The 72,089-nt window shown below is 36.3% G+C and overlaps 3 protein-coding genes, 2 long non-coding RNA genes and 3 pseudogenes across 7 annotated transcripts; 3 read left to right on the forward strand and 5 right to left on the reverse strand.

Moving 5' to 3' along the window:
- Positions 1-2,783: 2,783 nt before the first annotated feature.
- On the reverse strand, positions 2,784-3,782 carry LOC148698667 (uncharacterized; annotated as a pseudogene).
- Positions 3,782-6,027, reverse strand: LOC148698668 (uncharacterized; annotated as a pseudogene).
- A 4,925-nt stretch (positions 6,028-10,952) lies between these two features.
- LOC148698669 (uncharacterized) lies at positions 10,953-13,790 on the reverse strand. The gene is made up of 2 exons (XR_015956150.1): positions 12,170-13,790; positions 10,953-11,935 (listed from the first exon to the last, which is right to left on the reverse strand). It is a non-coding gene; the product is annotated as an uncharacterized LOC148698669 (long non-coding RNA).
- Positions 13,791-16,599: 2,809 nt separating this feature from the next.
- Positions 16,600-22,978, reverse strand: LOC137747889 (casein kinase II subunit alpha). Of its 2 annotated transcripts, XM_068488022.2 has the most exons (10): positions 22,514-22,978; positions 22,245-22,374; positions 21,598-21,792; positions 19,846-20,003; positions 18,944-19,034; positions 18,479-18,544; positions 18,150-18,232; positions 17,985-18,048; positions 17,835-17,903; positions 16,600-17,014 (listed from the first exon to the last, which is right to left on the reverse strand). In XM_068488022.2, the coding sequence occupies exons 1-10, from the start codon at positions 22,870-22,872 to the stop codon at positions 16,955-16,957; spliced, it is 1,275 nt and encodes a 424-aa protein (XP_068344123.2). In that variant the 5' UTR covers positions 22,873-22,978; the 3' UTR covers positions 16,600-16,954. The 2 variants fall into 2 exon arrangements, with proteins under 2 accessions (XP_068344123.2, XP_088541172.1); XM_088685046.1 differs by lacking the exon at positions 21,598-21,792 and having other exon boundaries at positions 22,514-22,945.
- An 11,292-nt stretch (positions 22,979-34,270) lies between these two features.
- On the forward strand, positions 34,271-37,173 carry LOC137747855 (uncharacterized). The gene is made up of 7 exons (XM_068487996.2): positions 34,271-34,425; positions 34,576-34,716; positions 35,372-35,470; positions 35,769-35,845; positions 36,011-36,119; positions 36,226-36,554; positions 36,840-37,173. The coding sequence occupies exons 1-7, from the start codon at positions 34,356-34,358 to the stop codon at positions 36,930-36,932; spliced, it is 918 nt and encodes a 305-aa protein (XP_068344097.2). The 5' UTR covers positions 34,271-34,355; the 3' UTR covers positions 36,933-37,173.
- Positions 37,174-37,560: 387 nt separating this feature from the next.
- Positions 37,561-41,018, reverse strand: LOC137748250 (uncharacterized; annotated as a pseudogene). Its single transcript, XR_015956152.1, has 7 exons — positions 40,800-41,018; positions 39,919-40,150; positions 39,607-39,800; positions 39,169-39,404; positions 38,732-38,975; positions 38,470-38,590; positions 37,561-38,135 (listed from the first exon to the last, which is right to left on the reverse strand). The product of XR_015956152.1 is annotated as an uncharacterized LOC137748250 (transcript).
- Positions 38,831-40,803, forward strand: LOC148698670 (uncharacterized). Its single transcript, XR_015956155.1, has 3 exons — positions 38,831-38,941; positions 39,078-40,144; positions 40,386-40,803. It is a non-coding gene; the product is annotated as an uncharacterized LOC148698670 (long non-coding RNA).
- A 10,701-nt stretch (positions 41,019-51,719) lies between the features above and the next one.
- LOC137748157 (LOB domain-containing protein 37) lies at positions 51,720-53,245 on the forward strand. Its single transcript, XM_068488254.2, has 2 exons — positions 51,720-52,256; positions 52,344-53,245. Exons 1-2 carry the CDS (start codon positions 52,073-52,075, stop codon positions 52,889-52,891), a joined length of 732 nt encoding a protein of 243 aa, XP_068344355.1. The 5' UTR covers positions 51,720-52,072; the 3' UTR covers positions 52,892-53,245.
- The last annotated feature ends 18,844 nt before the right edge of the window (positions 53,246-72,089 follow it).

A 72,089-nucleotide genomic window follows, 5' to 3' on the forward strand; every position in this document is an offset into this window, starting at 1 on the left:
CGATTATGATTAAATTACGTCAATATTTTATATTTTTATTATTTTTTATCTTATTATCTTTATAACAAAATCAATATAAAATGTTCTATTGTTTTTTATCTTATTATCTTTATAACAAAATCAATATAAAATGTTGACGTAACTTAACCGTGACTGTACAAAATAAAAAGAAATAAGAAAGGTATCCAAACAAGAGGGTAGACAATCTGCCTCCCAAAACGACACCTACTTCTGAAACGGTAAGCATGGAACATCAAACATTGAGTTGAGATATATCTGTATCCGGAAAAGAACAAATATTAAACCTTGCATGTATGCACACCATCACCATCAACAATACTCATGCATCATCATCAGTTCCCATGCATGGATAATGGATACCAGACACCCTCATCGTCATCACCACTGATCATCAACAACGATACTCATGCATGATCACTGTCATGCATGGAGATAGTGGGGATGAACGACATGGGGTAGGTGCAAACAAATTTAGTCATAGCTTAGCTTTCATTTTAATAAATGTTAAGTCTCGATCTACTCATTAATCTAGGGTTTTATCATTGTTTCACCGAAACATGCATAAGTTACCCTAAATAAACAAGTAAGTTACATATTTTAAGTAGCTTGTACACCAAATGATGGGATTTTTAACACATTACTGGTGACACTTCATGTGGATTTACCTAAATATCCAACCAATCCTTGACCTTTTGGACAGTGTAGTAATGCCAACAAAACAACTACCTAACCTTTTATTTAATGGAAAATTGCATTGCTCCAAGAATTGTGTTACTATCTCATGTACATCATTATAAGATACGAAGTATTTTTGAACAGAAATTTGACGGCATTGCCTTGTAGTTCCAACTTGGCAGTCTTCATACTTTGACCTAATTCAAATGGAAAATGAAAACAAATTTTGTGCTTCTTCTTTTATATTGGTTTGGTGTATAGCTTTATGCCTTGATCCTTAATAATGTCATGCATCGAGTATCATCTGAAAACGAAAAAATAACTACTCACCAAATTAAAAATTAAAAATAGAGATATTGTAAAAAATAGTGTGACAATGAGTTTTAATCGTGTATGGTCCCCTCTATAACAGTTCCCGATATCGGATTATATGCCAAATGTTTCATAAGCTTAGTTAATCTGAAGTCCTATGTCTTAACTTTGTCTCCAATTATTAGGTTTTGCTCCATCCCCATTCCCCACCCTCAGTCAAGGTGGGTATTATACACTCCATTTGAGGTTTACTGTAGTCATTTTACTTTAATTATTTTGTTGTAAGGTTGGGAAACAGTGACTCTGGAAGAGGGAAGAAATATATCCTTTGGAAAACATTAAATTGGGACAAATCCCTTGAGCTGGTGGATTTGTGGGAGGGGTTGGAGGACCTCAAAACCCTAGAAACAGAAGGGAGACTAGGGGGAGGACCCCAAGGCTTCTATTTTTCTAATGTTCGTTTGCTGGGAAATTCTTGAAAAAGGCACCAAGGACCCATCAAACTAAGGAGACCGGGGACACCATGCATGCCCCTCAATCTAAATTTGGGTTAGATATATGATGATGTCCTTTCACTTTCTATTACTGGGTGGGGAATGGGTGGATCTTTGTCTTTTCAGGGTCAATGATCATGTCCCTCTATTTATTTTTTCCCTTTCTTTTTCAAATTTGACCAAAATGTCTTTAATAGGAAAGGATGAATTATCTGATACTTTAAATTTTAAAATCATTAAAATTTGGTTAAAAATACAAAATCAAGATCTAATTGTTAAATTAACTTCCAGAGCACCATGGATTTTTGTTGGTTGGAGGAATATATACACTTTCTCCTTCCTTTAGTTGTTGAACTGATTATTCTCCACAATATATATATATATATATATATTTTTTTTTTTTTATTCTGAATATTTTTTTCCTGTTAGATTTTAGTCATTGTTATATCCTTAACAAAGAATCTAAAGACCAAAAATTCTGAAATATACAATATCCTGAAGCATATTAGAAAATCATAAACTGCAATATGCCAGAAAGTTAACTACAAAAGATCATTTATAATGTACATATGATGTTGATGATAACATAAGTGAAGAATTGCAGATAATGAAACAATGTTGCAGAGAAAGTAATCAGCAAAGAAGAAAGAAGAACAACTCTTGAGAGAGAGAGAAGAAGAGAGAAAGCTAGAGTGTAACAACCCGTCCCTAATTTTACAATTTTAGTAGTGTTAAAAGCGTGAATTGATGAAAATGCCCTAGAAGCGAGATTTTTTACTTTCGTTGACCGTCCTTTCGCGACGTGTATAAGCTACTATTTTAGCATATTCTCGAAGTATTCGACGATACGAACGCATAGGCGCAAACAAGATCGAATTTTGAGCTACAACTAAGATTTTACAGAACTACGAAACTTAAGGGTGTTTTATGAAATTTGAATTTTGGGTATTTTATTGTTTTAATATTTTCTTTAAACTTTTTGTCCAGTGGGACCCACCCACGTGGAACTTCCCACTCCTTCCTCCAATCCTATGTCCTCTTTTTCCCACTCCTCGGACAAATTTCTTTCACCTCACTATCCCAATGGATGACTACCACCTCACCACTCAACTCTATCTCCTCACTTATCTCTCTCAACTCTCTCTTTCTTCTTCCTCGGCAAGCACCGAGAGGGTACAACCACTTGAACCATCACCACTCAGTGGCAAAGTCAGGATTTCTCGAAGGGAGGGGCGAACTTAAAAGAGTGCAAGGTTAAAGAAAAACGGCAACAACTAAATCTTTTTATATATAGTAATGTCTTCCATAGTTAATCAATACAAACAAATTACAATTGTTGCCGGCGAGGTTTCATGTCATGAAAACGTCGCATAATAGGCTCATTATCAATACAAGCAAACACATCTCTCTCAATGTAAACAATCATGCTATCACTTAACCATTGATCTCCCATTTTGTTACGCAATGGTGTTTTCACAATCTTCATAGCATAAAAAGCTCTCTCCACTGAAGCGGTTGCAATCGGTAACACCAAAACTAATGTAAGAAGCTTATACACTAACATGTGGCTTTCACACCTCTCAGTCTTCACTAACTCTTTTGCAAGATCACTAATTCCTCTCAATGATGAAAACTCTGCATCTTCATATCATGAATATAATTGTCAAGTTGAATTGGAAGATTCATGAGGTCCATATGATCAAAATCTTAAGGATAAAGTTGGGCTAAACGAACAATTTTTTCTTTGTCAAAAGATGCAAAATTATTCACCGGACCCAAACATGCCATACAAAGAAGCAACTTGGTGTTCACCTCATTGAAGCGCTCATTCAATTCCTTTAGTTGCATGTCAAGGACTTGAAAATAGAGGTCCACACGATACTAATAGAAGTTTGTGATTTTTGGAGCTTTACGTCTTGATTTTCCAGGTACGAAATGCAAATCCCCCATGTTAGGAATGATAATATCATGCTCCTCACAAAACGTTTCTACATCATGAAACAAGTCCCCAAAGTCATCATCTCTCAAAGATTGTAGTCTTTGCTTGCTTACTTCCATTAACGTCATCACATTCACAATATCTTGATCTTTCTTTTGCAATGCTTGTGATAACTCGTTTGTAATTCCCAATATAAGTCTCATCAAGAAAAGGTGAAATGCAAAATCAAAAGTTTGTATGTATTTGAATAACCTAGTTGCTTCACCGAGATTATCTTGGTTGCGATGACTTTTTATCCACTCAACCACCTCCACCACGGCTTCAAACATAACAATAAGATTCACCAAACTACTAGCATTGATGAAGAAATTGGCAACATCTTCATTTTCCTTTGCCACAAATACAAGAGCTAGTTGGAGTTGGTATGCAAAACAATGAATATAAAATGTTTGAAGGTATTTGTTCAAAATCTTTGTTTTAAGACTATTTAACTCACCTCTCATATTACTAGCTCCATCATAGCCTTGTCCTCGTAACTTGGACATACTCAAATTTGTTGTAGCAAACAATCTCTCAATGGCCTCTTCAAGCGAGCTACTAGTTGTAGAGGAAACATGTTGAACACCCAAAAACTTTTCAATTGCTTCTCCTTTTTTGTTCACATAACGCAATACCATTGCCATTTTCCCTTTAGTTGAAGAATCATGTGCTCCATCAACTAAAAGAGAAAAAAAGGCACCTTCCATATCTTTAGAGATTGCATCTATAGTATCAATGGCACAAGCACGAACAAGATCTTTTTGAATATCGGAAGAAGTATACTTAAGATTCTTGGGAGCATTCTCAAATACAACCTTCCTAACTTGTTCATTATGCTTGGAAAGAAATTGTATAAGCTCCAAATAATTACTCATATTGCTTGACTTCAATGATTCATCGTGGCCACGAAAAGGCAAACCTTGTCCAAACAACCATCTTGTGCACTCAAGTGAGGCACTCAATAAAGTATGATAATTATTGTGAGCTTCATCGGTTTGCTTAATCACAAATGTTTCATTGTGTTGTTTTTGTGTCATCAAATCTCTAGCTTGTGGTATAGCTTTATTATGAAGACTTCCAACACCCCCTCATGGACTCGAAGATTTTTGGGTCCTTTCTTCCAATTTGTAAACCCTTTCTCAGTGAAGACATCACTTCCAGTGCTACCCATTTGATCAAAATCACATTTGAAAAGATAACAATAACGACAAAATGCAGCATCTTTTGATATACTATACTCCAACCACTTAAACTTATCAAACCAACCAATGATAAAACATTGTTTGTCGCTAACTTTTCTTGGCATGATGTGGTCTTTAGGTTGACAAGGATCATTTTGGAGATAGTATCTACGAATTGCTTCACGATAATTAGGTGAATAATCAAGCATTTGACGTCTATGTGCAGGGTCTGCAAGAAGATTAGCCAATATCTCATCCAACTCAATGGCCTCACTTTGTTGTGACCTACTCGGAATATTCGAAGGAGGACTTCTTGGAATATTTGGAGGAGGAGAATGACTACCCGAAATGTTTGAAGGAGAATGACTACCCGAAATGTTTGAAGGAGGATTTAAGCATTGTTTCTTATAGTATCGTTCCACTACGTAACTGTAAAATGGAAAGAAAAAAAAAACATTCTTAGACTCTTAATCCTAGAGTAGACTATACTATAGTATGCTTACTAACTAATCCAACCAACAATTCAATTGATCAATACCAATAAGCATATAAATTATTCGATAAATAAAAATTCAATTCAACTAATCATATGAATAATTGTATACATAATACATTATGTAACAATTCAATTAATTAATCAATAATCAAGAATTCAATTTTTTATTTTTACCCTAAAAAATAATTTCATAATTTCATATCAATAATCATAGAATCATATCAATAACCAATAACCAATAATCATATTAGTGCATTGAGTGCATTACCATATGATTTTATACCAATTAAACAAAATTCGTTTTAAATAATTAATTAGGGTTAGAGATTATAAATTTAGGAATTAAAAAATTTACCTAAAGAGTGGCTTTGAAGGTTAGAAGCCGGCGACAGGAGTGGAGAATGGCTGCCTAAGGGCCAAACGGTGGGTGGGTAGACCAGGTGGTGACTGGGATTTCCGTTCCGTTTTCCGCTTCAAATTGGGGAGCAAGGTTGCACTTTTTGTTGTTCTGATTAGGGGTTGAAAACGGAATAGGGGACACGCGGTCCCCCCATATATATATATATAAATATTTTTTTTTTCCAACTAATCTAAACGGCACCGTTTCTGGTTTTTTTTTTAATTTTTTTTACCATGACCAAAATGACGTCGTTTTGGCCTGGTTGTTTTAGAAAAAAAAATAAAAATGAAAGCTTTGCTGCGAGCAGAGCAGATCCAAACAGATCGGGACGAAGAGCAGTAGCAGAACCAGTGGATTTTCAAGCGAGGGGAGGGGCAAAACCAGCGCTCCAGTCTTGTTTTTCCGACGAGGGAAGTAGCGGCCGCCACTCCTCGCTCTCACATGGCTTCGCCACTGTCACCACTCGTCATCTCCGGCGAGCCAAACCTTCAAGCTGCCATCAAATCTTGCCACATCGATGAAGGTTATCAACATTCCAACACAAAACTAGAACCAAGGTTAAAACTCGAACTTTAGAACTTGACCACCATATTTTCCTACGAGGACCTCTCGGATTTTAGTGTGGGTGAGTCTTGAAAATAACCCAAAACTTAGTGGATCGTGTTTTGGTTTGTATTTTTAGCTTTTTCTAAGGTCTTTAGTAGGAGTTTTGGTGCATAAACGACACGGGGGAAAACTCTGTAGTTTTCCGACAAGAGTCGAGCACTGTGTAGGCCATTTCCGAACATTTCCGGTCATGACTCAACACCAGATTGGTATATTTTGATTCCCTAACTCCTGAGCTTTACTTTGGCTTATGAATTTATTTTGTTTGAGAAATGAACATAATGTAGCCCTTTGAAATTTACTGGCCAAATCTTTCCTCAAAATCCAGCGACCTGCCAGAAAAGAAGAGAGAAAAAAAAAAAAAACAGAAAAATTAGGGGCCTTAGGCCTAAAGCTCGGCCCAAACCTTTAGCCTAGCCAGGTTCCAATTGGGCTAGAATATTCCTTATATTGTCGTTTTCAAAATTTCTCGGGAACCATCCTAGGCTAATTTCGACGTCCCAAGTCCATTTTTGACACCTATTTAGTGAAATTCCAAAGTTTTAACATAGTTGACCATTGGGGCGTCTCAGTTGACTTTTAGGGTTAACCGTTGACTTTTTGTAAAATTTGTCGAGGACCCTCCTTAGCATATTTCGACGCCCTGATTTCAAATCTGTCGTCCATTTTCCAAAATTCAACTATTTTAAGATAGTTCCTTTATTATCCATACTTGTACGAAAACACATGATTACATTAGTACGTTATAATTACCTAAATGGTTTTGTTTCCAGGTGAAACGCTTCGCAAGGATTCTTGATGCTACGAGGCGGGTTCGACTCGACGACATGATCTTTGAGTGGGTCTTTTCTTTGATATATATATATATATATATATATATATTAGTTTCCATATATACAATTATTTATAAATTCTCTATGTGATTGCCATAATTAAATTAATGTTCGTAAGAAATGCCTTATTGTTGGGAAATGATGAAACAATCCTACGGGATGCACAGGTAAGCTTACTATAAGGGAATGCCTTAATTATATTTATGGTTATGAATAGTATAATATTGGCTAGAATTGTTGAATGGTTGTGGCATGATTATAGTTATGTTATTTGCTTATCATACACTGTTGCACCTGATGTTAGTGCTTGCCCAGGGCCAGGGCTAGTCTTTCACGTGTATGTTCACATCTACACCGCAAGCTCGCCTTGGATCCAAATAGGTGACAGTCCTGTCGTACAGGTTGTAATAGGCAACTCCGACTCGTATGTGACTGGGAATAATGCTAGTCTTCATGTGATTGTAGCACTAGAGCGTATATTATGATTACACCCAGTCTTATTGTACAGGTTGCGTTAGACAACTCTGACTCGTGTGTTAACATAGATTGATGAGCACCCGATATGATATGTTTGCTTAGGCAAGACTATGTGTTATGGCTTGTTATATTTTCATTTACGCAATATTGCGACGTATGGAAATCTTATGATTTTGCAGTCTGCGGTAGGTATTTTCATACTATACATATTTTGGAAACTATACTTGTTTTACGGCGAGAGGTTATAACATTTTCAAAAGGTTTTTATAAAACTTTATTTTTAGGCCCACTTACCCTTTTTAGGCCCACTTACCCTTGTTTTTTGCCCCTCCAGGTTTTAGTAGCTGAGCTTTCTTATCAATGAGGATTCTTAGCAAATCTTGGTGCAGACGATTACCTTCAATGGTATAATTCTCACCCTATCTTACTGTACTGTACTCTACTTATGCTCTGACATCACGTGTGAAATGGGTTCATTTCCATTCACAAGCGCACTCTTATATTTAGGCACTTTTAGGTTTAAATTTATTCACATATTCCACCGTATTACACTTTATGACTTTGTCACCTTCCAGGTGTTGGTTAGCACAGCTCAATTCAGAGTCCAAATAGACATTCTAGGTTAAGGTGTGTTATAGAGAGAGAGAAAGAATGTGAATTGTATTTCTGTATTACTTAATCGAAATGATCAGTTATTACATTGTTTATATAGCCACACATGGCTTACATTCTAAGATATCTATTTTAACAGAACTAACTACATAACAACCTTTTGATAATAAAGTTAACAAACTAACAGCTACTAATAGCTTTCTTAGCAGTCACTTAATAGCTTACATCTTCTTACATAATTCATCATCCCCCCTCAATCACAACTGGATTTCCCAGCTTGAGATTAAAACAATGCTTGACAAAAGTAGGACCGTGAAGACCTTTGGTGAGCACATCAGTTGTTTGTTCATCAGTTGGAACATATGTGACTTCCAAATCTCCTTATTGAACCCTTTCTCGAATGAAATTGTAATATGTACCCAGATGTTTAATTCTTGAATGAAACACCGGATTTTCACTTAATGCAATGGCTGACATGTTGTCACAAAATATCACAGGTGGATTAGGTAGAAAAACCTCAAAGTCTTTCAAAATATTCCTCACCCAAGCAATATCAGAAGCTGTATGTGCAAGAGCTTTATATTCAGCCTCAGTAGAACTTCCGGAAACTGAGTTTTGCTTCTTAGACTGCCAATAAATAGGGTTGTTACCAAGGAACACAACATATCCAGTCACTGACCTCCTTGAAGTAAGATCAACAACCTAATCCCAATCAGAAAACGCACTGAGATATGGTTCTGCAATGGCTGAATAGTCAATACCAGTTTGAATTGTACCCTAAAAATACCTTATAATATGTTTTACTGCCCCAAGGTCTATATCAGTTGGACTTGTCATATATTGGCATACAAAGTTTACTGCAAAAGCAATATCTGGCCTAGTAAAGGTCAACTACTGCAATGATCAAACTAAACTTCTATAAAGACTGGGATCTACAAGTAGTGTTCTTTCTGTTATCAATAATGAACTGTGAGCTTTGAAAGGAGTTGGAGCAGGCTTGCATGAATCTATTCCTGCTTTGTGAATGAGATCTTTGATATATTTAGCCTGATTCACAAATATGTCTCCATTGTCCTAATATTGAACCTACAATCCTAGAAAATATGGCAACTTTCCTAGATCCTTCAAGTAACAAACTTCAGACAATTCCTTGATCATTAATTGAATTGTTGCAGGATTAGATCCAATCAAGATTATGTCATCAACATAGAGTAAAAGAACGACAATATCTGAGTGATCACTCATTCTTTGTAAACAGACTTGTATCAGACAATGAGGCAGTGAATCCCATAGCAAGGAAATAACTTATGAATTTTGAATTCTAGGCCCTTGGTGCCTGCTTTAGACCATATAAAGATTTTATAAGTTTGCATACATGTGTTGGATGTTGTGGATCAACAAATCCCTGAGGTTGTTTCATAAAAATCTCATCCTGCAAATCTCCATGCAAAAATGCATTTTTAATGTCCAATTGTTTCAATTCCTAGTGATTCATTGCAGCCAATGCTAAAATAATTCTCACAGTTGTATGTCTAACAACAGGGCTAAATGTTTTAGAATAATCTACTCCATGCTTATGAGAAAAACTTTAAGTAACCAGCCTAGCTTTGTATCTAAACACACTGCCATTTGGATTCTTTTTCACTTTGTACACGCATTTGCTTCCCACAATTGACCTATTTGAAGGTGATGGAACAAGACTCCATGTTCCCTGAGCTTGAAGAGAATCATACTCCTCTTACATGGCTTGTTGGCATTGAGGTATACTAGAAGCTTTTCTAAATGAAGAAGGTTTTGTGCATTCACTTATTTCAGTAAGAAATGAGAAGCCATTAGAGAATGGCTCATCTTCAGCAATTTGTAAAGATTGTAACTCAGGGAATGTAGCCAAATAAGTTGCATAATTTTTCTTTATAATAGTTCCACTCTTTAATCTTGTTACCATTTGATGATGAGAATTTGAATTTGACACTGAAGAATTGATATTTACATCAGTAGAATTTGAAGATATGGGAAGAAGTACCTCAAGATTTGAGTCATGATGGACAGGCAACAAGGGTTATATATATTTTATTGTAGTGAAGTGATGGTGATGGGGATGAATATCTGACATTAATAATGATCTAGATACTGATATTAGCATACTGCAATTCACCTTCTATTATAGACATGGAACTAGAATCCTGATTTTGAACTGTACTGATTACTGATTGAGACTAATGTACACATGGAATTGGCATTTGTATCATAAAAGGAACTTCTTTATTAGAAACTGAATTACACTGATTACTGTTCTGTGGCTTTACTGTAGACTTATATGGAAATGCTTCTTCATCATGTATAACATGTCTTGACACAATCAATCTTCCAGTTTGTTTCTCATAGAAAATCACCCCCTTATAACCAATGAAAAATCCCAGAAATATACATTGAGTGGATCTAGGTTGAAAGTTTGTTACTATTGAATGATCTTAAGAATGGATACACTGCAGTCCCAAATATCTTGAATTGTTGAACCTCAGGATTATGACCAAATACATACTGATATGGAGATTTCATATTTAGCACCTTGCATGGCATTCTATTAATTAACAAAATAGCATATGCACATGCATGATACCAAAACTCTGGAGATAGATTGGCTTGAGACATTAATGTAACTGCAGTTTCCACAACATGCCTATGTTTCCTCTCAGCAAGCCCATTTTACTATGGGGTGTGAGGGCAAGAAATCATATGAGTAATACCCTTACTTGCTAAGAAATCAACAAATGCTTTGCTCATGTATTCACCTCCACCATCATATTACAAACATTTTAAAGTGGCATTAAACTGATTCAACACAAAAGCTTGAAACATGACAAAAATTGAGAAAGCATCTGATTTATTTGTCATGGGAAATATCCACATGAACCTTGAATACTCATCTACAAAGTTTATGTAGTATCTATGACCTTGTACAGATTGACTTGGAGAACGACCTCATACATCACTATGTATTTTCTTAAATAGATAACTAGCTCTATGTTGTCTAACATGAAATGGTTGCCTACTCATCTTTCCTTGAATACAAGAAGAACATATGGTTGGACATGTATCTATACTAATAGATATATTTGCAGTCTTCAACATAGCTTGTAAAACCTCATATGAAGGGTGTCCAAATCATTGATGCCAAACTAAAGTACTGACCTTCTTTCCAATGAATGCAGCACATCTACTCAACCCTTCAGCAAATGAATCTGAAAAAGTTTTGACTGGAATTCTGAACAGATCCCCATCATCATTCATTCCTTGGTATAAAATCTCCCTCGTGGCCTTGTCCGTATGAAAAACATCACATCATCACATATGAACCAACAACCATTATTCTTGCATAGTTTCTTAACAGATAATAAGTTGACAGTTATCATTGGCACATGTAAAATATTTTTCAATATTAAAGAGTGGTTTGAAGAAGTAGTAATGGCTGAGGAACCAATGCTCAACTATCAAACCTTTACCATTGCCTATAATGATCTTCTCATCTTCGTTGCATGGTGCAGCTTGATTCAAGTTGATAGCATTGGCAGTTATGTAGTATGTTGCACCAGTGTCCAGAATCCAAGTTTTAACAGCATTAAAACCATTGTCATTGACTACATTGATATTTGATTGCCTCATGTTGGTCTGTGCAGATAAAGCAATAAGAGAAGGTGCTGATGGATTACCTTAATAAGAGAAATTGTTCTCATGATAGCACTCAAGTGCAATATGGCCCTTTTTTCCACAAATTTGATAGGTCATAAAACCTGAATATTGTCCATTGTTGTCAGCTCTATGATAACAGTTTGGAGTAGTGTGCCCCCTCCTTGAACAAATTTAACACTCGGGTGAGCTAGCATTCTTGTAGTTAGTATTGCCATTTTAAGATCCTTCTTGAACAAATTGTTACCAGAGAATTGAGAACTTTTTCCATTTCCAGAGAATAAATTATTTCTAGATCTACTTGAGAAATTTCCAGAAAAAGACTTTGAGTTGTTATTCCCAGAAAAATTGGCTCCATTGCTCCCATTAAACTTTTTGTTATTGCTTGAGAAATTACCTCTTTGTTGAAATTTGTTCCCAGTGCTCACCAGATCCTCCTTGGAAGTTTGAGCCATTGTTATACCCTTGTGAATTTGAACTCTCTTCATGCTCATAATTCTGATGTCCTCCTTGAAATCTGCTGGAACTTGCCCCATTTCCTTGCACATACATGGCAGACATGGAATTGGATAAAGATTGCATTCTTAACTCAATGCTAGCTTCTACACCCAACAAGTGTGCTCTGAAATCTTTAAGTGACATCGTAGAGTCCCTTGCAAGAATCACTGTCTTGATTACCTCAAAATTAGTAGGCAATCCAGATAAGACAGCAATAATATAATCATTATCTGATATATTTTCACCAGCATAAATTAACTGATCCTTAATCCCCTTAAGTCTGAGCATGAACTTGTCCACATAATCTCCTCATTTCTGTGTAGTGTGGAATTATGTGTTCAGTTGATTCACACGAACCATTGATAGTGATGCAAATCTTTCTCATAAGCAGTTCCAGGCTTCTTGTGAACTCTTACATCCAATGACATGCTCCATAGCATCATCGGAAAGAGTAGCGATAAGCAAGATCCTTCTTCACCCAATCTTTGTAAGCCGTAGTAATTTCCTTGGTAATTCCAGTCACTATATTGATCACATACTTCGGTGGACATGGTGAATCTCCAGTAAAGAAATCGAACATATCATAACCTCTTAAAACAGATTGAAATTGAAAGCTCCACTTCACAAAATTACCATCTTGAAGCATAACTGTAAGCATTCCTAGCAACCCCTCAATTTTCACAGACTCAGACATTATGATATTTCAAGAATCTTTAAACAAACTGCAAATCATATCCAGCACCCAATTGAACCCAAGATTTATCAGATAATACACTTTGGCTATTGGCCTTATAAAAGTGCAACAATCCAGAATTTATCGAACTCTTCAGAGAAAAATTTCTATCGGCCTTATCCAACTCTCTACTTTACATACTTAATCTTGGCTATCGGCCTTATAAAAAACTCACTACTTCAAAGACTTAATCTTGGCTAGCGGCCTTGAATTTTAAGCAATAACTCATGAAATCTTTCACTTATACATTGATACAAACAGGTGATGTGCATTGTAGAAACCAAAAACAAAAGAACCTGATGGTAGTCGAAATCTTAACCCAAATCACAAAAAAGCACAAATCTTGCTCGAAGAACTTCAAAGAACCCATCGGAAGACCGGCACAGAAGACCTTCTGTGATTGATACCATGATAACAGAAGTGAAGAATTGTAGAGAATGTAACAATGTTGCAGAGAAAGTAATAATCAGCAAAGAAGAAAGAAGAACAACTCTTGAGAGAGAGAGAAGAAGAGAGAAACCTAGAGAGAGAATGTGAATTATATTACTACATTTTTATATAGCCACACATGGCTTACACTCTAAGATATCTATTTTAACAGAACTAACTACCTAACAACCTTTTGATAACAGAGTTAACAAACTAACAGCTACTAACAGCTTTCTTAACAGTCACTTAACAGCTTACATCATCTTACATGATATACGTCTTCTGGTATCTCAATTTGGAAGAGTGACGTTTGGTTTTGTTAAGCGGTGTGGAAATACTGCTGCGCATGTCGTGGCCTCATATGGAAGTGTTTTTCGTTGGGATGCAATTGGGTCGGTGTTTTTATTTAATATTCTTGCTCAAGATGTAAACGTTTATGTTAGAATCTAATAAAGTTTACCTTTGACCAAAAAAAAAAAAAACCTACATCATTCATCAGTTGAATGAGTATACATATTCAATACAGATCATAAACATGTTAACTGGAGGGTATTGAAGAAAGGCCATTGAACCTGAAGTAGACGTGCGATCATATGCAAATTACACCTTATATAAATTGGACTACAATATTAGTTCGCTCTGCATGTATATAGGGCAACACTACACTGAACACACATACTATATGGTTCTAGATAAAATGATTCCCAGTTAACAACTGTAAGAATGCATGCGCAAGCGAACTGATTGCAATGAATACGAATATATATATATATATATATGGGTCAAGAAGTATTTTATGGAAGCAGTTTCACCAAATGACAAGGATGACCATTAATTATGTTGCATAATCGAAAGCAAAATATTCATTTAGCCTACGTAATGAATTAATTTGCTTCTTCCAGGTTGCAGGTACCTGAAATAGACGTGCAATCATATGCAAATTAATACGAATATATAAATTGGACTACAATACTATATGGTTCTAGATAAAATGATTCCCAGTTAACAACTATAAGAATGCAAAAATTAGAGTAAATAAATATCTTTGGTACAAGAGTAGGAGCAAGACATTGGCAGTTTGATAGGTGCAAAAATTAAATTTTTTTGGAAAAAATAATGATGATAAGTTGAGAAATAACCGTACAAGTGAGAAGGTTTACGTAAAAACGATACTAGCATATGTCCCACACTTTGTATGTGAAAATATTTTTTATTTTTATTTTAAAATGGGAAGGAGAAAGGGAGAAAAAAGGAAAGTGGATTAGAGAGAGAAGTTATATATATATATATATATATTGACATTGAATATGATGATCTAAATGTCATATGATGGTTTATTAGTACGTACAAATGTTAATATGATGGTTTAATACGTATACGATCCATCTGCCACTTAGTATTACGGTTTATTGGTATTTTTCTTCACTTATAAATGAGAAGTACTAAGTTCAATTCTTGCCTAAGAAGAATTTAAACCATATTATTGCTAAATCCATTGCGATGCTAAACCTACCCCTCCCTTTTAGTGTAGATAATATGATTTGTTTTAAAAAATAAAAATACATATACGATCCGAGCAAAACCTTTTCGAAATGGAGACACTACATTAATAGAAAAACCCTAGCCTCCAGACAGGAGCGAAGCTATAAAACAGAAGCAAAGGAGACGCTACAAGTAATATTGTCTAGTAAACAGAAAATTTTAATTGACCCATAAAAATGCACCAAAAACGAAACAAAACAAGTTAAACATAAATCCTAGCAAGTAACACGCAGTTAACACAATAACATTAAGCTTATGTAGGGTAAGAGATTTCGAAGGCCCCGAGAGTTTGAGACCAAGTTATTAAGAAATATATTACAAATTAATAGATAGAAGGGACTATGAATGCCCTTCATGGGTATTACAAAGACATGTTAGAGAAATTTGCAAATGAAAAACGAAGTGCAGTGGGCAAATGAAGAAATACCTACAAAAGAAAGTTTGAACCGTTTGGGACATATGACGTGCTCATGGTTGTGTAATCGTTAAGGAGTATGAACTAAAATTATTGTTTAATGGAGTATAACTCAACAAATCATGGCCATCCATCAAGCAACTTAAGAGTTGAATAAAAAAAATTAAAAAAATTAAAAGATGAATTTATGAGAGTTCACTACCAGAATAAAAACTGATCATAAACTATTGGCACAAAGTGGTGTCCTTGTAAGGGGTCAACCAAGTAAGGAGCAGAGGTTACAAAGTGGAGTAAAAGATTGTCTTGACGAATTTAGGGCGAGAAAAGTTGAGAGGCATGTGCCCCCTCTAGTGCTTCTTCAGTTTCCCCTGCCTCCAAAGAGCCAAGGAAAGTGACCATAAAGCTTAAGGGAGGAGGAAAGTTGGTACTCCTCTCCTTTCCTCCTTTTCCTTTTTCTAGTTGTTACTCCTTTTGAGTTACTCCATTGTGGTGACTAAGATTTGGTATATGTCATGCTTATCTAAGTGTCTCCATAACTTTTTTAATCCAATCCTTCTAGAAAAATTCTTCGTCTTAATTTTTAGTCTAAACTAGAAATTATAGACATGCTATACCTATGCATACACTTACTAAAATTTTGAAAATAAAATTTGCAAAAAGCGAAAATAAAAAAGGGTAGCTAAAGCTTTTTCATAACAAACCACAAACGATTTTTTTGCTAAAGAAGTTGTTCATATCTTTAGCAACATTTTCTTAATAACTATTTCGTCACTAAAAGTTTATTTTATTTGAAAGAAAAATATAGAAGAAAAAATAAGGTCAACTGATATGATTACTTGACTGTGAGGCTTTGATAAAAACAAAAAATTATTTTGTGATTAATTTATTGCCCATAACTTTTATTTTGATTCTTTTTCTTTAGTTTTATTGACATCGTTAATTTATTTTTATTTTTATTATTTTTTTTCTTTCATCCTCTTTAAATTGACAGAGAGTTTTGCTAATAAGTAAGAAAATGGAGAATTCAAACTCAGAATGCAGTAAGTTGAGAAATGCCCCATCCAACATGGCAATCTACACACTTGAAAATATTGTAAATACATATCCCTTTTTCGGACGGACAAAAAGGAGCAATAGAATGGCTGATTTCCAAGACTCATTCAATTTACTTGAACCAAACATCACCAGTTCAAAGTGTGCGCTAGGTAAATTTTCAGCCAGAAATGGTCAAGAGACTGCTTACTTCAAAAGAGGGTAGGCAAGTATATCATCAGATTACACAGTCCAGCCTGAAATCAGATTACAAATGCATACACAAGTTTGAGGCACACATGACAAGTAAAACAAGCGAGTCCCGCAGAAATCTAACAAGTAAAAATTGGAAGTACAACGGTAAAAATGAACCAAAAAGAAGGGAATACAACTGGCAGTCTTATAACAACGCAAACGCTGGTAACCCTACATCTGAATTCAACCACCGCAATAAAAACTGAGGTAAAATTACAGAGGGAGGGCTCGACTGAGTACAAAACAGAGCATGATTCGACAAGCATCTGGAACTCAATCTACTGGGCGCGAGTTCTGCTGCTTTCTGCATTTCTGATCGGGTAGAAATAAGGATGGGCCTGCATCACGTAGATAAGGTTATTTAACACAACGAGCATAGTGCCCATGCTACAGGGATTAAGAATCCCAGACTGTTCAAAGCATGGCCGCCCTCGAAAAAGTCCTAAAGTTCTTTCCCAGTAATGAGCATAGTGCCCGTGTTCTGGACTAGCTCTTTCAAAGTGGGGAGTCTGAACTTATTTGTATGAACTGTTCCAACTTGGTACAGCATTACTTTTTCCTCACATGCTTGGTAGACGGGGAAAGAGCTGTAACATTATAATTGTCTTTGCCCAGTGATGGACAGGAAAAGCATCTCAAAGAGTGATGCTACCTTCAAATGACAAGCAATTACGGAACCAATAGAAATTATAAGCTTCTTTCGTTTTCTCTTTTGGTTGGAGGAAAAGATATAAATCTGTTAGCCACACAAACACCAAAAGATTATGCTCTTCATCCCACTGCCAAAATACCTTTTGGTGTAAACTATGGCTACCAAAAGAAAAAAGAAAAAAGTTCTAAATAAATTCTATTTGTTTGGTAATAGCTTGTCATTGGAAGAACGTAGTACCTCTTCAAATGAATTCCTGTCCATTAATGTGAAGGAAACATTATAGCTTCAGTTCCAACCATCTCTCATTGAGGAAGAAGTGATAGTGTAACAATTTGGAATGTAAGCACAAACAAATTTCTGACTCCCTGTAACGAGTAGAAACAGCCAAGTCCAAATCTGCAAGCTAACTGAATGTAGGCCCTGTGGGGCAGAGACCATGCAGCACTAGCCCCTACTTAAGGGCCGTGCTTTGAATAGTCTAGGTTGAGGAAGAACTAGGATTTTACCATTGATTCTTTTGCAGTTGGTCTTTCCTGGTGATCATAGTGCAACAACTTGTCTACAAAGTCAAGCGCCTAGAGAAAAAGGCACCAGAAGAAATTTAGACTACGGAATACTTAATACAAGTAGTATTAAACACAATGACAAGAATTTACCTCAGGAACCGCTAAGTGCTGATTATCAACATTAATGAATTTTGTCCATGGTTTCCTGCTATGCCTACATCAGAAAGTTTTTTTAAAAAAAAAAACACAAAAAACAAAAGTTGGCATTGCTGATAATAGAGGAATAAGAAACAAACTATGAAAAATACCACCTACCTCCCAACTAGAGCTGCAAGGTGTGGGTCTAATTCTATGCGGTACTTGTGCAGATAAGCGTTTAATTCATCTGTCCCAAGCACCTGTTGCAGTAGAAAATGCCAAGACTTAAATTAGATTTCAATCGCTTTTTCTTCTTTTTGAAAACAACACTAAATATGATACAGATAATAGCGCGCACACACATTTGTTACACGAATTGAAATACTCCAAAACATACACAACACAAAAATCTTTTTGACAGAGTAGAGCATATGACTAAAACTATTTTCAGTGTAATAAATACAACAACAAATGACAGAACTGAACTCTCTTACAAGAATGAATACCTTTGCTATTTTGACTAGCTGATCATAGTTATCATGCCCATAGAAGAATGGCTCCTTACGAAATATCTGTACAGCACAAGGCTCAAGAATAAGCATCAGAAGAGAGCATCACTTACTTTGACATGGTATCAAATTTTGAACCTCCTTGCCATCTGCCACCCATGGATAAATAGGCAAGCAGATCAAGAAACACTGTCCATGGATACTAAGAAGAAGAAGAAAAAGTTTATCCTGCACACCTAAAATACTCATTTTGGCACACAAAAAACTATTTCTGATATTTAAGCACCCCCCAGCAGATGCACAAGTGTCAGTTATCAGGGGGTGATAATGGGCAGGGGGATGACTAGGATACACAACACTTGATATTTCCCGGCCAAAATACCAGCATAAACATAGTCAGAGGAGGAGTATCTGATATATATAACTTAATAGTTAATAAAACAGAAAGATGGGAATGCTCACCATTCCAGCAAACATACAACCGAGACTCCACAAATCTAAAGAATAATCATAATCTTGCAAATCAACAAGAAGCTCAGGACCTTTGAAATACCTGCAATCAAATGTGAATGGGGAAAGAGCATAAGACAAATTTGAAGAAAATTTGTATAAACCAAATTTAAAGCAAAAAGGTTTCTCAATGCTCATTTACATTAAGTTGTCAAACTATAAACATGAAACAAGACTCTTGATGCTAATGGCAGGTAGCTAATGAAAACTCAATTTAAAGCATTATGTTGCACATATAATACAAAGTATAAACTAAAAAGTGCCCCCTTCATCGTGCATTATTTGCTTCTTTACTATTGCTCCTCTGTTCCCAAATAAATCGCAGGTATGATTTTGCACTATTGTTATACATTTTGCATACCACATCCATCCTAGTCCAGAATACCACCTCAAGTCGCAGTTAACTTTCAACACCTCCTTTGCAAAAGAAAAGTAATAACAACTTAATCTCTTATCGATAATAATCCAACTCCTGGTTACATTTCAGCATATATATAACTTTACATCATTGTGTGCTTCAGAAATTTACAAAGTGCAACATGTTTCAGGCATCTCAAAAGCTATAACACATTAGTTTTTCAGCATGAGATCCATGATTAATGATTTCCAGTAGTCTGTATTTAAAGTATGCATATAATGTCTTATCATAGCCAAACAAAGAATTGAACAGTTCCCTTGTAAATTGCAATCTAAAATTGAATGAAGCCCATAAGGGCATTGAGGCACATGGTTTCAAACATAGTAAGCCCACAATAAAATTAATAAAGTTATGAAAGTTTCAGCTAACATAACAATATATGGAACACGACAAATCTTATTGTGTTTTGTGAAGTAGAAGATCAAATGAAAATAACCTTGAAGCAACCCTAACATTATATTCCTTCTCAGGATGATAAAACTCGGCAAGGCCCCAATCAATAAGGCGAAGCTTACGCTGCTCATGATCAATCATAACATTATGGGGCTTCACATCTCGATGCATAATACCTTGTGAGTGGCAATAATCCAAAGCCTACAAGGAAATCAGTAAAAGACCGAGTTAGCAGATCTTACAAGCTGGAAATTTACCTTTGAGCTAGAAAATGGAAGTGCACACTTTAAGCATTGAGCACAGAACATAAAACTGCATCAATAACAACCTGGCCCTTGTTTCCAATTGGTTCAACCAGAAACTGAAAAATAATTAACAGAGATCACAAGAGACCTCCAAAATTTAAATTTCAAGATTGTATAGAATTAAGGCCCAATTGCCTCAAGTAGGAAGAGATGAATCTTCCCTTCCTTCTTTTTCTATGGTTGTGTCCTATATAACTCCTGTGAGTTGAGCTGTTCAGTGTCTATTAATAGAAGGGATAACTGAGAAATAAGCATCTGAATGAACTTCTCCTTTAGTATAAGGACAGTGGATTTCAAGATCCAACATAAAGAACACTTAACAAAGAAGATTAAAAAAGGATGCTAACCATATCTGAGTCCTACAGGTGGCTCAACCACAATTGCTAAGTAGTAAAACCATAACCGATCAGCACGCTCTTACCATATGCTCACATAATCACATGCAGAAATGTAAACCACATCATGCAAATTTCATTGAAACTCTTTAGTGTTACTCACTTTGAAGACAATATGCTTTCTCCTGGCTTATTGGGATCATCTACCTCTGTCAATATTTTCTTCCACCCAAATTTGTGGGTGGAGATTAGGGATGGGTATAATCTCATGAACCCAAAGCGCCAGAGTGCAAAGCCCTGCCCTAATGTGGCGGATTTGGGGGAATAAATACAACCGAACTGGGGGTGAGATTTCACCTCACATTCAGGGTGAGGATAGGGATGGCAATCCCCGAATCACATATGCTAATTCCAATGTTTAACTTTTTCTATTTTATGATGTTATATAGTTATACAAATATTGTGAGTAAAGTGAACTATATTTTGTTATGGTTGTAACAATGTATTTCATTTTTATGGTCTAATAGCCAAAATATTGTTTTTTAAGGAAGGGGTAGCAGTGAAGAGGGACTAATATTCTCGTGGGGCAGGGTGGGGAATCTCTGCATTCTTTAAGGAAACAAGGCAAGTGTGGGGATGAGGATTGAGAATGGAAATAGAGATGCCTAAGCTAGACCATCCCACCTGTTTCCATCCTTGGTGGAGATGCGTAAAGGTGAGCATGGTACCTAGGCCATTCCCCAAAAGAACATAAACTAAGTGGCAGTCAGCCGAATAAATCCTTGATCCATACTACAACCCAAAATTATTTCGCATTACCACAAGTTTGCCTGTAATTAAATTCTTCAAAAGGTTCACACTTCAGTTATGAAATTGTTTTTTTTTTCCCCCAGTGTAAAGTGAGAAACAAAAATTGCAGAAGAAAAATGCAGTGAAGCTTCTAGTCCCAACCATCACCACAAACCCCGAAGTGAAAGAAATCGACCTTTTTTAGGCCTTGAAAAGAAACTGACCTTTCAAACCTTGCAAATGTAAACAATTAACTCAGTTTAATTATCACCTCTTTATGGACACATAATCCATGCTTATTCTAAGGGAGTTAAAGTCTCACAACTCATCATTTTAGGAACTGCTGAACCAGAATAGCAAGCTTACCTTGAGAAGTTCATAGATGTAATATCGTATGTCAAAGTCCGAGAGTGTCGGATAAAGGACTTTAAAATCTGTATTATTCACATATTCGAATATAAGACTAGGGGTCTTAGATTGCTGATCTCTGACAATATCAAGCAACTTCACAATATTTGGCCCCCCACAGAGATTCTGCAATATTTTTATCTCCCTCTTAATCTGCATTTCGAACCAAACAGAAAAGTAAGCGTCACCAAAGTGATTCAATACAAAGCTCTTGTACAGAAGAAAACTTTTACTTCATATGCCAGGGGCAGTCAAAATTGTTTCTTGGGGTTGGTTAAACCTCCAAATTAAAGATCTTTTTCAGTTTCCAGTGAATAGGTTGCACCAACACTTCAGGAAAAAAAAAAACATGATAGGATTTCGCTCAAACTATTCCAATACACTATCCTCATTCATTAAGTATCTAACAAATGAAAGAACACTAACTTTCCACTCAAGGTAACTTAATTCTATGAAAACATCAGCCGTATACAAGTACATAATCTGCGATTACATGAAATATTAATCCAGCATACATGATAACGAGAACGAAACAAATAGAATTACCCAACTGATAAGAACAACAAAATATCAAACAGGTAAAAGCAATGCAATTCAGAACTTACCTTCTTCTTTTTAACAGGTTTGAGAATCTTGATAATACATTTTTCGTTATCGGTACAGTGAACCCCTTCAAACACTTCACTGTACTTTCCTCTCCCAACCTTCTTCACCACCTCGTAATCATCCTGCTCCCTGTACATTAATCACAATTAATTCAAAAAAGCAAAAACATTTCTCCATCAAAATTCAATTTTCCCACCAGCCCAAACCAGATTTTCCTCCATTTTCTCACAATCCAAACAAGAAGAAGAGAATTTCATCAGTTTATTACCCCCATTGGACGGTGAGGGACTCGTAGTCCCAGTAGTCCTTGGGTCGGATGACGTTGACATCGGCGTAAGTCCTAGCCTTGGAGGCGGCGCCAGGGCGGCGAATCGATTTACAGATCTTCTGCGCCAGGGTTTCGTGATAAGGATGAAGCGGCCTCGGGGGGCGGTGAAAGGTCGTTTGGCGGTGAGGGAGAGGAGTTGCTGAGGATGCGATGCAGCGGACTAGAGGCGGCGGGGAAGGGTGGAAGTGGTGGGAGGAGAAGGAGAGAGGAGACGGCGGAGGGTGCCGGCGCGCGAGGAAGAGAGAGAGAAGGTTGTGGTGGTAGGAGACGGTGAATTCCAAGGAGGGCCTTATGGCCATCAATCAAATCGCCCAATACAAAAAGTAGCAGAAGGACCGATGCCCCAGTCCCTCTCTCTCTATATCCCTTTCTCTCTCATTGTTCCATTTTTGTTTATTCTTTTATAATTTTTTAAATTTTTTTAAGAATAATATTTGATAATCAAATATGAGTAGGAATTCTTATTCAAAATTCTTTATGTTTTAATTACAGAACTTGGTACTTATGATCAAAACCGTTCATATTATAAATCAGTAAAGATCATCTCTGCAAAAAATGAATTAAAACTAAGATCGTTTAGTCAATCTAGCAAATTCATAAAGGATTTGTAATGTTTTTACCAATATCGTTCATTTATTTTTAAACAGTTTGAGGACTAAATGGTTATATAAATTGACAACGAATAATTTTAAAATTTTTTGAGTAGTTACTCATCTCTGAGTAGCCAAAGTATTGTTCTTTTTTTAATTTGTTTGAGATTAAGACATTCTTTAAAATATTCATGAAATTGTCAATATTTTCATTGAAATACCTTAAAAATTAAGGATTCATATGGAAATGAGAGTGAAATGCAAACTTCACTCTATATTGTCGAGATGTAAACAAAAATAATAAAATGTCAATGATATTTACCAATTTTATAAAGATTTAGCCCATAACTCATTGAAGATTTCAAATTTTTGAATTTTTTTGTTTGAGAAATTTTCTCTAATTTCGATTTATGAATGAGTTTTTTTTTTTTCTTCAGGAGTTTAAATTTCAATCATGAGAGTATTACGTTTTAATCATTCTTTTTATGATTAATTTATTATTTTATTGAATTATCTACATGCTATTGATTCAATTTAATTTTTCTATGTTGAACATGATACAACGTATTGGAGATGCAATTCCGGCTTTCTGATAAGGATCTTCTACAAATTCAAAGGCTTAGTTGTTTTCTACCAATCATGTTCTTTTAAAATGAAGGAAAATATTTGAAAAGACCATGAAGCATGAAAACAATCCTCATGATGCGTGAGGCCCCTATATTTACATTTACCTTCCGATACATACATATATATATATATATATACATATATGTTTCATGCATTACACAATTATTATTTTGCTATGTGGAATTTGTGAGTCAAAGCATCGAAATAAATTGGAAGCAATTTAGGGTTTTTCAAACCCTAGAAAAGTTGAAAAAAAAAAAAAAATTTATGGGGATTTTTTGTGGCATAATTGTCGCATCCCGGCCCGGGGCGGACCACTTCCCGGTCCCGACTCCACCACCGTAGCACGATATTGTCCGCTTTGGGCCCCGACCACGCCCTCACGGTTTTGTTTCTGGGAACTCACACGAGAACTTCCCGATGGGTCACCCATCCTGGGAATGCTCTCGCCCCCTTCTCGCTTAACTTCGGAGTTCCCATGGAACCCGAAGCCAGTGAGCTCCCAAAAGGCCTCGTGCTAAGTAGGGATAGGAATATACATTTAAGGATCACTCCCCTGGGCGATGTGGGATGTCACAATCCACCCCCCTTAGGGGCCCGACGTCCTCGTTGGCACACCACGACCAGGGTTAGGCTCTGATACCAAATTGTCACATCCCGGCCCGGGGCGGACCACTTCCCGGGCCCGACTTCACCACCGTAGCACGACATTGTCCGTTTTGGGCCCCGACCACGCCCTCACGATTTTGTTTTTGAGAACTCACACGAGAACTTCCCGATGGGTCACCCATCCTGGGAATGCTCTCGCGCGCTACTCGCTTAACTTCGGAGTTCCCATGGAACCCGAAGCCAGTGAGCTCACAAAAGGCATCGTGCTAAGTAGGGATAGGAATATACATTTAAGGATCACTCCCCTGGGCGATGTGGGATGTCACAATAATCCGCGGCTCCATCGCTGGCCTGCAGCCCAGCTGCATGAAGCATACCTGGGAACGGCGTCGTTTGACGCCTTGGACCTTCTTGCAGCAGCCATCTGGGCCTTCTGCTATTGGGTAAACATCCAAGCCCTCAGCCTGGGTTGGGTTCCTTCATGGGCTCGTTACCCCGAGCCCACCAGCAGGTTTGCAGCCTTGTTGGGTTCACTCCTAAGCAGACCTAGCTTAACACCAGTAACCTATGTGTTGCTGGACTTTGTCCCAAGTCACGGCCTACCCTATAGCAAACCCGCATGCTTGCTGGGTTCCCCCATGCCTTAGGCTCGCCTAAAGCAAGCCATGTTGCTTGCTAGGCTTTGCCTAAGCCCTAGGCCCAACTTGCTAGAAGCCTATGCTGCTGGGCTTGCCCAAAACCCGTAAGCCAGCTTCAGCTGGGCTTCCCCATACACCCAGGCCAGCCTTGTGTTGGGTCTATCCCTCATATGCCTCGTTTTGGCACCAACTAGCAGCCCATCTTGTTAGGCTCACCCCAGAAAAGCCCCAATAGCCTGCAGTTATACTGCAGGGCCTTGTCCCGCACCGCAGCCAGCCGACTTTTGGCTGGGCCGCGATTTTTTTAACCCAATGCCAATTTTTGGCATTCACGTGTTCTAAATCATACCCAATTATTTTATTTGGGGTAATTTGGTTTACGCTAATTAATTTTAATTTAATTATCACTTGGCCTCTCGCCACTGAAGCTAATATGACCCGTCTGTCATTATTTTGCTTCCACAATTGACCCCGTTCGATCTCGATTTATTGAATTAATTAAAAGTGATCAGCAGTCCATTAATCTGATAATTAATCCAAAATTATTGACCTAAAGATCACTTTTGGATATTAACGATTCAATAATTTATTTTTCTACTTTGAACAGTTGACATCCTTTCGTATTCTCAAAGCTCTCACACTTGAGTTCCCGAAGTAACTCAAATCTACTGCACTTAAATCAGTACCTTGTATTCTGTGTTCTTGCAAGAACTTCTCTGTTATGAACTAAACGTTCATAAACTAAATTGAACCTATAGTTTTGAATTTAGTGTCTTTGAAACCTAAAGTTTTCATAAAACAATACACCCATGAAAACCCAATGTTTTTCATGTAAATCAGGTCTTAAAACCCCGAATGTTCTAACTTAGATGCTTATGGATGTTGTATTTTTCATATCACTATTCACAATCTTGTTCCCTTCATTTAGTGTATTGTCGAACTATCACAAATTTGATTTCCCTGAGTTGGACGTTTCTAAGAGAAACCATTTTATATAGGTACAAGACGCGAATCTCCACTTGACTATCAAGAAGCTAAGAAACCATTGAAGCCAACAATGGCATAGAAGAGCTAGATAAGCCTCCACCATGATCTTCACTTGAAGACTTATGCCCAAAGCATTACAAATGGAAATACCTTATGAAAGAGGATTCTATGGCTCTTTGGCTCGTTCCTACGTACTGTCAAATTATGAACAATATTGCCTGAAGCACACCATGATTACGTCCATGAATGAGTACGATTTTGAAGTTTATAAATTCGATCGAATTTTGACTGGATAATACTTTTCTCGTCCTTCCTTGTTTCTAACTTGCTCCTGAAGCAGCAATATAGAGCGAAAATTTACCAAATTCTTGGATCTAATTACTACCATAAATGTGAGAAAAAGGTATAGATGCAGCTCTGACTATAGTCTACCGAACAGAATAGACCCAGTTCGGATGAAGTCTACCAAATGCCTCGACCTAGTTCGGTCAAGACCTACCTAAAGGTGATCCTAGTTTTAGCTGAGGCCTATCAAAATGTATGCTCTGCTTCGGCAGAGACATACCGAACGAACCTCTCCAGCTTCGGCTGGAACCTTCCGAACCTAAGTCTGGGTATGTTTCTTTCACCATCCAATTTCAAGTTTGTTTTTACTATCTATGGTAGAATTAGGGTCTGCCAAGGTGTGGCATCACGCCCGAAGTGTGATCCTTGGCACCCAAAATTTAAAACTTCAAGAATAAGGGATATTGTTCCTGCACCTCAACCTGCAGCATCTACATCTGTTTCAATGGAATAGATTATTGGTTATACACCTGTTTGTGCCCCTACCAATGTCGTTGAGGAGTACCTTTCTAATAGTCAGTATGTGAGACTAATTTTGCTCCACTAAACACCATTAGAATAGCAGAATTTTGACATGAATGGCCTTCTTGGCATTCCCCTTACTAACTTTGGTTTACTTTGTGAACATTCTTCTATATTCTTGGATTTAAGTTTGGTGTTTATTTTTCGTTATGGATAATCTTATCGATATTGTCCTCGAATATGAGTTAATTGAATCATGTTTCTAATACATGTGACCGAATTCAATTAAACACGTGATTAGGTACGAATATGGGAAAGTTAGTTGTCTAGATGAATGCGAAACTACACACACTAACTTTATACCTAAATCACCTATCTAGCAATGACTTCAAGTCTATCCAACTTGATTAAGAGCATTGGCATGATCATCGTTATATGAATGGTACTAAATTACCATTTAAAAGACCTTATATTTTCCCCATTCTAGAAGAACATCATTGAGTCTTAAGGATATTCTAGATGACAATAATCATGAATGAAACCATTGATGGAAAATAGAGTAGAATATTTTTGCACCACCTCCAAAAATGAGTCTGAAGCTTTGTTTTGGGGCTAATGGGTTGCCTCCCAACTGGGAACACGCTATATGTGGCGGGCCTGGAGCCTGGTGATTAAGCAGTTTACTTGCCTTGACATGACCATTTAAGACACTTAGGTAGAACAATGATGCCACAACACATCTTTTTACCTGAAGTAATGATCTTATGCATACAAGCACACTTTGCCAAGCCTACTCTTTGGGGGAAATTGGTTTTCTAAATCATCCCTAGCAAAGATTCAAAACGACCTATTTTCACAGTGGATTCAAGGGAATATATGTGGACTAATCCAACCAAAATGCGGACCATATAAATACTTATGGTTTTGGTAGATGAATTGGCAAACTGGTCACATATTTGTCCACACACATTGCTACTAACCCTCATGGCTAATTTTAAGGGCTTACCATCCCAATTATCCCATAAAGTCTAGAAGACTGGATAATGCCGAAGAACTTATATCAATGGTTTTCAATAAGTATTGCATTTCTTTGGGTTTATAATTAAACATCAAATTCCCATATTCACCCCAAAATAGCCTCGTAGAGCGATCATAAAGCGCAATTTAATTGATCGCTTGAACCTTGGTGAACGCACCAAGTTTTTGGTTTCTGCCTTGGACTATGCAATCTTGTATGCAGCTATGTTGGTCCTCTTTAAGGCCCATTGCCACCCAACCTTTTCGACGTTACAGTTGGTTACTGGGTATGAACTTGACATTTTGTATTTACGTATTTGGGTGTGCATTCCATGTGCCAAGTTACGTGATGTGAATCTTTGTTGATCATGATTCTCATTCACACTAGCTCTCATTAGAGCCTTTGCATGTGATCTTTTTACTGCTTATTTGTAAATTGTCACTTCAATGAGACAGTCTTCCCACCTTTAGGAGGAGATAAAAAGGTTAATTTTCCTGTAGAACAATGCAAATTTGTGTGGACGTTGCCCACTATATCTCATATTGATCTTCATACCGCACAAGTCTGATAAGCCAGTGCAATGTATTCTAGCTTTCAAAATGTTGATCCAGACGCATTCCTCTAATATAGTTAAAGTGACACGATCATATACCAGCTGCAAATATATGCTGCCCCTAAATGACAATTTGGCCACTCTTGTTGAATGGTACGGTACACTGGCGGATAACCAATCAATATGTTCTCGGACTGAAGCACGAAAAATCACTTAGTTCATAGGATTCATTTCCCTAGAAGAGGAAGATCATGACACACAATAAATCCATACTCGATCGTTATCTCAAATCACTTCCATCTCATGAGATTAATTCAGATTAGTCCCGAGACTTGAAATTCTTAGTCCAGTATACTAGTTTGGATGGTATAATGGAATTGGAATGATATTATCATCGGTGATGTTTTCACTTATATGGTAGCTACCGACATAAATGAAAAGCGACGATATTGAACCGTGTTCCGTTGATTAGTGACAACGTAAAATTGATTGGACGACCGAAAACAATCAAGCTAAAATTCCTTACCAAAGTGTGTTTGGACCTTTAATTCATACACTACCCAAGGTAACCCTGTTGTGTTACAAGTGGGAAAGGAAACGTAATGAGATGAATGAAATAGTGCAAAGTAATGCATGCCTAATGGCACAAAGTTTCTCTCAAACGCCCTGTGATTGACTGCAGCATTATGAAATGTGGTTAGTGTTTCTCCATGGTGATATTGATATGGAGATTTACATGTAACTTCCTGAAGAATTACAAAGACTGATTCAAATAGTTCCAAACCACGGAACACCCTCTCAACTTGTTTGAGGCATGCACTTATGAATTGAAGCAATCCAGCGGATGTGGTATATTCGTCTAAGTGATTATTTGATCAGTTAGGGATATGAATTATGCCCTTACATGTTAAACTATAAAGTTATTCCGATTTGCTAAAGTTGCAGTTTATGTCATTGACATGCATCTTACTAAGACTTTGAAAGAGTTTGAGAAAATTGCCTCGCACCTAAAGATGAAATTTGAGATGATGAATCTTGGGAAAACTCATTTATACCTTGACCTGAAGTTCAAGAGTTGTTCTAACGGTACTTTGGTTTACTAGTCGAACTACACCCCGAATGTGTTACCCTTGAGTATACTTATGATCTTCCATACGTTATATGCAAATGAGACCTATGAAGAGGTTATGGAATCTGAAGTTCCATAACTGAGTTCAACTTTGCCCTTTGTTGTACTTAGCTCATTGCGTTAGAAATGACATCTTCTTCGTTGTTGATCTATTGGTAAAAATGCAGCATTGCGCCTACATGTAACCACTGAATTAGTATTAAAGATGTTACTCTGTTACCCTGAAAAGTACTACGAATTTGGGTTAATCCCAATGCATCCCGAATAAATTTGACCCCCTGGTCCTAAAAAATAATGCTTACCTTGCTTGTTATGCTGACATTGATTACTTATCAAACCCGCACCAGACACATCCCCAAAATGGTTATGTCTTTATCGTTAGGGATATCGCAATATCTTTGAGGTCCACGATATGACCTTAGTTGCGAAATCTTCGAATTGTTCCAAGACTCACCTTACTTCATTAAGCCATACATGAGACATGGTTGAAAGCTCTTGTTGAGCATATTTGAAGTACTTGCTATTTTCATCCATCGTTGAGTCCCAACGACAATCTATAAAGACTATGCCGCATGTATCCACCCGACCAAGACATGATATATTAACAAAGTCAACACTAAGACATATTGCGTCTACATCACAACAACAAAGCATTAAGAGACTAAAGTCAAGCAAGCCATCACAGTCAATCTTACCGACCTCTACACGACGTCATTGCCGAAGTCAACCTTCCAGAAGTTTATCTAAGGAATTGGTATGCCTAACTATTCATATGCAATGCTTGTAGTTCTCATTTGGAAGTTATGTTAAACTCAAGCGGAGTATCCAGAAATATACTTACTTAATCTTAATGTACTCTTTTTCCCTACGATTAGGAGCATTTTTCTTACTGGGTTTTTGCTACCTAACTAGGTTTTAACGAGGCACCCATCCTAGGTTGATCATACCCTTGTAAGCTCTCCTACTTGTGTATATAAGACGTATTGTTTTGACTTAATGCAACTTCTCACTTTTCTTCTTAGTCTATGAGTTTTTATCCCACCTTGGGTTTTACCATAGTGAGGTTTGGTGAGTTTTACCTGTTATGCATTCTTCCGTTGATTTGAGACTCATATTCACTCACTGTGCTGACGACTTCATCAACTGTACTGACTTCATCGCTGAAGACCTGATGCGCCATTTGTTTGAGCATTTACACTCTCAAAGGAGAGTGTTGCAGTCCTATTAGATTAGGAATGTGATTGTGTGAATCTTAGAGATTCTACCATATTTCTTAGACAAAATATTATCCTATTAGAGTTCTAATCCTATTGGGGTAAGGAATTTACTTTCGCTACTACTATAAATAAAGGTATAATGGGGTGGAATAACACACACCTTACAATTAAACATCTCTTATTTTTCTCTCTATGCCATTGTACCCCTTCTTTATGCCATTTTTATTATTCAGTAAATTATGTCTACAACAATTTCATACTTTCTACTCAATAATATTCATTACTTTGACACTTAGTACTAGGATCTAGAGGTGTTCCTCTTCATTTGTAAGTGTAAGAGGTCTTAGGTTCGATTCTCACCAAAGACGAATTTGAACCATATTATTGCTAGTCTATGAAGGTTTAACCCTGTCTTCCACCCTTTCAGTGTAGATAATATCATTTGTTAAAAAAATATTCATTACTTTATATTCATCTCAATGATTAATAATATTGGTGTATGAGGGTTTTAATTAATGTGACAATGAGCGACTAGAACTACTAGAATCGTTTTAGCGAATTTTTTATTTTTTTTTATTTTTTTTAAATAGTGTTAGTAGATTTGAACTCATTTCCCAAGTGAAACGTTATCAACTTACCAACTCAACTGCATTAAATTTTCCTTTTAAAACACTCATTTTATTCTCCTTTTAATGTAGACAATTGTAATCAATGCTCTACAGTTGCACATGTCATGAGTGACTATTTTGGGCTATGACGATTATTGAGATTAGTCCTTAATTAGTAATCTTACCCCTTTGACTAGATTAATTGACTAATCATTTGTATTATTCCAAAATTTTCATCTAATAATTGACTTTCAGGGCAATCAAAATGATGTAATCTAGGTACCATATAAGAGCCCTAAATACCAACTCCAAGGGCAACGCCTAAACTCAAATATTTGAGTTTAAACAAACTCCAATGGAGAGATCTAAACCCAAAATTTTTTAGGGCAATCGAAATGATGTAATCTAGGTACCATAACAGAGCCCTTACGACCAACTCTAATGGAAAGTCCTAAACTCAAAAAATTTGATTTTGGACCCAAACTAAACCCAAATTTGCATTTGTATTTGGGCAACCCAAATTTTTCAGGGCCCCACCTATTATTAAAAAACAATAGAAAATGATGTATTGAGGCGGCCGACACAACTGTTGGTGATCAACGATCTCGATTAAAACCCTTTTTTTGTTCATATTTGTTTTTTTCAAAGGGTAAATGCTAGAGAGACCATCTATTTAAATCATATTTGGTAAACTATATGACATGGTTGTTGATGGTTGGATTATTACCCAAGTGTTGATTAACGTGCTTATTTTCTATCATACTTTACAATATGGTGTGAAAAGTTGGCCTATCTAGCATTACTCCTTTTCAAATCCAACGGTATGAAAAAAATCCAATTGTTGAAATTTAGATCCAATGGTCAAAAGAATAAAATAAATTTTAGAACATACCCACTTTGAAAAAAAGGAACTGTTATTAACAATCTAAAATCACATTCTACACTCATCATACGTGCATTTTTCTTTCTAATTTTAGAAAGTTTGGAGTGCCAATAACAATTTTCTTAAAAAATTACTTATGTTTATTAACTATCCAAGATGATTTGTTCAGTTTTGAAAATTTTGTTGGAATTTAATTTTTTATACGTTAAAGCATTTGTAAAATTATATTAAGATAACATAACTCAAAGTTAGGAAAAAAAAAAAAGGGTTAAATCATTCCACAACAATTAATAATACGTTTTAGGTCGTGAAATTCAAGTCTTGAGGGTTGTGTGACTGTTTGGACCAAAAATGACATTTTAGGTTAGGCCCATAATTAATTTCAACCTAATGAATGTGGCATCGGGAATCTTCAAATATTCTCAAGAAGGGCCTAGCCCAATTGAATTCGGCCTAGTCTTATCAGGAAAAGGTTTCATGGATAAGGGGACGGACAAGTGCTAGTATAACAAGGAATCCTCATAGACCAATTATGCTTCTAATAAGGAAAAATGCCAAGAATCACGAGTTGAGTCTAGGATAGAGTTAGATTTAGAGTCTTGCACGGACCAAGACTGGCTGAAGCTTATTCGGATTTGATTAAGGAATTGGAGTCCAAATGAAACTCTACTTCGGTCATGAGAAATTGCTACTGTAAATAAAGAAGGGAGTGCATCATTCAAAGCCCTTCCAAATCATCACACAAAATTGCCTTATGCAAACTCTTACTCTACTCGAAACCTCTCAAGCACCTTAAGATTTTTATTTTACCTTTCTTTTTTTTTTTTTTTTTTTTTTTCCGTCAACACATCTTTAGTTTGGATAAATAGCAATGTGTTGGCAACTTGAATAAACAACACTGTTTTGGCAACATGCAACATGTTCAGTTTGGATAAACAGCACTAGAGCCGTAGAATCAACCAACCGAGAAACACCTTCAATTTGGATAAATAGCATTGCTTCACGATCGACTGGTTATTTATCCAAGTCTCGATCAGCAAGGGTTTCCTGAGTCCTTGTTGGAAGATGTTATCTTATTAGCCTTCTCGGCGGAGTAAGGTGTTGCCAGGTTACAATGTTTGGCACACCCAAAGCCAATCATATTTTATGATTAGATATTCACAAGTGCATTTCAGAGTTCAACACTCAGACGGTCGAACCACATTTACAATTAAGACACATATCTCTTTCGGGTACATGTGTCCCTATAATCTAGTAATGATTCAGCGCACTTATATTCTCACGAATATAATTACAGTCGCTGAACCCAGTGCCGACAATTTGTGAACTTCGCAAAACTAGTAGCCTTATCTTCAGGCTCTAGAACCTGAAGGCCTAGACATGTTCCTTCCTTGGCTGTAGTCGCAAAATTTAGAAGTCATCAGCACGCCCAACACCACATCAACATTCATTCACTCTCCGTCCGAGCTTGGCCGATGAGTTGGCACGCCTTGCATTCAACCGAATGACGTATTAGCTATTCGGCCTACGCATCACGTAGACTAGATAGTTTTTAAGTTCAACAGTAACATTCACTGTTCACAACTAAAAGGATGTCTTTTAATAAACCTAAATATTTGAATTTAGGTCCCGAGGGTTAGAGTTGAAACAGCCATAACAAAGTTTTCATCCGGTGATTGGCTTTCAATAGACCACCCACTTGAGCAGAAAATGCGCCCGACCAATGCCAAATTCCAATAGATAAAGATTCACTCGACCAAAAAACACAAGACAAAAAAGATTCGGATTCCAGTCGTCAGCCTACTTGTGGACTTGTAGTTGATTCTTTTCACACGTGAGACCTTCTGTGGCTATACATGGAAAAGTCTGTGGCCCGGAATGGGATTCCACGACAACTGCTAAAATGGAAATTTTAATAATTATTATTTCCAGAAAAATACGAAATAGGATAATCAGAGAGACTGAGAGGACATTTAATATTATTTTAATTAATTATTAAAAGGCAACAGCAAAAGCGGGAAACTTCGAACCAGGAAAAGCCCCACCACGTACAACTCTCTCTCTCTCTCTCTCTCTCTCTCTAGGGTTTGAACAGAGCCGCCGTGTGAAAGCAGCCATGGACGACGTTAGGGCAAGCTCTGCTTGGGTCGCAAGCCATTCTTCTCATGTCGTCGTCGACTCTTCAGGTCTCTCCACACTTTTGTCTCAGAGCAACTGAGCAAAATGCCGCATTTTGATTATTCTGCTCTTTCATTTTTTTAATTTGTTTCTGTAGCTTTCCTTTTTGCTTATTTTAATTGGGTTTTTTTATTATTTATTTTGTTAATTTTTTAAAGGGATTGAGAAAGTGGCGGAGACGATAGACACAATTCCGAAGGTGGAATGGGATTTCGAAGGAATACACTATTTCGACAATGGGCCTCTCACCGTTCAGTATCTCCTTGTGTTGGACGCTTTGAATTTCTGCTTTTGGCCTGGTATTTATATCCATTTCTTTTCATTCTTTTTTAATTTGTTGGACATGTCATCGTAATTCCTTGTCATTTTTTAGCTCGGATTTTATTGTTGTTAGTCATGCAGAGCACTTGATTAGTTTAATAATACTACTAGCTCTAAGCTAACTAAGGGGAAGGGGGAGGGTTTGAACCCGGGATGCAATGCCGTTGTTTCGGGGTTTATGTGATATGACAAGGCTTTGTTTTTCTCTGGTCAAGATATATACCTGTGTGTTTATACTTTTGCACTTTCCATTTTTCCTTTGCTGAGCCAAGTTGCGGCAATTCAGCCAGATAGTGTTGTTTATAAATGTGCTGCCCAAAGTTATCAGGATTTAAAATTTTCCATGTATAGGCACTGTGTGTTTGTTGCAGTGTGGTTTTTCTGTATGCGGTTGAAGAAACAGATCGGTCATGCTATACATTGAATCATTTTATATATCACTGTCAGCAAATGCTAGATTCAGTGACAGCAAAATCAAACTATAAGAGCGGCAAAAGTATAATCATCAAGATTTAGTACAAAAGTCTGAGCAAGTTATAGATTCATTTTTCTTATACCTTTTTTTATACAAATTTCTGTAGTTTGATCCACTAAAACTTTTGTGCTAAATTGTTTCTTTGTTTTTGTTGACAGATAAGGACTTAAATTACGACAATTTGGCTGCCGGTCTAAAGGAAGCAATACAAAATGACAAATCTGTGTTTGATGCTGATCGTTTGCAGAAATACACCGGTACTTATATTCTTGAACGCATATCTCTGTGTTCATACTAATGTTATGTCACACACAATGCCATTTACGCGGTAATTGGATATATATCAAGCATACTTCTTTGTCCCAGTTGGTAGAAGAAAAATGAATGTTATTAATAAAAAAAGAGATTTCAGATAATGTACTCTTGCCTCCATAGAAACTTAAATTTATGGATGAGAAGCTGAGCTCTTGTAAACAAGTTTGGCATCCTAATTTCTGACTTAGGTGATGCTTTTTTACCGGACAGTAATTTGATTAAAATGTTTTATGTTATAAGGTTCTGAACTGCGGGAGCTGTTGAAATGGCCTAGGCCATTACCTTTGGAGGATGAGAGAGTTCGTTTGCTGCATGAGGTGAAATTTACCTTTACATTTACCAAAGCTTTTATTCTTGCATTTTATCTTCTTTCTGTTAATAAATGCTCTTCAGGTTTCCTTTTGTTTGATTTTTTTTATTACTGGTTCTGTAACTAATGATGTGGCTATCTATCCAAAATATTGCTAACTTTTATGGCCTAGGTTGGGTTTGAGCTTGAGAGAAGCTTTGACGGCAAAGCATCCAACCTTGTGGAGTCCTGTGGAAAGTCAGCGGTTAAGCTTGTAGCTCTTGTTACTCGTCACTTTCCTGGTATATTTTAGGGTTTAAATATAGCTGTATGGTTTGTACTGCATGGTTTGTAGTTGTTATTCCCCAGGAAACAGGCATGTTGACTGTAATTAGTTAAACTTTCTAGGTTTCAGAGACCACTCAATATACAAAGGCCACCAAGTATTTTTGTATAAAAGAGCTCAGATATTTGCAGCAGATTTATGGGGAGCATTCGGCGGCCAAGGATATGGAGAATTTTATGACATTGGCTCAATCACTATTATGGCAGACTACATTGTTCCAGCCGTGCTTAGACAGCTGGGTGTGCTGAAGTATAGTTCAACCCTTGCCAGCACGATCGAGGCTAACGGCCAAATAGTTGCAGGCAGTGAGGAGGAAGTTGAACTGCGAGCATGCTCCATATATGCTGTGGAGAAAATGAAAGAGTTGATCAGTATGAAATCAGGGAAGAAGGTATGGTTTATTTTTAGTCCTGGTCATAGTGTGTAATGTGTTGTACTTGAATTTTTAAATTCTTTCCGTGGCTGCATTTATGTAATGAAAATTCAGATTTTTTCTTTTACCTAAGTGTCCTGCACCAGTTCTATTCTCACCCAAGTGAACTGTTGTCGGACCATGTCATTCCTCTGCACTTGAAACTGCGTTGAACATTTATCCTGAAACAGTTTTCTTTTTTTTTTTTTTTTAAATCATTTCAATCAAGTCTCTTTGATTTTACTTGTGGGGTTTCTTTTGCAGGTGCTGAGTATTGAGTTAGACCTTTGGCTTTGGTCTTTTGGCATTCAGTGTCCTGGTCTGCAACACCATCGCACCCTCTCAATATATTATTAAGTGCACTATATCTCATTGTACTCCTTTGCTATATATGTCCTTGGGAGAAAGGAAAATTTTTGGCTTTGAAGTTTCTAGTTAAAGTCTTTGGATGAGTATGAAACAAGTTCTGGCATCCTATTTCCTTTCGCAAATTTTGCGGCTTTTATAATTTTGCATAGTGCAACTAGTTTAATTGTTGAACAAATGAAGATCAATAGGAAGGTTATGGTAACTAAATGATTTCGTATGTAGTTTCCAACTGATACTTTCTTTACCATGTGTCAATTTTTGTTTTGATTTTATTGAACATACAATTTTATATGGCTCTTGAAATGTGGCAGCAGGTGTTTAGTATTTCCCGTGTGATCATAGAATTGCATTGCACGAGAAGAGATATGCTCTTCGTATTGGTGCATGATTTTTGCTTATTATTATCTTATGAGTTCACTAAATCTCACTTCAAGTCAGAGTCGAGTTTTAAACACTACTTCTGCAGGTGTCTGTTCCTCAAATTGGTATATATGCAGTAAAAACTACCATCCATGTATGAAATTATATCATGGCTCTGATCTACCCTGTGAAGATTAGTTCTATCTTGACAGTCCGTGTGTTTCCAATCATAAATGGGTATAAATACTTACAGACGTATTACTAAACTTATTATATATTTTCAATTTAGCAGTTTAGAAGATGAATAGTGAAAAACAGCCCAAAGATTATGGCCAATATTGATGTGTAAGTAACTCAGCTGATCAGGGGAAGCAGCATGGTTGAATCAGAGTGATGACGAAAGCATATTCTATGTGTTAATGCCTTGTTCAGACTTTCCAGCTCCAGTCTAAATATTTACATGCTGCTGCTATAATAGTTTTTCGTTATTCAAAGCTGAAGTGATACTGATAGGCTAAATAGGGTTGAACTTTTGGCTGCATGGTTTTTTCGTGATCCTTTTGCCCAAGTACAATACTTGCACTGCTTATATAGAATGTAGATGGTTTACTTTGACAATTCAGTTCTACTTTCTATTATGCCAATACATTGTAGCAATGAAAAATATACGCTGAAATGTCCTTTATTTACTGAGCACTCTTGATGATAGTTATGTTGCAGAGCTAGGGTTCCTTGTCGTTGGCAAATTTCCATCATAAGTACATTTTAGGACATCTGGCTTCCTCACTATCCGGGGACCAACAGGAACCTTGTTTTCTTTTGGGCAATATCCTATGCATTTAGAGAATAATTTAAACGTATCAATAGGCTTTTATGACAAACCATTTCTGTTTATAAATAATTTATTGTGAGCTTTGTCATGGGAAAGCACATTGCCTCCTTATGCTTCTAGCCTTGCGTTAGTTACCTTGGTGTAACTAACTCCTTATGCACTCTTATCAATATGGATTGAGGGATCATCCGAGTTAAAGTAGACCATAACTGTACTGTGTAATTGAGTTCTTATATTTTGGGAATACTTGGGATTTGACTAGAAGAGCTCATTTTTGCAGATGGTATAGTTGTAGTATTACTTAGGGTAATATAAATCTGTTGGAGGCTTTGCCAGAAATGGTTATCTGGTCAAAGATAGCTGTTGGGATTGCTAAGGTTGCAACAACATTGGGAGAGTCAACTATTACTGAAATTCTTCCCTCACACGGGCAGCGTGACAACAGAAGATAGCTCTTATATATGACATATGCCATATCAGTATGGAAGACTACAATAATATATTTAGGTAGGCATGTCTTTCGGTGTTTTGGTGTATGCTTGTGATTGTGCGTTTGTGGGGAATCGTCTATGTGATAAGGTGAGAGGTCGAAAACCTGGTCTTTGGAGTATCCAAATTTAGAGAGGTAGTCAATAGCATTGAGTACTGCTAGCTTGTAAGCCACAGTTGCATCTAGGTAATGCTGCTTCCCACTCTCGTCAACACTGATGCCCTCAAACACCAACAATTTTGAGAATCTTGGCTCAATCGGGCCTATCTCAAAGATTGGGTTCACGTGAAGAGGAGTTGGCCCCATTGGTGTGAGGTATTCTTTCATTCCACCTCTTATAATTTCACACCTGATAACATAATCGTATAGGGTAAACTCTGAATTGTATTATATATCATGCAGTGTATTTATTTATCAGTATGTGTGTGTATGTCTGCATGTTGTGTTGTAGAAAGTTTAGCTTTTATAACCAGCTCCAGCCTTTCGTCACAAAGCCCCTGGTTTGGATATAGTAACATCGAGATGAGATGTGAAATTTGTACTTGAGCTCCAGGAAACCGCTCATCTCAATTGCCCCGCAGAGTGAGATTTCACCATCACCCTGGGAAAAGTGCATGTCACCAGTACTGAGATTTGCTCCTTCAACAAATACTGGAAGGTATATCTTTGAACCACTACTAAGATTTTTTATGTCACAATTGCCTCCATTTTCTCTTCCTGGAATTGTTCTTGCGGCCTCCATGGCTATCTTTTCCCATTCAGGAGTGCCCTCTTTGATCTATGAATAACCAGTATGTGTTAATATAACAATATTTTATAGGTAAAAATTGGACAGCATGGTTATTGTCTCGGTGCAGTAGGCTGCAGAAGTTAAAATTCTTTTAGCATGCAGCAAATGTATTATAGAAATTTAGTCGTGTTGGAGGTTTTTCATTGTTAATTTGATACCCTTAACTAAATATTTTTCAATTTAGCAATACCCCTCCAAGGACGCAACCTTTTGTTGATGGTAGGTTAGCCAATGGTCGTTGATGCAAAACCTCACATAATTTCATAGACTTGAGTCCATTTTCTTCAAGTTCTCTCTCCCTTTCATTCCATATATTCAGGAGTTCCATTGACGGTGCTGTTCCAACTAGTCCAGGATGGGTTAGCCCTGGGAATCTCACACCTGCCATGCATATACAAGAGTACGTTAGTGGCATCACTTGTAGCACTAGGGATGAGTACCTATATGAATCGTTTAATAGCATTATTAGCACGAGAAAAGGAAACAGGTTGAGATTTCACCTGGTAGTGAGGCGAGTAGGCATATATCCCTTCGAAATACCAAATAGCTTTGGTTGCAGAAGGAAAATGGTCAGTCAGGAAACACCCTCCATTTTCTCCGTCAAATGTTGCTGTGAAACCCCATTCATCTCCTGGGAGAGGACCCAAGTTGCATATCTCAACCACCAGAAGATCACCTGGCTGTGCTGGAATTCCATCCGTATCCAAAATTCTTATTGGCCCACTGAGGTGAGCCTGCACAAGTTTGAAATTTCTTATCTGTTACATTAAATTATCATTCTACATGTTCTTTTTCATACACCTGATAGGATTATACATGAGTGGCGTCTGTTGATCAGGATAATTTGTAGACTCAAGATCTTAACTCGATCCTATAACATGTTATTGGACTTTCTATCGGTTTAAAACTATTTCAAGTGTTAGTTTATAACTTTATATACATGCTCTTGATGAACTAGTGGAAAAACAGGGAGCATAGGGAAGTATGTTTTATACAATTAGGTCAACTCAGTAACATCTATTGGAGGAAGTGGAAGGACGACGATACCCATACAATTGCTGGATGACAAATGGAGTGACACCTTTCAGGTTTTCAACGTAGGACAAATACAACAGAACAATTTGCTTAATTTTTACTTTGCTGACCAATCCAGCATTTAATTTTTTTTCCCCCAGAAACATGTAGATATGCAATCATACTATGTTTGAGGATGTTTGTTTGAAAAGTAGAACTGCATGATACTTTGCACATACAATTCATGTCATTTTTTCGCTCTTCCGAACTTTATGGAACTCAGTTTTAACCATTGCTCTTCCAAACTACATGGAACTCAGTAGAAGTGGAAAAGATACAAAACACACATGAACATGAAGGTGAACTTACAATGGAGGGATTGAAATATTTGATGTCCTCTGCAGTGTACTCTTTGGTAATACCACCCCCACTGAAATCTACCATCTCGACCCGAAAAACCTCTCCAGCTGCCACTTCTGCCACTGGTGGTATGTCCGGGTGCCATCGGTTGTGAAGAGGAAGCTTCAGTTCCTATGGCTTCTTCTTCACGTCTATAGGTACAACCAGTCTCGGTCCATAAAATGCCATTACTTGGTGAGTCTCCGAGTTTCGATGTTTTGATCTTTGCTGAATGCAATTGGGAAAGTCAAGGTAAAATTAGATGCAAGATTCTTTCTTGTGGATAAAATCATTTGAAACATTCAAAATTCATATTAAGATGGAAAGTTGACAGCCATGAAAGGAATTAGTAACCACTAATTAGTCATTACTTTTCTTCTTTTTTCTTTGCCTTCAAGTGGATGGACCACTTTGAACTAATTGAGATTTTGTCACAGTTGCTTTTGAAAATTTGGATTGCTTGAGAATAAGAACATTTTGCTTATAGTACTATGGAAGAAGTTTAGCCGCCAATTAAAGAATAATCCCCTCTACTCTACTTGCTCAATTTTTTGTGGTCTTTGATTTAACATCTAAAAGAATTTGAAATCTTGTACTGTAGATTCCTATCTGATAAGTTTTCGGAGTCCTACTATGTATTAGTGGATTATATTAACCCATGAATTCTTGAGTGCACGTTTAACTGTTAAATTCGGCAATGTATGTCAGATGTTGGTGCGCTCTTGAATTTTTGGGTTTGGACGGGAATTGGCTAGCTCAAGTTGCCTTCTTAGAGGACCCTACAAATCGGAATCTTAAGGATATTGCTGTTATTTTGTGTATGATGAATTGAGGTTTGGTTTGTTCTTATAGAGAAATTGTTACTCTCTTCTACTTTTCTGGCTGGTCCCAACAGCTGTTTTGTAGGGTTTTTGTAATAATTTGATTGGGAATTTGGATTATGATGTGTAGAGTACTGAGAGTTGGGATTACTGACATGATTAATTAGACTAAGAATCTTATCTTAGTATTCGACATGTTACATCATTCTATTTATTACATCATATTATCTTAATTTTTGTTTAGATTTTTTATGGTGCATGCCACTTATCCTAATGAGAGATGGATGATAAAATGATATATTTATTGCGTCAATTATGTCATAATACATGAAATATTAGATAAGACTTAATAGTAATTTGCGTTCTACTTAGTATTACGATCTAGTGATATTTTTTTCTTTCACTTGTGAGTGAGGTTTTAGATTTGATTATCGTAGATGATAAGTATGATCAAAGTATTGTGGTCAACTCGTCTTGTATCAAGTTTGCCAAGATCTTCACCCCCTTAGTGTGAATATATCCTTTAGATTAAAATAATAGATATTAAACTACATTCAAGTTTGCACCCGCCTAATAAGAGTGGGGAATGGCAAACTAAACTCAAGGACTTAAACGCGTTTAATTTGGCATTAAAGCAGAGCGTGATAATGAATCTCTCATATGCTTAACTTATTCTTCTTGCTCTTCCGAGCTCAACAATAGTAAACTACATTTCAAACATTATCTCATAAATTATTCTTGAGTTAAATAATTTTTTTAATTATTTTAGTCGTTGGATTTAAATTTGGACAATTAAATCTTTTTTTTTTACCGTTACATTTGATTATATTCGATCTCAGCCTTTGGATTCAATAAATATATAAATATAAAACTAAAAAAAAATTTGTTTGAATCTAGGCTGTTAGATTAACCAACGGCCCATTTAATTTGGTTGTTGGATCACAAATATAGCCGTTAGGCTATCCGACACACGGGGGACAAGCCCACGTCGGTGGGATCCCGTTGTGATTGTCTCTGCCGCATTCCGTGCGTTGACAAGTGAGGGATCGGCAAGTGGGCTTCATAGCCCACTTTTCAATCACACCGATGGGGTCCACACCAAATCCGGGGCTAATTCTTGGGGGGTATTTGGCTTATTTGGCTTGGGTTAGGTTGGGTTTGGGGGAGAATAAATGGGAAAATTTGGCAAATAGCCCAGGGTTGGGTTTGGTCTTAATGTGAATATATCCTTTAGATTAAAATAATAGATATTAAACTACATTCAAGTTTGCACCCGCCTAATTGTAGTGGGTTGTGGCATACTAAACTTCAGGACTTAAACACGTTTTATTTGGCATTAAAGCAGAGCGTGATAATGAATCTCTCATACGCTTAACTTATTCTTCATGCTCGATCTGCTAAGCTCAACAATAGTAAACTACATATCAAACGTTATCTCATAGATTAGGTATGTGTACGGACTTGGACTTTTTGTTTTCAAATACCTTATCTATCTACCCAGAGATAAGTAATCAACTCACCAAATTAGAGTTTCTCTTTGTTTTGTTGTGACTGACCAACAGGACCACAGTCCAACTTCTTCACTCTTTTGCGGCTGACCCGATTGTATATTATAGCATAGTCGTGTTAGAAATAACTTCCGAAACGAAGGGAACTAAACAAGAATAAGAGAGATTCATTGATGAAGATCCATTCCCTTCTTTTTTCTCAGAATAAAAAGAGAATACGGACAAAATTGATGAAACAAAAGGAATCGAATGAATGGGGATGAACAAACAAAGGATCAATTTCACTTTGAAGAAACATGGTACAAAAAAAGACCCATTTATGAAACTTAATATCTATTTATGTTAATCGAGGTGATAAAGATGTATGATTTTTCTTCTTAATCCCATATGTTGATTTTATGTTACTTGACTACAAGGTAATATTGTAGATTTTCTTCATAACATTAATCCGAATATGTTCTAATCGAGTACGATGATATCACCAATCTTCACCTTTCTTTTCATTGGACTTGTAAGTACTAGATTAGATGCTCCTACACATATTTTCCATATTTTTCAATGCGTGTTATCTCCAAGACCATACATATTGAATTTCTAGTTTCTTAACAAGGCTTGAAGGACAAATAATAAGAATTAGGGTTAAGATTAAATTCAATAATGCTAAGGTCACCATGACAACTTTGGTTATCCACTATTGTAATTGAGAAAAAGTGAGGTCAAAGAGGGGGCCTAAATAAAATTAGTTTGTCTCGAGCAAGAATTTGTAGCTCAAATAGTTAAGAGCATTTACGTATTTGAAATCTTATGTTCAATTCACCTCCTCGCTTTCGCATGGTTAAGACAATAAGAAAAAAGGTGAATTTGCTTCTCTAATCCAATTCTTAGTAGTATCACAGTTGTAACCTTTACACTCAAACATTTATCCAAAATCCATATATAAACAACCCAATGCATTAAGTTTTCAAATAAAACTGATGACAAATATAAGATTTTCAAATGCATGGCAGCATAAGCTTGGAATTGTTGTCATTCTAATGTTTAAATCAATAACCTCATAATGGGTTAGCAATAATTTTGTTCAAATTCACCTTTGACAAGAATTGAACTTAAGACGTCTCACTTACAAATGAAGAGGAATATCACTAGATCGTAATACTAAGTGACAAGTCCAATTTGAGTTTAAGAGTTTAATTTCCAAATTAACATGTAGATTCTTTTGAGGATAGCCAAAGGCCAAAACTCAAGCCCATGACAAGAAGGGAATTTTCTTTTCATGCAAGTTTTAGTAGTATTTTATGATAATCATCAAACATGGTAAAATAGATACGCAAAATAATACGTTAGTGTAGAAATTTTTGTGTCTGGCAGTCAGTCCAAGTGAATAGCTTGACCCACACACAAAAGAGTCTAGTCATTGCATTAAAGCTTGTACCTACACATAGATATATAGACCAAGTGATACATAAATACAAAAAAAGCACCATCATATGCAAAAATTCTTTAGACCAACTTCAATCCTTGAATCCAAACCCAAATATTTAGGTCCACTACAGAATTTAGGTATGTGAAAATCGAATGTCACCCAACCCCAAAACCTAAACTTTAAGACTTCAAATTGATTAATTGTTGCGGAATGGTTTTAACCCTAGTTTTTTTAGGTAAGGATTTTTTTTTTTTTTTTTGTGTGTTTGGTAACTTTGAGTTATGTTATCTTAATTTAACTTTTTTTTTACTAATGTTTTAACCTAAAAAAAATTAAATTCCGATAAAAATTTCAAAATCGAACAAATCACACCAACCAACCACTCAACCAATCAAACTTCAATGTGCAAACCAACCAACCAAACTGCAATGCACACATCAACCAACGAATAGATGATAATATAAATAAAGTTTGAAATAATTTTTTTAAAGTGGATCGGTTCTAAAAAAATTATTTTATTATTTTGACAGTTGGATCTGTTTTTACCTTTGGATTTGGAAAAAACAAGTATAAACGGTGAGATCAAAATCTAAAGATTGCCAACAAAAAAGATGCTAACGAACTAGAAATCCAATGACTTGCAATCCCCTAAAACGTTGCCGTTCTGCAGCTGGGCCCTCTGCCAGCTGGAACCCAACTATTGGCCACTTAATCAAATTCTCCACCGGTCGCTTTTTTAAAAATGGCTGGGCACAAAAAATTTGAGTTAGCCAAATACAAACCCAAATTTAGGTTTCAGTTCGGGTCCAAAAGCCAAAAATTTGAGTTTTGAGTCTTGCCTTTGGAGTTGGTTTTACGTGATTGAACACTACCAGAGTGACATTCGCGGTGTAATAAGTTTGTTTGATCTGTTAAGAAGTTAATTCTAGTACTATTCACTTTATCTTTTATTTTCCTTTATCGTTAAAACTCAATGTTTTCAAACCATTTTCATTAGTTTTTCTTAAAAATAACCCATTAACCTTCTTGCTAACCTCGACTTCCTCTTAGTTCTGTTTTTGTTTTGTTTTGTTTGTAATGTTTCACAATTTAGGCTCGAAAGTGACACTGTGACACCCCTAGGGAGGGACTTGGATCCTCTCCTGAACCCAAGGAGAGGATCCTCCTGACCAAATGATTTGGACCGTTGGATGAAAATCCAACGGCTACAAACAAGGAGATCCCTTTAAAGTTATAATAATTATAACCGTTAGATTTTCATCCAACAGTTCAAGTCCTTTGGTCAGGAAGATCCTCTCCTCGGGCTCAGGAGAGAATCCAAATCTCCTAGGGAGGGGAGGAGTTAAGCTAATCAATTGTTTCTATTTTTGTATAAATAAAGGGTGGAAATCTAGACACCATTTCCACATTTTTTCTTTTTAATTTATTTCTTTTGGTATTCTTCAAATGACGATAGAAAATTAAGAAAATTTATGATTGAATGTTGCAATAGACATAACCTACTCACCCAAACTACACGCCCTTTCCACATATCTCAGACGAATAATATATTATTATGTATAAAAAAAAAATTTACATAATAAATGACAATACATTTTAAATTAAAACATCATTTAATAATGAATTCGTGTAAATTGCTTTCGCAATAAAACGGCAAAATCTTAATAGATATGCTTTTATTGATATCGGATAATCTCGTGTTTGTACCATGTTGTGGTTTGCTTGGAAATTGTCGGCACCTGCAAGTTGGAGGGTGACATGCCTCGCGCTAGGGATAAGAACGCCACGTCTCATCAGACTACCCTCTTCTTTTCGGTAACATTTTCTTTCACTCTTACCGGTTACCAATAATGATTGGATGGATTTACATGTCAAATCACAGTTCAAGTCCTTGTCAAATTTTGTTTATTAATTTGCTTAATTAATCACTTCATTTCTATTAAGAACTATAAAGGAAGCAGTGTTAAATTAATACATCGCATGTCCCAGCATCCAAAATTTTCTAGCTGAAAAAAAAATCGAGCTGCTAGGTGCACATCTACTGTTCTAAAAAATTTCGCTATTATTGTTTAGGTTCCTTTTAAGTATTAAGCGGCAAATCACCGTTTCGATTAATTTTTAAACGTTTGAAAATTACTTATCCTAATATAATTACATATTTTAAGCATAAGTAGATGTTTATTTATATGGTATATGATAATTAGAATTAAAACTAAAAAAACCGACTAAGCCTTGTTCAGACACCTAAGCACTAGGCCTTGATTGCTGCCTAACTAACACCCAACACCTTTTAGAACCTTGTCCCCATCATTGATACCTTTGATGCGAGAGAAATTGCTCGATGAGGCCAATTGACTAAGATAGTTCTTATCTCAAGTGAGATCGGTCTGAGGTAGTGTGAGACTAAATATAAGAGGTTTAATACTGTCATAAGAGGTATTTGATGGATAATGTTGTCAAGCTCCGTACTTTTTATTTTTGTTAATTATGCAATGCACCTCAACATGATCACTTGATTATGGTAGTTTTCACACTAAGTGAAACTAACGTGAGATTATGTGAGACAAAATTTAAAAGATCTTATGTGGTTGTAAGCGGTGTCCAACAAGACAAGTGACGCGAGCACCATGTTTTTCTTCTTCTCCTATGATGCAATGCACTTCGGGAAAGCGTCATGATTCATGATTAAAACCGTTCTTACACCGGATGAGATCAATATGAGATTGAGTGGTGTAAAGGGTAGTGGTCATTTGGGGTCGTCTATGTAGAACCCCTCATGGAAAATGCATGGCTTGCGCAGGTGCCCTCTGCCTGCAGGAGTACAAGTACCAACTGGTGCCCCTTTTCTAGGCTAATCTCATCGAAGCAATTGATCATTGATCATTTATTAATTACCAGCTCAGCTACGTAGATTTTTCCAAAACAGTGCAGATCCTTTGTGCAGAAAAATGTTTCATAAAAAGATACGTATCTCGATTGAGGACAATAATAAATTGATCATTTTGTTGGTAGCTAGAACTGGATTTTGTGCCATAAATATACTGAACAAATTGTGGTCTGTGCTGATGTGATACCCCAAAGGACCAAAGCCGTAGGGGGAATCAAGTCTTTTTCTTTGTCAAGAGAACATTCATTAAACAAAGTCCAAACAAACGAAAAACAATTTAGATAGTTATCGTTCATTTGGTCGGATATCGTAAAAGTATTATGAATTATCTATCTATTTGCTACAGCTGATTGACTAAATGATCTTATTTTAAATTTATTTTTATAGAGATAATCGTTAGAGAGTGATTTAGAATAATCACAAAGTATCTTGAGGAGGAAGTCCTCCTCATCCATATTTGAGGATCCAAGCTTTCTTTTAGCTAAATTTGGCTAATTACAGAAAAATTAATTCTACTTAAAAGCTGGGTTATGGATGAAGGCTGTGTTACGACTCAAGTTGATGTCAAAATTTCATAATGATGAGTGTGCAACCAACTCACGGTATAATCGGAGAAGTGGAATTCTTACATTATTCAATTTCAAACTGGTGAAAACAAAACATTATTAGTTTCGAATTAGATGCTTTCTTCTTCTAAATGAAATGAACCTTTTTTTCTTCTTAATAACCTTTTTTTCTTCTTAATATTTTAAGGAGAGAACTATTATATATGTTTCTACATGTTATAATTTGATGCCCTTACCATTTCAGAGGCTGCGGCGATGATGCGGAAACCTTGACGAAGAAGGCACTGCGTTTTGAAGAGAACAAAGTCAATTAAATAACAAAATATATACAAAATTGAAAGTTTGTTTTGGTATATATCTTATTCGTAAGAGAATTGTTATTAGCACTTCAAAAATTATATTCTACACTCTAAATTTTTTATATTAGGAAAGAAAAAAATACACTTATGAGGAGTGTAGAATGAGATTTTTGGAGTGCTAATAACACTTCCCATTCGTACCTGTAATAAATTATGGATCAAGATTCAAGTATAACTGTTCCACCATAAATATAGAAGTTGTGAGTCTTAAGTTAGGTCTTTTAAGACAAAACGTTGCACTTAAAACATGATGGATGGGAAAAACGCAGTGTTACGTGTAGGAGGATATATAAACATGCCAACTGCTATCATGCATGCATGCATCTTACCAAAGTTTTTTATTTTGGAAACTTCTTTGGATTGAAGTGCGTGCAATTTTAAGCATTTTAACTTCTCCCTTCCCGATATAGAAGAATTAAGAATTTCCTAATATTGATTTTTTTTAATTAGTTTTTTTTTTTTTTTTAACAACTATCTCTTGTGAGATTTGAATTTAAGAATGACTTCAATAAAGTAGAGACTGGACATTTAATTAGACCAACTAATAATGTTAGATTTTCTAGATAGTTGATCCTTCAATATATTTGACATATTGGTTTTCCTTGTATCAAGATTGATATTACATAGATTTAACACTTAATTAACCCATTCCACCAAACACCCACTCGAGTCAAAGTTCATGTGTTGAAGAGTACAATATTTAATCTCATAAAATTTATATTAATGTCCTCTAAGATCATCATAAAGAATTCCCACCTAGAATCTTGGTCGAATTTGCTTCACTCAAGTATCATATCCCTGGGTTATTTTTATTGACAATGATATTCTATAATCCAATCTTAATTCCAAAAAGGGGTGGGCACTTGAAACTATAGGTTTCGACTCCTGGAATAATTTGAATCTTATCAGAACTTAACATGATCTTTGGTAATTTTAATTCAACAAGAACTTGGCCGAGTCATATCTAAGTCTACGCCCTTAGCAACCCTCTTATATTAAGACTCGGTCAAATCATGTTTTTTTTTTTGGGTTGAAACCCAACTCGCCTGAGAAATCAACATTGGGTCGAGAGTCACAGCCTTCCAACTAGTTATCTTTCTGCGGTCCAAATCCTATATTTTAGGTCCAAACAACTACTTAGAGCATTTCCAATGACTCCTACCACCACTTTTGAGTATTCATTTAAGGATTTAAGGGGAATCTTTGTGTTCCTAAAGGAATATTGCCACCAATGGGAGAGTCCTTATAGTAGAATCCCTAAATTTGAAGTTTTTACAATTTTATGTGATAATTTGATTAGGTGTGCATTTTTTTTTTATGTTAACATTACGTTCTCGTAAAATATTTTTGTGAACATTTTTACCAAAGAAAATTCTAATTCTAACACTAATTTTTTTCTTCACAATAATGTAATTAGAATGAGTGAATTGAGTATGAGTGAAGATGAAGTTGTGGTAAGTTTTGGTTAGATAATTTGGTATTTATAGGAATGATGAGAGAACAAAATGAAAGAGTAACCCAAATTGAAAATATTAATATTTCAACGGGGGTATTATGAAAAGAGAAAACAAAAGAATTTGAAAGCCAACATGAGAAGGCAACCTAAATTGAAACAGTTATTTAATTGAAACCGGTGATCTTTCAATGGTAAAAAAATTTGAAAAGCAAGAATCAATCTGGACCCTTCATTTTAAACGGTTAAAAAGAAAAGAAAAAAAAAGACAATGCCATGTGAATGAGATCCACGCCTGTTTTTCCACTTAAATTGTCCTATTGGGTCCACCATTTCAATCCCTATAGAGTCTTTATAGAGTCCCTATATGTGGGTACATATACCAAGTATCCGGCGAGTCCCTATACTTTAGGGACTCACTTTCCGATCCATTAAAGATTCATTTTGTCCCTATATTTGTTTTATGCTCATTTTATACGGTAGTTGTCCCTATGTAGAGACTCCAAAATGTTCTTAAAAACTCATTTTAAATGTTTGTTATGACTTGAAACCTCAAAAAGAATAAAGTGACTTTCAAATTTATGGAAGACATAAAAGATTTTAAAGCTTGAGAGAATCTAAATCATATGCACCTCCCTCCCTCCATGTTACTCCCATGTTTGGTAGCGTGACACCAAAATACGAACCCTGAGTGCTGACTTGCCCCCATACCACCCCCACCCAGGCAATGTCTTACATGCTTAATTTTAATTGCAGCTTTCAAAAACTCGTCGAAACCCTAAACAATGCCGATATTGCTTATTTGTGTGTCTCTGCTTCCTGATCTCGTACAAAGCAAAACCCTCAATGATTAATCCCCTTTTAAAATACCATATCCCTTTCGACCTCCCCCACTACCAAATGCCATCTATTATTATTTTATATAGGCAATAATTAATCATGTTCTCTAATTAACTAATTAGATGCTATGGTTAAATATTATCCCTACATGTGCACCCCATACCATACAATTACAATGGAATCAGTCATGGACCAATCCATTTCATTCTCTTGATAATAATAAAATTAATCACAATTAATTATTATGATTTGACAAATGTTTGGCTTTCTAATTGCAAATCACAATTCGACGTACGATTCAAAATTTTAGTTTTAATCTGTTATTTATTGGTGTATATTAAATTTTGAATTGCGGATAATGATTGAAAAATGCAATTTGCAAGTAATGACTCAAAAATATGCTTTGCAAGTAAAGAGTCGAGCAATGTTCTTTTCTTGTACGTCAACAATGACGAAATGAGTAGATAACTGTGACTTGACACCAGTTGTCCTCTTTTTAAGAAAAAAGAATAACAATGACGAAATGATCTCTGCACACGTATTTTCTCTTTTTGCACATCTCTATTATTTATATTTCTCAATTCTTTTTTAATTTATGTAATCCAAATTTAAAAATAAAGAAAAGTATAGAAAGAGCGGTTGGAAATTATTTTCCCCTCATTTAAATTGTTAAACGAAGAATCCAATCCAAATATACCATACATTTTTTATTATTGGTTTTGTTTATTTTGTGGGTGACGCAACCCTTCGTTGCAAGTGGAAGATTAGAAAAAGAAAAGCCAAAGGCCAAAGGGCAAATCAAAGGGTCCAAAAAAGAAATGAAAAGGAAAGCAACTAGTAGCTTTTTTAATTTATAGATTATATTGCTTAAATTTATTTTTTTAAAATATTTAAACAGAAATGTAACTATCAATCGATATAATTTTACAAATTATGATTTAAATATACAGTCTCTGAGTCTCTAACATCAACCATTACCCAATATCCAATCCCATCACAATATAATCCACGTTCCTCTCTCTAGTGTTCCCACAATCAAAAGCAAAGAATCCAACGGTGGAGGAACATCCTGCGCGGAAACACGGAGCCGCTCTCGCCCAACTCCTTGGAATCTCCTCATCTCTCCTCTCTCACTCTCTTCACACCCGTACCCAAACACCCCCACTTCTCAACACACCATCTCTCTCTCTCTCCCCTCCACTTATATAGCAGCCCTCCTTGGCCAGCTTAGCTTAATTTCCCCTGCTCTCTCTCTCCCCCACTCCCTCTCCCTCTCTCTCTGTTTCTCTCTGTACTTTCCTTGGACTGAAAGATATCTCATGAAATTTTGAGTGATTCACCACCACAAGCAGACATCTCCGAAGGACAAGAACAAGGATTATTATCATGAGTTGCAACGGCTGTCGAGTTCTCCGAAAGGGCTGCAGCGAGTCATGCATGCTCCGCCCCTGCCTCCAGTGGATCGAAACCCCCGAAGCCCAAGGCCACGCCACCGTCTTCGTCGCCAAGTTCTTTGGCCGCGCCGGCCTCATGTCCTTCATCTCCGCCGTCCCCGATTCCCAACGACCCGGTTCGTTATTTTTCCGATTATACCCTTCGTTTTCACGACTCCGTTTCCCCATGTTTTCGTTTCTGATTTTTGTTCGTTTGTTTTCAGTTCTGTTTCAGTCCTTGTTGTTTGAAGCCTGCGGCCGAACGGTCAATCCGGTCAACGGAGCGGTTGGGCTGCTCTGGACCGGCAACTGGCACGTCTGCCAGGCCGCCGTCGAAACCGTCCTCCTCGGCGGCACGCTCCGGCCGATTCCCGAGCTCCTCGGCGGAAGGTCCACTCCCGACGAGGCCTCCGAGGCCGACGTCGGCGGCGTCATCAACTGTACGGACATGTGGAGGCTCCGAGATCCGAGTCACAACTCCGGTTCCTCCTCCCGGTCCGCCAGGGCCTCCTCGCCGAAACGCAAGCGGTCCACAGCCGATGACGAGTCGTCCACCAAGGTACTCCAGCACCAAGCGGATCTGGATCTCCGGCTGACCCCAACCCTGTCTTTCAAACCCAAGCCCAAACCCGAGACCCGACGACCCGGAACCCCGTCCATGAACTCGGAGGAGTCCGGCGTCACAACGTGCTTCGAGAGCGGCTTGGCGGATCACCATCCGTCCTCTTACGCCGTGGGACCGGAGAGAAAGCTTCTCAACTTGTTCCCCTGAGGAGCCTTCTCTTCCGCCATTTTTTTGTTGGTGAATATGACGGTCACGCCTGCGGATATATACTCTCTGCTGTAATATCCCTAGTTTTATCTCTTTGGGTTTTTTTTTTTCCCGGAATCCATGTCCGGCGAGTTTTGCTGATCTCCGACACAGGATTTCTCTCTTCTTTTTTTGTTCTTACTGTTTATGGAGATAAAGAAAGGGAGAGAAAAATGAGAGTTTGTCGGTGGTCCTTAATCTGCTTCTTAATTACGTTTTATTGTTTTTAGCTAATCTATATCTCAGAGTTCTGTGTCTGTGTGACGGTAATAAATATTCATATAATTAATGCTAATTATATCCTTTTCTGTCCAATTTCGGTTTCTACTTTCCGAATTCTGAGACGAGAGCCTTTATGGTAGGCTGTGAATGAACGAATGCAGGGAATTATACCCTTTTTTTAGGTCTTTCTTTTGATTTGGTCCTCTCTTTATTACATTTTGGTGAATAATTTAGGTGAAACCTCAGCCCCAAGAGAAATTTAAAAGCGATGTTATTATTTTAAGCTATATTACGAAATGAGAGGTTTTGAGTCACACAACGCGTTAAAAAGAAATTTGTATCCACTAGGGGAATCCACTTCTTACGTGTATTCCAAAACAATCCGCTTCTTGCATAGGTAATGAGGTTGGAATTTTAACACTCGCTTTTTACCTTATGCATGTTTATGTAATGTGAGCGTAAAGAAAATAAGATATCACTTTGAATTGCAGATGGTTAGGAGTGTCAACATTTTTACTCTTATGACGCTTGCTTGCTTTGAATTGGGAAAGTCATTAATTGAGAAATGAAAAATGAATGGGTTTAACTAGTGCATTTAGGTATTGAATTCCGTACTTTGAGGTAGAATCCCCATTTTTTTTCAGATCCATGTGTCTTAATAAACAATAGTGTAATGAAAATGTTGCAGATGATTGACGTTTTGGGTTTAATTGTTTGCAACACGCAAAAACTCTAACTCGGAATTAGAAAATAGAATGATCAATTAAGTTGTACCCAATAGTCTATACTGAAAAACTTGGTTAAGGAATTGCAGTTGATTGATCAAGTACACGTATGTATTACATGAATGCTTGCGTAGTTGGAGAGAACTCCTAAAATATTCTCAGGTCCTTTTCGTTCATTCAACTTTCAAACCCTAGATCAATTAATTTTCTTCTCCTACGTACAACGGTCATCAATCATCAAAGGGGAAAAAAAATGAACAATCAAGCATATAACTCATCATTCATGTCAATACATGGAATGAGACCTTGCATTCCGACGCAACATCGATCACCGCCACGATTTTTAGAATTGCAGGTCAACGTACTTATGATAGAATATAGACATTACTTACCTGTTAAACAGTCTAACTTATTACGTCGAGTCAAACTACGAAGCTTCTGATTTCATCACTAGTAAAATTCTTATTTTAACCTATGATCATCATGCTAGATTCGCAGTAAAAAAAAACACATGATATTTGCAGTAAAACCTGAATAGCAAAGGGTAAAAATCATGGAGTAGGATTATTTCCTTTTATTTTTCCATACCTTTCCATCCCCTTTTCTCGACTAATGCTATTCATACCATATTTTTGTACCACATTCTGTACTATTTTAGGTGACATCTAATATGTACGGTCATATCATAATTACACAAAGGCAATGAGGTGAAGCATAAAAGTTGAGGCTGGCTACATGGAGTTGTGGGCGGCTTTCGGCGGAGGCGGCTTTTGGAGAACAGATAGGGGCGTATGGAAGTGAGAGAAATATTAATCTAATAGAGAGAGGGAAACTCAGAAACGAAACTGCAGAGACGCAGAAGGAGTCAAAAGAGGGTGTGTTTGGCGGGACCCACTGCTTACGACGCTTCTAGTTTGTGCGTCTCTTTCACCCAATGGCAAGCCAACATAGTACGGACCATTGTCAGCGTCGATTTTGGCTGTCCTATCACTATATTATTAAGAGAGCGAAATGCTATTTTAATAAAAATATAAAAAATAAATATTAAATATTAATTTGATGCTTGACGTAGAATATTAATTTTTTTTATTTTTTAATTGATATATTTTTTTTGTTATAATAATATTTGTAGAACCTATTTTAAAAAGAAATTAATTAAAAAAAATTTTCAAGATATATAATTAGTGCATTAATGAGATTCATACAACAAAATAATTAAAAATTATTTGACATCATATTTTTTCATATATCAAATTTGACATATGAAAACTTATATGTCAATCCACATAGAATTGATATATGGGTTGGAGCTTACTCCTACTTTCATATTTAATTACATGACATTTCATTTATGATTTGACATCTTTTTTGGAGATGGTCTAATAAGACTCTTTTACAAGTGGAATTATTTATGAGTTTTAATGCTCACAGTTTAATTTATTTTTTGTGTCAACGTTATAAAATATTGTATAAAAAATATGGGATGACATAAATCCATGAAAAGTCTCACTTTTAAGAAAGTTCCTTTAGCATTTCTTTATTAATATAAATAGGAAGACATAATGTCTTATCACAGATATTTTACAATAACTTACGCTAATGATAAGAGTTGTGTTTAAATATGAAACCCAATGAGTTGAACGTTTGAAAAGGTCATTTTAGCATTTCTGTATTACTATAAATATGAAGCCATATTGTCTTATTACCAGTGATATTTTACAATAACTTACACTATTAAGAAGAGTTGTGTTTCAATATAAAACCCAATGAATTGAAGATAAATGCGTTAACTATCAGGACAATCCTTTACTTGTATAAATAATATAAAAATACTTGCAACATTTGCACTAGCTTTTGGATTTGAACCTTTTTTCACTACCTCAAATGACACATGTCATTTGTTATGCAACAAACAAGACTTTTAATGTCTTTGAAATTATATTTACTATTTTTCATCGTTAATTCCTAGCAATTTTTATTTATTTATTTTTGTCTAATAAAAGTGTCGATTAAAAAAGTGAAAATATCCAAATACAAAGGTTGCTAGCACTTCCCCAAATAAAATTCCTTATTTTGATTTTGTTTTGTATGTTTAATAATATTAGTGTATAAGTTAATATTAATACTCTAAAAAATTTATCGTACTCTCTAAATTTGAAAGCTTGTATAAAGAGTGTCAATAGCATAGCCGTATTCTATTTTAAAGCGAGCATAATTTGAGATACCCCAAGTTAATATACTAATTAGGTAGTAAACTCATCAACAAAGTCAAGTGATTAGTTAAAACTTAAAACCACCAAAACTTAAAATAAGGAGTAGATATTTCTAAATTATAATGCTAAATAAAATCATATTTGGATGAGTAATACTACTCTTATCATATATTTATATCATCTCTATAATAGAGGTAGGATTTGCTAACGCATGTAGATCTTATCTATATAAAAAAAAAATGATAAAAAGATGATATAAATATATAGCTACAGTAGCATTTTTGTATTTTGATATTTTTGTTCCACATTTTATTTTATATAATTCCATCCACTTGAGCATTAATCAGCATTTACCTCCTCCTCCTGTCTTGGGAGTGGGTGGGATCCACTTCAGCACCAACACCACAAATTTTACTTTTATTTTCCACATATTTCCTAAATGTTTAACTATGGTTTCTTTGGAGGGAATATTTGACGTCAGCCACCAAATAAAAGAAAACGAAAAAAAGAGAGAAGGAAAAGGAGTGAGTGGTGGAGTCACTAGGGGAACTTGCAAAGCCGCGTCTCGCCGCATTTGGAGTGGAGCCCACGGAACCTTCCTCGCCCCCAACAGTATGGGTTCCACAGTTCGACTAGTGCCTCAGTCTCCCATGGCTCTGTCCAACTTCCAACCCACTCGGTGGTCTTGGTGTTGTTGGGTCTTCGTCTCTTTGATGCCCTCACCCAAGCAAGCACCAATTCTCTAAGCTACCAATTTGCATACAATACTCATCAAATGATCAAAGAAGCAAATTAAAGCATGATCTGTGCTTTCTGTATCTGTATGTATGTGTGTGTGTGTGTGTTACGGTGCTTAATATATACATATGGTGTGATCTGAATTGGAAGATTAAAGCGCTAACAAAACTTTAAAAGATAATGTTGTTCCTTCTTAGGGTTCTTTAATGAAAATTTTATTTCCAATATTTAATTTTTTAAAGAAGAGAATGGATGACTAGCTAACACAACTCACACCAACTAGTGCTCATCAGTTTGGCTTCCTTTAACATAATAAAGTATATTAATGTCAGGGTTTATATTTTTAGTGGTTGAGCACTTTCCACTTGAAGAAGTTGGAGTTTTGCTGTAAAATTAATTGGTAATCTGCCTAGTAATCCACTTACTTATAATCACATGTATGGATACTCTCAACACGTCCCCTAACGTGTGATGAATTTTCAAACCTAGCATGTGAACAACACATGCAAATCGGGTGATGTAGAGCACTCGTGGCCGTTGGGTTCTACAAATGGGACAACCTACTCTAATAACATGAAGAAGTTTTTCATCATAAAACCAATTGTCAATATGTGGAGTAGTCCAATTACTCAGAGCAAGTTCACCCCTCCCAATAATCAATTGGGTTATTGAATCTTTCCACAACCCACAAAATCCTTTATACCCAAGCCCAATCAATCCTGACTACTCATCGAGCATGAATAGCCCAACCCAGTTGATTTGACGTCAACCACTTTTTTATTTTGCGTCAGGCACATGAATCACACACGTGAAGCTGGGCAAGTGAGCTGACAAGCCTGTCGCGCTAAGGTTTGCATTGCAACCATCTATGCACGTGAGCTGTTGAATTATCCAAATTTCATGGTCCATGTTAATTTGTCATTTAAAAAAAATAAAAAAAAATGAAAAAAAAGCCTTTGTCATAACGTGGCACAATTTGGGTATTTGGATTGCAAAAAATAAAATAAAATAAAGAGAATATGAACCGTGGCGTGACGGACTAGGATTGTGATTTCGGATAATGCTATATGACATGACAGAATTGGTTAAAAGTTCTATTCGAAATTAAACATAATATTAATTGTTTTAAAATAATTTTTTAATACCAATAGTGCGGACAATTCATTTATGGGGTGGCGAAACATGCAAATCGGGTGATGTAGAGCACTCGTGGCCGTTGGGTTCCACAAATGGGACAACCTACTCTAATAACATGAAGAAGTTGGAATTTCACCATAAAACCAATTGTCAATATGTGGAGTAGTCCAATTACTCAGAGCAAGTTCACCCCTCCCAACAATCAATTGGGTTATTGAATCTTCCCACAACCCACAAAATCCTTTATACCCAAGCCCAATCAATCATGACTGCTCATCGAGCATGAATAGCCCAACCCAGTTGATTTGACGTCAACCACTTTTTTATTTTGCGTCAGGCGCATGAATCACACACGTGAAGCTGGGCAAGTGAGCTGACAAGCCTGTCGCGCTAAGGTTTGCATTGCAACCATCTATGCACATGAGCCGTTGGATTATCCAAATTTCATGGTCCATGTTAATTTGTCATTTAAAAAAAATAAAAAAAAAATGAAAAAAAGCCTTTGTCATAACGTGGCACAATTTGGGTATTTGGATTGCAAAAAATAAAATAAAATAAAGAGAATATGAACTGTGGCGTGACGGACCAGGATTGTGATTTCGGATAATGCCATATGACATGACAGAATTGGTTAAAAGTTCTATTCGAAATTAAACATAATATTAATTGCTTTAAAATAATTTTTTAATACCAATAGTGCGGACAATTCATTTATGGGGTGGCGATAGATCTAGATTTAAGTAGTTACTATTTATTAAGACAATATTTGCCATCCAATTGAGGGGGCAATTATTGTCTTAGTGGGGTGACTTTGTTCTTAAAAGCACATACAAGGTGCATTCTTTTTTCGATAAGGAATTCATACTCAACAACTCAGACATCACAAAAACATCCAACTCTTGCCCTCTCTCCTTTTTCGAATAACAAACTCAAAGATGGTGTTGTAGGTACTTAACGTATGTGATACCTAGCTTGAGTTCCACACTGGGTCATGGGAACCTCTCTAGCTGATGTTTCTCTTGGGGAAAGTAGTTGGATGGTTACACGGTATCATTTATACAGGCAACTTGACCTATTGTTTCATGTCAATTTAGGTGCTTTGTCCAGTAGTGGTACTTGGGGTTGATACACGAACCTGTTGTGGCTGAGTGTGTGGTTGTGATACTTTGAGTTCCACATTGGTCGCGCACCGATAAAGATCATAGAAGGTTCGAGGAAGCACTCGTTATCAACTTTTGGATTGTGGACAACCTGTTGGGTGAGAAGTTTATTTTTACCTATCATATCAGAGGTGATCTAACCTAGCTCTTGGTAATTGGTCAATGTGGAATTGGGATGACCAGCTGCCTATATCATTGGCCAAGTGGTGTGAAGTACAACCCACTATTCACAAGGATGCAATCATGCAAATTAAGGGAGGGAGGGAGTTTTCATATCCTCACTTCTTCCTGAAATTCGATGACCATCTGTCTATTATCTAACTATTTTACATTATACTCGTCAGTTTACACTTTAACGCTACATAGTAATTGTAAGGTATTATTAATAACACAAAATGACATTGTTACTATTGTAACAAAGTTAATTTTTATGTTTCAGACGTCATATCTGCACTGAAAAAATAATATACAATGCGTCGATGTGATGACATTACATAAGGATTCTTCCCAGCAATTACTCGCTTGGGTATTTAGTCAAAAAAAATAAAAAAATAAAAACGAAAAAAAATTGTTGGATAATAAGCTAAAAAGAATGGGAGGAAACGTGGACCTGAATAAAAAAAATGAGTGGGCAGCAGAATAATTGTGGAGCAGCAACAGGAGGACGAAAGCGTGACGCGGATTTCACCACCGCTCTCTTTCGTTGAATTTAGACACCCACCAGAAATTCCAAGCTTCTTGGTGCAGCTGTATCCCCATTATTTTATCACACAAAACCCAAACGTTACTCTCCAAACTTATATTATCGATAACTTACTCAATAAACTTTCATTTTTTAAAATATGAAAAAAAGAAGACAACGCCACATAATATTATAGAGATACGAAACTGCGTTGTCAATGCTGAATCTTTAGGGTTTGTGTTGCGAGTTATATATTAGTTAAAATGTAAATAGTAGTCTGTTGTCCCACATTGATGAAGTATATATGTAATACCAATTATAACTCCTATATATACATTAATCTTCAAAGTGGAGTATATATAGGAGTTACAATTGGTATTACATATACATTTCATCAATGTTGGACAATAGACTACTATTTACACCTTAACTAATATATAACTCGCAACACTCCCCCTCAAGTTGGAGCAAAAATGTCACGCATGCCCAACTTGTCAAGCGAGTTGGAAAACACACTATTAGACACAGCCTTAGTAAGTACATCAGCAAGTTAATCTTTAGATCCCACAAATGGAAACATAATAATTCTAGCATCCAATTTTTCCTTGATGAAATGTCGATCAATCTCCACATGTTTTGTTCGATCATGTTGCACTAGATTATGAGCAATCTCAATAGCAGCCTTGTTATCACAATGGAGTTTCATAGCACCCTTGGGTTTAAATCCAAGATCTCTCAACAATTTTTTCAACCACAACAACTCACATACACCATGAGACATACCACGAAACTCAGCTTTAGCACTTGACCTAGCCACCACTTTTTGTTTCTTGCTTCTCCAAGTAACTAGATTACCACCCACAAACGTAAAGTATCTAGATGTAGATTGCCGATCAGTGATAGAATTTGCCCAATCTGCATCTGTATACCCTTCGACATTCAAATGACTATTCTTGGAGAAAACTAGGCCTTTGCCAGGAGCCATCTTCAAGTACCTCAAAATACGGATTACTGCATCCATATGAGCTTCACTAGGTGAGTGCATAAACTGACTTACCATATTAACTGCATAAGCAATGTTAGGGCGAGTGTAAAACAAATAAATTAATCTTCCCACAAGCCTTTTGATACCGTTCCTTATGAGTAGGAACTTGATCCGAAAATAAACACAGACGATGATTTTGCTCAATCGGAGTATCAACAGGTTTGCAATCTAACATACCTGTTTTAGTTAACAAATCAAGAACATACTTCCGTTGAGACAGAAAAATACCATGCTTGGATTGTGCAACCTCGATTCCAAGAAAATACTTCAATTCACAATTCTTTGATCTCAAATTCAGTAGCTAGGTACTTTTGAAGACATTGTATCTCATTCTGATCATCACCAGTCACTATCATGTCATCAACATAAATAATCAATGCAGTTAGCTTACCATTTTGTCGATTTAGAAACAAAGTATGATCTGAATGACTCTAAACATACCCAAACTTCTTCATTGAACTTATAAACCTCCCAAACCACGCTCTAGGAGATTGTTTCAAGCCATACAAAGCCTTTCACAACCTGCATACACACACGTTTTCTAGGAGATGGTCTGATACTAGGTGGGAGATCCATATAAACTTCTTCCTTGAGATCACCATGAAGGAAAACATTCTTAACATCAAACTGCAACAGAGACCAATCCTGGTTTGCTGTTAAGGATAAAAGAACACGCACATTATTAAGTTTGGCAACAGGAGCAAAAGTCTCCTGATAGTCCACCCCATAGGTTTAAGTATAACCCTTAGCAACTAATCTAGCGTTATACTGGTTAATAGAACCATCTGCTTTGTGCTTAATAGTGAACACACATCTACATCCAACAACTTTCTTCTTGTTTGGTAAAGGAACCAAATCCCAAGTAGAATTCTTTTACAAGGCTTCCATCTCAACTCTTATGGCATTAACCCACTTAGGGTCAGACAAAGCATTGTGCAATTTTGTTGGAATTGATACACTAGATAGCTGACATATGTCAGATTCATATGGTTTGGACAAACGATGAGTAGACACATAATTGTTGATAGGATATTTGGCTTTGGCATGCAAATCAGGCTCATATTGTACTTTAGGTTTTCCACGATTAGCTCATGGAGGCAACTGATAAGTAGAGAATCATCATAATTTACCTTATGTATGTCACCATCTTATACCAAACTGTTAGAAGAATATCACTGGATGAACCATCATTAGGCAACTCGTTAGACATACCAGAAGCAGGCAACGGGTCATCAGAAGGTAATTCGTCAGACGTCTTAACAAGCAACTCGTTGGGGATGTTTGATCTGTCATCAGTAGAAATAGTTTCAGGAATGACAAGTGACCGATCACTATCTATAGTCGACTGATCAGTATCACGCAACATAATAGGTTCTGTCCCCAACTCTACCTGTAACACATTATCCATACCATCTCTTCGAATTTGCACTTCACTCCCACTTTCCCCCTGAAGTGGAGAGTTGAAAGAGGGCTTCACCAAATACGAAACTTCCTCGTGGAAGGTGACATCCATGGTAATATAAGTTTTCTAAGTTGGAGGATGATAACACTTATAGCCTTTTTGATTGTTAGCATACCCAATAAATACACATCGAAGAGCACATGCATCAAGTTTACTTTGCTGATAAGAGTAGACATGCACATACGCAATACACCTAAACACTTTCGAAGGAAGTTTTGATACAGAAACAAGATAAACATGTTTTTATAGCACATCAAGCGGTGTCTGAAAATCAAGAACCCTACTTGGAACACAATATATCAAATACACAACAGCCAAAACAACATGACCCCACAAATGATTATGACCACATTTATCCAACATCAAGGAGCGAGCAACCTCCATTATTTGACGATTCTTTCGTTTGGACACACCATTTTGTTGGGGTGTAAACGGAATAGTCGTCTGGTGAATAATACCCTGATCACGAAAAAAAATGCCAAAGTGTGATTCACATATTCTCCTTCGTTATCAGACCTGAAGACATTAACTTTGGTTTGAAACTGAGTAGACACCAATGCACAAAATTCTTGAAGAAACAAAGGAACATCACTCTTATTCTTCATCAAGAACATCCAAGTTAATCGAGTACAATCATCAATAAAAGTAACAAACCAACGGAATCCATTAGAAGTAACCTTCACCAGACCCCACACATCAGAATGTATTAAATCAAATGGCAAAGCAGCTTTAGAATCACTTATGGGAAATGAATCATGATGACTTTTAGCCATGACACATGTTTCACACTTGAACTCTGAATCACTACAAGTGCGAAACAAAAAAGGAAATAGATGATTCATATAACTGAATGATGGATGTCCCAATCGTTGACGCCACAACCAAATTTGATGTCTGTCATCCACTTTAATACTTAAAGCTTGAAACCGGAAACAACAGTATCCTTCGTACTCAAGATGTACAAACCCCCTATTCTTTTACCACGACCAATTATTTTCTGAGTTTGAATGTCTTGAAAATAACAATACGTAGAGTAGAAGTGAGCAGAACAATATACGGTATCAAGTAGTTTTCCTATCGACAAAAAATTGCACTTAATATCAGGAACAAGTAAAGCATGGACCAGTGATAAGGTCGGAGTAAGAGAGATAGTGCCTTCACCCTTCACAGGGGAAGGTGCTCCATTTGCACTAGTAATATACATATCACGAATATAGTCACATAACTCATCAAACACTCTAGGGTCACTAGTCACATGATCAGCGGCCCCAATATCAATTATCAATTTATTTGTTCCACCAAGATGCATAACAACACTATGATTATATTGAGCCATTGAACTAAATCACAAACAATAAAAGCAAAAAAGATACGTAGTGGAATGAAAACAATTTACCAGAATACTGTTCATGGTACTGTAGCAAGGCGTGGTACTGTAGCACTACACTATTCACTTTCACTTTTTTTTTTTTGTTTTTTTTTTTTTTTCAGCGAAGGAAATCACGACAAAGGTGGGCACAAAATTAAAGCACACAGGTCACCAAGAGCGAACTGCTCTGATACCATGTAGAATTTTTCAGGTTGACGGGCTGATGGCCCACTCCAACAACACTGATATTGTCTCCATTTTTCCACCTGCCCAATCCTCAGATGTGGGGTTTTATCACAAAGGTCTTAGTATTAGTTAGAGTAGGGTAATTCTATTTAAAGTACTCTTTTCTTCTCCCTTTGTCCGATGTGGGACAAATGAGGGTTCCAATATATATAAGAAATTCCCAAAAAAATTCTAGCCCCCACTGGCTCTAAGTGGTTGCCAATGTGGATTTCCATGTGTGATCCATAAAATGGGGTCTCACGTGTGGGGGAGTGTTGGAACCCCCATTTGTCCCACATCGGATGGAGGGAGAAGAGAAGAGTACTTTAAATAAAATTACCCCACTCTAACTAAAACTGAGGCCTTTTGTGATAAAATCACACATCTGAGGATTGAGCAGATGGTAAAGTGGGGACAATATCAATGTTGTTGGAGTGGACCCTCAGCCTGTCGACCTGAAAAATTCTACCGTTTGTTGCTTTCTGATCAACGTTTTCTTGTGGAACAAAAACTTTGCGACTTGTCCAACGGCCAGGTCATTTATGGCATTAAAAAAAAGGATCCTGATTAGGTTAATTGATTCCCTGAATTTGCCAAGGAAAAAGGTGGAGAACAGTAATTAAACCCTTAACTTGAAGAAAACAAAAAAGAATTCCAAAGTTTGTTTATTTGTTATATTAAAGTCATTACCAATTTACCAGCAGTTTCTTTGGAGTTGTACTCGAATTTAAAACTAACCAAGCGTGGTTGACTGGTTCATCTCCACAAGTTCATGTTTTTGATGTCTATCCATTACGAATATTTAGCGTGCTATCGATCCACAAGATATTAACTAGCGGAGTGGTTGGTTAGTTAGCTAGTGGATATGTACATGCTTTGGAAACAAAAAATAATCTCTGGTTATATGCAATATTAAGTTGGTAAAGGCAAGTTGGTACTTTTGGGGGCACCAGAAAAGTGGATGGGGATGACATGGTTGTGCTCTTATTTGCTACTCATCAATCATCATGCTGGCCTTATGAGATTCCAAATGCTGTATAAGCTTGGCATTAGCAAAGCTAAACGAGATACTAATTAATATATGATGATAATTTGATTTCTCATGAAACAATGTAATATTATGTCTATAAATATTGTTATTGGTGCTTTTCGCTTAAGTTGATTTTTACCATAAGATAACGTTATTCAATACTATGCTAGACTGGTGGATAAGATAGCATAAGCGAGGACAGTAGAAATAAATACAGAGAAAACTTGATTTAAATACAGAGAAAACTTGATTTACACCCACTTCCTTGAGCCAGTTTTAGGTAAAACCTAAAAATTAAACAATATGACAAACCCAATGAACAAAAAAAAAAAAAATAATAATAATAATAATAAAAGCAGAGGATTACTGGGTCACAATCAAATAACGGAGCTTCAATCTACTTGAAATTGACTCCTCACACCAGCTCCCTCTCTCTGCCTCTCTTTCCCTCATATACGTGCGAATAAACCCTCACCTGTCCCTCTCTCTCTCCGACAAAACATACAAAGTTAACAAAAAAAAAGTATGAATTACACCGAATCGCAACAACCTGGTTCTACGTGTGAGCTCGTCAGCTCATAACCGTTGGGTTCTCGTCCGCATACAAGGTGTGCACCTCAGAAACGCCCCATGATGAATAGCGCAGTGGAAGCACCACACAATTAGGGCCACTTAAAACCCTAGTAACTTTTCAGGCTAATGAAAACCCTATTATAAGCCACTAGGGTTAGTCGTGTATGGCTCTATGGTGAGGGTGCGTAGAGTATATATTACAATTCCTTATTTCTAACTTAAAAAAATAAAAATAAAAAAACCTTGGTACCAATCTGAAGGTGCCTCGTTAGACATCAAGCATCCATCAGTGTTGTTATATATGAAATTTTCCTTACCTTCTGCGAGGATTAACTTTTGCAAATCTGAATGTCTTTGAATTCTCTGTCGGTTCCTTAACACACACAGTAAAATGTTGAACATTAAAACGGTAGAGACAGACCCTAGAGTGGGAGGCTCGGAGGGCTAACTAGGTCTTTCCGGTTGTCAATAAAACTTGATACATTAAGTTCGGTTCCAAATTTACAGTGTATCATGTTGTTCATATCCTCAGTACTCATGAAAATTTAGACAGACGGGATTGAAGAAGGAGTTTCCGCTCCCTATACCAATGCTAAATGGCTGTACTACTTCCTAAAGTTGAGTTGTTGCGCCAATCAAATAATGTGTGGGTTTGTGTGATTGATCGTCTTCATTAGATGCTCTAGTACTTTTCCAGATACGTACAAAACTGAATATATATGATCAAAATTCAAACGCGTGCTCTTAAACCATTGCCGAGAATAGCGCAAATTTGGACATGCATAGTTGAAGTTAAACAAAAGGATAATTAGTTAACCAAATGCGTTGATGCATAATAAGGAGATCCATCATCAATATTAACACTTAAGTCTTAAGGGGCATCCTATCAATTAAAAAAGCCAGTATGCACTGTTTTTCAATGCAAAAATTATAGTGCTATGAAATTCCTTTGAAATTTTTAATCGTTAAAATGCACTGTTTTTCAGTGCAAAAATTATAGTGCTATGAAATTCCTTGAAATTTTTAATCGTTAAAATTTAACTGTCGTACCTTTAATCAAAGACGTAATAGTTAAAACCTCAACGTATATAAAATACTTCAGAATATGGTAGGACACCTTTTCTACTTCGCCGTACGTGATATCATGACACTATCTATCTTTGAACAGTGCTTTAAATCTATCTATCTTTGAACAGTGCTTTAAATTGTACATGTTTGTTGTCCATGTTTAGTTACTTGTATTACTTTGTGCTGGTTCCCAAAGTAGCAAAATGGCAGTGAAATTGTACACCTTATGATTGTTGTACGAAGCAGTGTCGCTACTGATCAGTACACAGTGAAGGCCACAAGTTAATCAAGCACTAGCTTGCTAGCTTTTACAGCACGTCCAGTATGTTTTTATTATTTCTGCAATTTAATCAATAAGACAATGTAACATTTTTGTTTTATTTTTGCTCAACATCATACGCTATGATGCATGTTCACAATCACCTTCAAGGCTTAACGTTTGAAAAATCGCTAAAACAAGCTAAAGTTGCAAAAGAAGGGATCAACAACCTGATTGCCCTCTCGCAAAATATGAGAAAAACGAGAACACATTTTAGCTAAGAGAGCTAAACAATCTGACCAACGAACACTAAGACGTTGTGGCACCAATGAAGTTGAAGAAGAAAAGAAGTGAACAACCAATGATGAGTCACATTCAATCCATAAATAAAACCCACCTCGAGAGATTTCAGCCTCTAAAGCAGCCTAAAGTAACACAACAAAATTTCAAAAAATACCCCCAAAACCCGCTAAACCGGACAATCACGAGCAGCACCATCAAGTACGGAATAAGATCACTGTGGCGGAGGAAGTTACTTCACAGGAGGTTGGGCCGGGTGTGGTGGATGGAGATGGACAGGAGTGGGCCTCTTCATGGGCTAAGTCATCGAGGGGTGGTAACATGAAAGTCATATTTAATGGGCAAAATGGGCCTAAAAATATGAAAGAAATGATTGGGGCCTAAACCAAAAAAGTTAATGGACAAAAAAACCATGTGGGGGGTTTTTCCACATTTCATCCCATTAACTGGATCTAAATTAAAAGCTCCATTTGACAAACAACGATGCTTTTGTTATAGCGGTGGCGGCTGGCGAGTCTCAGCCCCGTCAACAACGAGTTGTTGAGTTGGAAACGTTGTGGGCTTGGGAACCTACGTCCATTTAAGTGCTTAAGCTGTATGTTTTGGCAGAAAGGTCCCATTGTTGAGCAGATACGCTGCTGTTTCATCTCTCAATCGCATAACCCTATAAGGTTAAGGGCATATAAATATACTTTAGCATGGATCAGACCATATCCGTAAGTTTTCTTTTTCTCATTTTAAAAACACCATTCAACTGCAACGTTCCAAGAGGTGTCCACTATGGTAGCAAAATTTTGCTATCTTTGGATTTGATGAAATTGTACCTACAAAACAAATTAAGCACCTTTGGTTACGATCAAAGTCATGCGTCCAGTGAAGGGACCGAGAGGGGGGGGGGGTTTGGCCAATGAAACTCGGAGATAAATTTAGGGTTAAATTGCGTAGAATCAACTTCAACTTAATTGAGAAGTGTATAGAATGATATATTTATAAGGAGCATGGCTGACCACATAGGTTGGGAATCCCACGCTACGTGTCGGCGTTCAGTTGGCCAAGTTGTGTTATCCGATGAACGAAATTGTACTTGTGTAGTGACAGTACCGAGGATAATCTTTGAAGATATTTCTAAAGTCAATTAATAAAAATCTTAAGAATATTTTGGAAAACCCTTGGTTAGATGTAATTGTACCTCGAATAAATGAATGTCTTCGATTAGGAAAGCTTAAAGGTAGTAATTAGTTATTAATTCTACTTTTAATTCCCTTGCCTTATCTCCTCGCCACGAGCAGAGGAGCTTGGAGATATTGTAGTCAGCAGCTTAGATCTTCCTCATTAGTTGACCTACACATGGAATGAATGCGGGCATTGGCAATTTAATGAGGGCATCCTCGTCAATAGTGAATAAAAATCCACGTATCAGCTCCAGGATTTTATGAATTATTTTTGGCTCCACATCTACTGTGACAATAAGTAAGTTGTGAATTCAAACCTGAAGTATTCACCTCCATGATCTGATCTAAGGATCTTTATACTTTTTGTTTTTTTAAACTTGCAATTCCACTTTGGTTTTGAATTCTTTGAACTTTGCAAAGGCTTCAGACTTGGGTTTCATAAGAACACAAATCCAAAGTTCCAAACCTCAACTTGTCGTCTGTAAAGGAGATGAAGTAGCTATACCCACCTTTTGCAAATGTGCTAATGGGGCCCGCATACATTACCATGTATTAGCTTGTAAATTCACTAGCTCGTTGATTAACTCCATCAAATAGAGCTCGAGCCATTTTCCACATGAGACAAGGCTCACAAGACGAGAATGGTTTATAAGATTTAAGATGATTAATCTATCATTATCCAAGCATTCTAAATGCTTCTCACTAACTTGACCTCAACGCGTATGCTTCTCACTAACTTGACCTCAACGCGTATGCTTCTCACTGATGTTATTAATTGTCACTTACATTACACTATATAATGGCGTGTCATTTCATCCTTAAATGTGATATCACATTTTGAATCACCATGGATAACAACTACCTGTTTAAATCCACATAAAGAATCAACATAATAGTCTCTGAAGGTGACTCACCCCATCAAAATAGTATTTGAAGTTGAAAATGATCAATGTCGTCCCTGAAAATGTGTGTTACAAATCAATTTCTTCCTTCCTTTGAATTCCGTTACAAAATCGTTTAATGTGCTGACATGTCGCATTGTGGGGCCCTTCACTCCAATATTATGATGCCATATGAATAAGAGCAAGTTCGTTTAAAAAAAAAATGATTCACATATGAAAAAAAAAAAAGAAGAAAAACAAAAACTAAAATAATGATCGCGATTAAGGAGGATGAGGACTTCCATGATTAAGGAATTGGGCATGAATTGGACTTCTTATATGAAGAGGAGTTCGACAGGGAAGAGCTAGGCCGAGGAAGATTAGTCATGCTGGGTGTATCACAATTGAGATAGAGAATAAGATTGAGAGAAATGAGTATTGACGGCGATAAATCGCGGCCGGAAATTGACGTCAAAACCTTGAAGTTGCCAACGTTGTTAGAAACACTGCGCCGCCGCGAAGCTCTGGCCATTGGAGATAGACCTGTCACTTGTGTCGTGTTTTTCATGTTCGTGTTATTTTTTTGACATACCCGATATCTTAACAGGTCGTGTTGTGTAGCACCTGTTAAAGTAAACGACTAATATGACCCAACTTGAAATCGACCTCTCGTTACCTGTTAGAGAAAATATATTTTAAATCAATAAATACTGAAAATGAAAAACATAATTTGACTAAAAAATAGGGAATTGTTATTGGCATCCAAAAATCTCATTTTGCACTCCGAACTTTCTATAATTTGTAGGAAAATTACACTTGTGAGGAGTGTATAATGAGATTTTTGGAGTTTTAATAATTGTGACAACCCGTCCCTAGTTCTATGATTTTATAAATTTTAAAAATGTGAATTTACGAAAATGCCCTAGAGGTGAGGGTATTGACTTTCGTTGACCAACGTATAGTGAGACGTATGAAATATTTTTTAACGTATTCTTGAAGTACTCGATGGTACGGACACGTAGGCGCGATTAGAATCGAATTTAGAGTTATTTCGAAGCTTTTACGAAATTTTGAAAGTAAGGGCATTGCGGTAATTTCACAAGTGGAGATTTTTTATTGTGACAACCTGTCCCTAGTTCTACGATTTTTTAAAATTTATAAAATCGTAGGACTAGGGACGGGTTGTCATAATAACAGTTCCCAAAAAATAATAGAAAACATAATACTAAATTAGTATCTGCATATGTCACATAAATATTACTTCAAAACATTAAAAAAAAAAAATTGTCTTTCAAGTATTACATACCTCAAATAAGAGCCTAATGAAAAATCATTAGTACATTACTACAAAATACCAAATGTTCAAGGATATGCAAAATAAGATACTTGTACATTAATGATTATGAATTTTATTTATTTTAAACTCCCTTAAAAATACTATTCATGAAGGTTTGTATAATATTAAAAATTCAAACGACGATGTACCCATCCTCAAAGCGTAGATACGATCACGAGTGTTTTGCATATTTCTTTATATTTTTTGCACTTATAAATTAATTATTATAATTTTTTAATGTGTTTCTTATTTTTAAATTACTTGATATTTTTTGTTTTTAATGTGTCTTATAATTTTTTTTAATCTCACTCTTTGCCTATAGTATACTATAAAAATAATAAATAAATAAATAAAACTTAAAATTTTCAAGTTTGTATAGAATTATTACAATAATACATATTTAATATATAATATATACATACGCTCTGTATTTTATGGTAAGTTTTTTTTAGTAGTTAAAAAATTAAAATCATCAAAGTAACTTTTTCCTTGACGTGTTGAAATGGGTTACTCACGTGTCACTCTCGTTTAAACTTGTTAAGGATCCATTATCAACGGGTTCTTTTCGTATGACCCGATAACAATCCGATTAGTTTTCATGTTGACCCTAAACCTATTATTTTCGTGTCATTTTTATGTCGTGTTAACATGCCGTGTAAAAAATTACTAGGTCTAGCTGGGGAAGATCATACACCAAGATGAAGTCCATCTCGATACGAATCTAACGCTACCAACCATGCCTCGAACGGTAGTTCAGAAAGTTCGAAACCCAATTCACAAATTGCAGTTTCGAGAAGGTTCATACGAAGAAGAAAGGGAATGACACTGTTTTCAGATGCAATTATACAAGGGTTAAATTAAAAATTAATTTTTTTTTTTCTAATCCACAAGGCATCATAATATTGGAGTTGGGGGTCCACAACGTGCAACGTCAGCACACTAATTTTTAACGAAATTCAGACAGGATGACAACATTAATTTGTTATACCCATCTTTAGGGATAGAATTGATCAATTTTTAACTTCAGTGACCATCTTGATATGGTGGGTCAATTTGAAGAACCATTTGTTATAAAATACCCTAATATAAATACATGTCAGAATGAAATAGCACTCTTCAGTGAACATCTTTATATCCACTTTCATGTTGTGTAACGTATCACACACATAATAACTAGCTCTTGAATCAAGTATCCAATGTTGGATAGAATTGACTGCAATTGTTGAACCCATGATAGTAAAGACGTTTAGATCAAAGTTTGTCCTTATGTTTGGAAAGGAACAAATTTTTCCCTAGATGTACTTTGCCTCTTTTGTTCAATCATTTGGTTATCAGGGTTTGCTTGTAAATTTAAAATGTTAAGAAGTTTCTTATCTATAAAAAATAAAACAAAATTTTAATTAGAGAAATTTATAATCCAATTAAAATGGGCCTTTAATTGGTCTTCCATCTAAGTTTTTTTTTATCGATTTCGATTTAAGCCTCTTCGGAATTGGGAGTGGGTTAAATCGGAACTGGGAGTTGCTCTCACTTGGTATGGGATCCCTCCCTCTATAGATGAG

This window comes from Pyrus communis, chromosome 2 (assembly GCF_041283825.1).
Source record: "Pyrus communis isolate YQ-2024b chromosome 2, ASM4128382v1, whole genome shotgun sequence".
Lineage (NCBI taxonomy): Eukaryota > Viridiplantae > Streptophyta > Magnoliopsida > Rosales > Rosaceae > Pyrus > Pyrus communis.

What these genes read in the sequence shown, in the direction of transcription:
- LOC137747889 (XM_068488022.2), bottom strand. Translation starts at nt 22,872, where the DNA reads ATGGCCATAAGGCCCTCCTTGGAATTCACCGTCTCCTACCACCACAAC. An exon ending in AACCTGTTAAAAAGAAGAAG is followed by an intron (nt 21,793 to 22,244) that starts GTAAGTTCTGAA and finishes TTCGAAATGCAG; the next exon opens with ATTAAGAGGGAGATAAAAAT. An exon ending in CAACTGCAAAAGAATCAATG is followed by an intron (nt 17,015 to 17,834) that starts GTAAAATCCTAG and finishes TACGTGATGCAG; the next exon opens with GCCCATCCTTATTTCTACCC.
- LOC137747855 (XM_068487996.2), top strand. Translation starts at nt 34,356, where the DNA reads ATGGACGACGTTAGGGCAAGCTCTGCTTGGGTCGCAAGCCATTCTTCT. An exon ending in GAATTTCTGCTTTTGGCCTG is followed by an intron (nt 34,717 to 35,371) that starts GTATTTATATCC and finishes TTTTGTTGACAG; the next exon opens with ATAAGGACTTAAATTACGAC. An exon ending in TCGTTTGCAGAAATACACCG is followed by an intron (nt 35,471 to 35,768) that starts GTACTTATATTC and finishes TTATGTTATAAG; the next exon opens with GTTCTGAACTGCGGGAGCTG.
- LOC137748157 (XM_068488254.2), top strand. Translation starts at nt 52,073, where the DNA reads ATGAGTTGCAACGGCTGTCGAGTTCTCCGAAAGGGCTGCAGCGAGTCA. An exon ending in CCCCGATTCCCAACGACCCG is followed by an intron (nt 52,257 to 52,343) that starts GTTCGTTATTTT and finishes GTTTGTTTTCAG; the next exon opens with TTCTGTTTCAGTCCTTGTTG.